The sequence below is a fragment of the Pyrgilauda ruficollis genome, unplaced genomic scaffold (assembly GCF_017590135.1).
Source record: "Pyrgilauda ruficollis isolate IOZ18807 unplaced genomic scaffold, ASM1759013v1 scaffold16, whole genome shotgun sequence".
Taxonomy (NCBI): Eukaryota; Metazoa; Chordata; class Aves; order Passeriformes; family Passeridae; genus Pyrgilauda; species Pyrgilauda ruficollis.
The window spans coordinates 734,283-802,820 of NW_024514764.1; the positions used below are offsets into that span (position 1 = coordinate 734,283).

General features: G+C 53.4%; 4 protein-coding genes across 6 annotated transcripts in view; 2 read left to right on the forward strand and 2 right to left on the reverse strand.

Moving 5' to 3' along the window:
- The first annotated feature begins 1,383 nt into the window (after positions 1–1,383).
- LOC121350856 (GRB2 related adaptor protein) lies at positions 1,384–6,353 on the forward strand. Its single transcript, XM_041462584.1, has 5 exons — positions 1,384–1,510; positions 2,549–2,646; positions 3,639–3,761; positions 4,980–5,148; positions 5,684–6,353. Exons 1-5 carry the CDS (start codon positions 1,433–1,435, stop codon positions 5,990–5,992), a joined length of 777 nt encoding a protein of 258 aa, XP_041318518.1. The 5' UTR covers positions 1,384–1,432; the 3' UTR covers positions 5,993–6,353.
- An 8,153-nt stretch (positions 6,354–14,506) lies between these two features.
- On the forward strand, positions 14,507–30,584 carry FAM83G (family with sequence similarity 83 member G). The gene is made up of 5 exons (XM_041462652.1): positions 14,507–15,001; positions 21,006–21,173; positions 24,564–24,688; positions 25,432–26,878; positions 30,183–30,584. The coding sequence occupies exons 1-5, from the start codon at positions 14,507–14,509 to the stop codon at positions 30,582–30,584; spliced, it is 2,637 nt and encodes an 878-aa protein (XP_041318586.1).
- A 14,617-nt stretch (positions 30,585–45,201) lies between these two features.
- PRPSAP2 (phosphoribosyl pyrophosphate synthetase associated protein 2) lies at positions 45,202–60,642 on the reverse strand. Of its 3 annotated transcripts, none has more exons than XM_041462648.1 (12): positions 60,517–60,642; positions 58,310–58,429; positions 57,731–57,881; positions 56,571–56,623; positions 56,384–56,450; positions 55,628–55,800; positions 54,603–54,718; positions 51,123–51,178; positions 48,695–48,843; positions 48,033–48,103; positions 46,938–47,084; positions 45,202–45,880 (listed from the first exon to the last, which is right to left on the reverse strand). In XM_041462648.1, exons 3-12 carry the CDS (start codon positions 57,847–57,849, stop codon positions 45,722–45,724), a joined length of 1,110 nt encoding a protein of 369 aa, XP_041318582.1. In that variant the 5' UTR covers positions 57,850–57,881; positions 58,310–58,429; positions 60,517–60,642; the 3' UTR covers positions 45,202–45,721. The 3 variants fall into 3 exon arrangements, with proteins under 3 accessions (XP_041318582.1, XP_041318585.1, XP_041318584.1); XM_041462651.1 differs by lacking the exon at positions 60,517–60,642 and adding an exon at positions 59,255–60,257; XM_041462650.1 differs by lacking the exon at positions 58,310–58,429 and having other exon boundaries at positions 60,517–60,633.
- Positions 60,643–66,960: 6,318 nt separating this feature from the next.
- LOC121350772 (chemokine-like receptor 1) overlaps positions 66,961–68,538 on the reverse strand; it is a 2,972-nt gene continuing 1,394 nt past the window's right edge. The window contains exon 1 of the mRNA XM_041462418.1: positions 66,961–68,538. This exon is cut by the window's right edge and continues 1,394 nt beyond it. Within this exon, the coding sequence (XP_041318352.1) occupies positions 67,428–68,513 (1,086 nt within the window). The 5' untranslated portion in view covers positions 68,514–68,538 and the 3' untranslated portion in view covers positions 66,961–67,427.

Here is a 68,538-nt window from a genome sequence, read left to right on the forward strand (position 1 = left end):
TGTTCTCCGTGTCTGGTGGCCTGGAGTGGCCTCTGCATCATCCATTCGGGCTGATGGAGCAGGGACAGGATCAGGCCCTTGGCCACAGCAAAGGGGGAGCAGCTCTGCTGGGCTGCTTTCCCCAGGGAACATCCAGCTCCATCCTCCCCAAGGCTGCTGAGGGGCAGAGGAAGCTCATCCCAAGATGATTTCCTGCTGCATTCCCATCCCCTGGGTCTCTCTGGGATGTGGGGATTTGCTGAGTCCCCTCCTCCCTGTGGCAGCCGAGCACATTGGGAGCCTCTTCCCACGGCCTCCCTGACCCTGCTGTCCTTCCCAGCACCTCCGTGTCCCCTGGAAGCAGCACATCCCAGGATAACCATTGGGGATTGTGCCTCGCTGGGTGTGGGGACACCCAATGACACCCTGCATCCCTCTCTGCTTCCACGGGCACTGGAAGTGGCCTCAATGGGGTGCTAGAGGGCGTTTGCTTTTCGGATGCAGTCGGGAGCTGGGAATAAGGTTTGGGAGAGGTGAATCTCTGAGCCCGTGTCCCCGCAGTGGCCCTACAAGCACCATGGCTCATCCCACCCCGGGCAGATGGCAGCAGCTCCTGCTCCTCGCTGGAAAATGCCCAAACCCTCGGGGAGGGACTGCGCTGCAGCTGTCCCTGGTTTGATTCCTCGCAGCAAAGCCAGGCAGTGTCTGGCGGATTTTCCATGCCCCAGCCCACACACAGGAAGGCTGAACAGCTCCGGAGACCTTCCCGCTGGGAATGATCCCCGGCGTGCGAGCCCTGCAGACTCTGTGCCTGACGCCCACGGGAGCAGCGGGAAGTTTTAGTGCTCAGTTTTAGTCTAAAAGGGATTTTTATTCCCTGAGCCCTGCAGAGGAAAACTGGGAAAAACCAACCCGCTCAAGGGGCCACAGTCCAAAGAGGCAATATCAGTTGTGCTGAAGCTCGCTGTTCAGAGCCGAGCCACGGAGGGTTTGCTGTGAATTCCAAGGAAACCAGGTGTGTGCATCCACCCACCTCCCTCCGCCTCCGCCATTCCCACCCGCCGCCATTCTCCTGCTTCTGGAACAACCATTCCCACCAAGCCCCTCAAGCAGAGACTCCCCCAGCAGCGCTCTCCCAAAACCCTCAGCCCGTGCCCAGCCCATCACCATCCCGTTCCCACCCAAACCCCGGCCGCTGCCCTCCACTCACCGCGGGGGAAACTCCAAATCCTTCTGCCATCCTTGGGCACATGGATCCCCTGGCACGCAGGTCGGCTGGCACGGCTCCCCCCGCCTCCGCCGCACATCTGGGCAGCTGTGGCCGCGGCAGGGCCCGCGCCGTGCCCCGGCAGCGCTGACATCAGCGCGGTTTCCTGCCCGCCGCCGCCGCACCGTGCGCGCAGCCCCGAGCCCGGAGCGGGCCCCGGGACCCCTCCCGCGGACCCCCACGGCCATGGAGTCGGTGGCCTTGTACAGCTTCCAGGCGACGGAGGAGGACGAGCTGCCCTTCCACAAAGGGGACACGCTGAAGGTACAGGGGACACTCGCCAGCCGCGGGGGTTGGATGGTTTGCGGGGACGGAGTGGGCCCATGGTGACACCGGTGCTTTCTTTGTCCCTGACTTGAATGCTTCTGGGGCTTTCTGTGGGATACAAGGAGCCGGCCTCGAGGATTTGGGAGGATTTGGGAGTGTGGAGTAGCATTCCCTGCTTGCCTGTGCCACCAGGCACAACTTCGGAGAAGGACACCCCAGCTAGGACGTGGCATGTGGCTTCCGTGGCTGTCAGTGCCCACCTCGGGGCTGGGACACTTTTCCCTGTCCAGGAGGCACTGGAGGTCACAGGGGGACACGTTTTCCCTTTCTGGGAGGCACTGGAGGTCACAGGGATCCAGCAGTGGGAACCATGTGCCCAAACACCCACCCAGGCACTGGCATTGGGGTGGGCTCTTAGATGCCACCTGGGAATCCCAAAAAAAGCTCCAGGGGGGCTCAGGACATCCCTGGGGGGCAGCAGCCCTGTGATGGGAGTGAAAGCCCCCCCTCCCTGCCCATGTGCTCATCCCTCTCGGGCTCCTCCCGGACCTCTGGCACCCTGCAGCCCCCCGGGGGGCACAGGGGCACATCCCGGCTGGATCCCAGAGCCCCAAACCTGCCGTGCCGTCCCTGCCTCCCGGCATGTTTTCCCCGTGCCCTGACCCGGGGTTTCGGATCCTGTTTTCACAGCTGTGCCGGCCCCGGGCCCCTGCGGGGGAGGCTGGAAAATGTTGTCACACGGAAGCGGTGTCAGCACCCACTGCCACCCTCCCGGGGGACGCGGGGGCCTGGCTCACGTCCTGGCTGCTCCAGGACAGATCCCACCCTCTTCCCCGGCTTTGGGACAACACCGGGCACCTTCCGGCTCTGTGACCCCAAACCCCCAGAGTGTGCCAGCGCTGCCAGAACCCCCTTTTCCCCCGGGGGTGGTTGGGGGGTGTTGAGGGGTCTGGAGCAGCAATGGGGTCACACTCAGCCCCTCTCCAAGGGGAATGGCAGCCAGGCTGATGCCTCCCTGCTCTTCTCCCACCTCAGATCCTCAACATGGAGGATGACCAGAACTGGTACAAGGCTGAGCTGTTCGGCCGCGAGGGCTTTGTCCCCAAAAACTACATCAAGGTCAAGCCACATCCGTAAGTACCATCCCACCAGGCAGGCAACAATCCCAATTCCCAAAGGTCTGCCGTGAGCCAGGGTAGTCCTACACGTGGGGAAACAGAGTCACAGAGATGGAGGGGGTCAGTCTGCCAGTGCCACCACAGCCTGAGGGGACAGGAGGCAGCAGCACACCCACGTACCCCCAAAAATCCAACCCTCACACCGAGCTGCCACTAAATAAATGATAATTGGGGAACAACAAAACGTTATGGGATTATGACTGCATTAAACACAATCCTATTACCACGTTATTAAAGCCCAGCCTAATCCATCGCTGATTGAACGTGTGTTTTATATATCCTTAGCCCCTGGTAAATCACATTTGAATGCCAGAGCGAACGCGTGGGCTCGGGGCAGCCCGGGGCACATCCCACTGCTTCTCCAGCTTGGGATAACAACCGGGATGGGCGAGACACAGCCTTCCATGCACACCTGGAGGGCTGGCTCTCTGCTGAGCTCCGTGGCTGATCATTTTTACAGCAGCAGAGAATCTTCCCAGCCCTGGGACCTGAAATACCCGGGCACAGGGGTGGGACACGGGGACTCTGCTCCTGCAGCTCCTTTGGGAGCAGGGGTTTATCCTGGCACCGAGGGGTTTCTGCTCTGCACCTGGAAGAGCTGTTCCCACCAGGGGCCAAGGGACGCGGAGGAGGGGACAGGCAGCAAAGCGGGGCCGAGGCACGGGGTGACAGCCCAGGTGACAGGATGCGGGGGCGGCTGTCGGTGACGCGGGGGGGGGCAGCGCGCCCACAGCACCCTGCGGTGCCCCCCGAAAATTCCGGGATGAACCAAGAGGGGGAGGGAAGGGAGAAACTGCCGGGGGAGGGTCGCAGCCCCGTGAGGAGCCCGATGCCGACCCCTCTCCCGGGAATCTCGGTGCCTCCATCCCGCGGGCTGGGGATGCGGCTCCGGGGTGTCCCCGTGTGCCCGGCGGTGCCCGCCTGGCTCAGCCCGGTGCCCCTCGCAGGTGGTACGCGGGCAGGATCTCCCGGCATCTGGCAGAGGAGCGGCTGCTCCAGCGCAATCACCTGGGAGCCTTCCTGATCCGCGACAGCGAGAGCGCCCCGGGCGAGTTCTCCCTCTCCGTCAGGTAAGTGCCCTGGGGACAAGCGGCAGGAGGGGAAGGGTCCCTGCAGCCCCCGCTTTGGGGCCGCCCTCGTGTGTGCTGGGGAAGGGCTGAGCATCCTGCCCTGTGCTGGCCACCTCGGAGGGGCTGCGGAGCCGGGTCCCAACACATCCAACACGGCCTCGCAAGGACCTTCCCCTCCTTCCTCTCCTCCACAGCTCCGCCTCCATCCCCGCTGCTTCCTGCTGCCTGCACCGCTCCCCTCGCAGGGACACCCCTAAACACAGCCCCGGCGGGGCTGGGGCCGAGATGCAGCTCCTCCTGGGGACACGGCCGGGGGAGCAAAGCCGGGAGCATCCCCAGGGATGCAGGGCTCATAATCCCCAGGGATGAAAGGCTCAGCATCCCCAGGGAGGAAAGGCTCATCGTCCCCAGGGATGCAGGGCTCAGCATCCCCAGGGAGGCAGGGCTCAGCATCCCAGGGATGAAAGGCTCACATCCCAGGGGTGCAGGGCTCAGCATCCCCAGGACTTCGGGCAGAGCCTGTCTCCGGGGATCTCACCCCTGCCCTGCCCCGGTCTGGGGAGCAGGGGGCGGCCCCAGGCCAGCCAGGCACTTTCTCACACTTTCAATCCATAATTGAACGTTTCGGGAGGTCCTTGCCCCTAATGAAAGGGAGCCGTGCTCTGCCGCGTCACCGGCAGCACAGCCGGATCCCGCCCCTGCCCGGGGCACCCCAGCCTGGCACCCCAGGCACGCCCTGCGAGGTGACAGCAAGGGACATCCTGCCTGCCCCGTCTTCCTGCAGCACACGGGTCCTCAGAAGCACAATCCCAGCCTCTGCAGCCTCCTGGCTTGTGCCCAGACCTGCAGCTCTCACCATGCCTTCCCCAGATGTGGCCCTGGGCAAAGCCACCTGCCCTCCACCTGGCTGGCATGCTGCCACCCCTGAGCTCCCGCTGTGCCAGGGCTGGGCACCAGCTTTGGCTGCCTGTGGGGTGAGTTGCAGCAGGGCTCAGCTGTGGGTCCTCATTGCAGGGCCAGGAATGACCCCAGTGCCACCATCACCCCCACTATGGCCAGAGGGGTGCAGTGAGACCCATGGGCTCACCCCGACCTTGCCAGCACCCCCAGGGTTTACCCACCTCAGGGGATGCTGCCAGGATGTCCCCAGGGTGACATCCATCCATCCATCCATCCATCCATCCATCCATCCATCATCCATCCATCCTCCTTCTGCAGCTACGGGAAGCACGTCCAGCACTTCAAGGTGCTCAGGGAGAGGAACGGCAAATATTTCCTCTGGGAGGAAAAGTTCAACTCCCTCAACGAGCTGGTGGATTTCTACAGGATGACCACGATCGCCAAAGAGCAGCAGATTTTCCTGTGGGACGAGGATCAAATGCAGGAGGTACCACCATGGATGGGGCTGTGGGTCCCAAACCCCTGCGTGAGCCCCCTCGAGGCTCAGGGTCCCTGCAGAGGGACAAGGACATCCCTGCCTGGCACTCACCCTTTGGCTCAGGGGGGTGAGGAGCAGGAGAGGGTGCAGCAGCCTGAGACAGGCGGTGCTGCAGGGAGGAAGGGCTCCTGGAGCAGCTCAGGGGGCAGGACAGGGCAGGGCACACATCCCTGTCCCTCAGGCCAGGGGTGATGCCCAGGGCAGGTGGCAGAGCCAGGACAGGGCACGGCCAAACTCCAGCAAAGCCAAGCCCTGGGGCAGTGGTTGTGGAGGTGGCAAAACTGGGCTTTGGGAGCTGGGATGGGGAAGGCTCCAGCACCTGGAAGGACCTGGGAAGGAAAGGGTGCCAGCTGCCTCCCTGGGCACCCATCACGGGTGTCCCAGCAGCAAGAACAGGGAGTCTTGTGCTCTGGGGTGTTCCCCTGCACCTGGGGATCTCCCCAGCAATCCACTCTTCCCTTTCCTTGTTTCTGTCTCTTCAAAGCAGACATCCCAGGGCTCGTCCTCATCCCGTGGTGGCACCGCATCCCCATCAGGACCCAGGCCAGGGGCTGGCAGATGGGGACCCCTCTCCTCCCACCAACCCCAGCCCTCGGCTTCCCTGCCGGTGAAGAGACCCCGATTTGTGCAAGCCCAGTTCGACTTCTCAGCCCAGGAGGGCTCCCAGCTGCCCTTCCTCCGTGGAGACATCATTGAGGTCCTGGGCTGCCCCGACCCCAACTGGTGGCAGGGGAAGATCTACGGCCGTGTCGGGCTCTTCCCACGGAGCTACGTCCACCCCATCCACAAGTGACCTTCAAGTGACCATCCACAAGTGATTTTTGAGTGACCATCCACAGGTTACCTTCAAGTGACCATCCACAAGTGACTTTTGAGTGACCGTCCACAGGTTACCTTCAAGTGACCATCCACAAGTGACTTTGACCTTTGAGTGACCATCCACAGGTGACCCTCACCACGCTGCCACTGTCCGGGCAGGACCCGGCCCCATTGTCCCCCCTCACCAGAGCTGCCCACTCAGCCTGAGTGTCCCTTTGTCCCCAGGATGGTGCCTGGTCCTTGTCCCCCTGGTCTGTGACCCCCAGCCCAGGGATGGGGCAGGCAGCACTGCCAGTGTGGAGTGTGCAAGCGCGGTCATAAAAACTTTTCCAGAGGCACAATCCAGTGGGATGACAGCAACAGAGGGAGTGATCCCAAACCCCCAAACCCTGAATCCTCTCCAAACCCTGAATCCTCTCCAAACCCTGAATCCTCTCCCCCAGCTCCAGGGAGGGCTGCAGGCAGCCAGGACACAACCAGAACCACAACTCCACAGAGGAATTCCAGGTCTCACGGTACCAGGGAAGGCTGATCCACAGGGATTCCATCCTGTGGGAGCTGTTCATAGCTGTGAATTGTGCTGTTTTTTTATATTATTTTTATTTAGGGCCAGTAAAATGTGTTTGGGTGTTGCCCCTGAGAGTGGCTGCTCCTTTTCCAGCACTGCCAGGGTGATCCCATCCCTCCATTCATGCAGGTGCTGCTTCACTGCAGTTTTACTTCCTTGCAGCCCCCATTTTCCCACCCCAATGCCTGTCCCAAACCCCCCCAAGGGATTTTCTGTCCCAACAAATGCCCCTCACACCTCCTGGGATGCACTCAGGGAATGCAGTGCTCAGAACACCCAACTCACTGCTCCAGTGGATTTAAACATCACGGGGTCCCAAACCCCTGCGTGAGCCCCCTCGAGGCTCAGGGTCCCTGCAGAGGGACAAGGACATCCCTGCCTGGCACTCACCCTTTGGCTCAGGGGGGTGAGGAGCAGGAGAGGGTGCAGCAGCCTGAGACAGGCGGTGCTGCAGGGAGGAAGGGCTCCTGGAGCAGCTCAGGGGGCAGGACAGGGCAGGGCACACATCCCTGTCCCTCAGGCCAGGGGTGATGCCCAGGGCAGGTGGCAGAGCCAGGACAGGGCACGGCCAAACTCCAGCAAAGCCAAGCCCTGGGGCAGTGGTTGTGGAGGTGGCAAAACTGGGCTTTGGGAGCTGGGATGGGGAAGGCTCCAGCACCTGGAAGGACCTGGGAAAGAAAGGGTGCCAGCTGCCTCCCTGGGCACCCATCACGGGTGTCCCAGCAGCAAGAACAGGGAGTCTTGTGCCCTGGGGTGTTCCCCTGCACCTGGGGATCTCCCCAGCAATCCACTCTTCCCTTTCCTTGTTTCTGTCTCTTCAAAGCAGACATCCCAGGGCTCGTCCTCATCCCGTGGTGGCACCGCATCCCCATCAGGACCCAGGCCAGGGGCTGGCAGATGGGGACCCCTCTCCTCCCACCAACCCCAGCCCTCGGCTTCCCTGCCGGTGAAGAGACCCCGATTTGTGCAAGCCCAGTTCGACTTCTCAGCCCAGGAGGGCTCCCAGCTGCCCTTCCTCCGTGGAGACATCATTGAGGTCCTGGGCTGCCCCGACCCCAACTGGTGGCAGGGGAAGATCTACGGCCGTGTCGGGCTCTTCCCACGGAGCTACGTCCACCCCATCCACAAGTGACCTTCAAGTGACCATCCACAAGTGATTTTTGAGTGACCATCCACAGGTTACCTTCAAGTGACCATCCACAAGTGACTTTTGAGTGACCGTCCACAGGTTACCTTCAAGTGACCATCCACAAGTGACTTTGACCTTTGAGTGACCATCCACAGGTTACCTTCAAGTGACCATCCACAAGTGACTTTTGAGTGACCGTCCACAGGTTACCTTCAAGTGACCATCCACAAGTGACTTTGACCTTTGAGTGACCATCCACAGGTGACCCTCACCACGCTGCCACTGTCCGGGCAGGACCCGGCCCCATTGTCCCCCCTCACCAGAGCTGCCCACTCAGCCTGAGTGTCCCTTTGTCCCCAGGATGGTGCCTGGTCCTTGTCCCCCTGGTCTGTGACCCCCAGCCCAGGGATGGGGCAGGCAGCACTGCCAGTGTGGAGTGTGCAAGCACGGCCATAAAAACTTTTCCAGAGGCACAATCCAGTGGGATGACAGCAACAGAGGGAGTGATCCCAAACCCCCAAACCCTGAATCCTCTCCAAACCCTGAATCCTCTCCAAACCCTGAATCCTCTCCAAACCCTGTAAGCAAAGCCCCAGCTCCAGGGAGGGCTGCAGGCAGCCAGGACACAACCAGAACCACAACTCCACAGAGGAATTCCAGGTCTCAGGATACCAGGGAAGGCTGATCCACAGGGATTCCATCCTGTGGGAGCTGTTCATAGCTGCGAATTGTGCTGCTTTTTTTATATTATTTTTATTTAGGGCCAGTAAAATGTGTTTGGGTGTTGCCCCTGAGAGTGGCTGCTCCTTTTCCAGCACTGCCAGGGTGATCCCATCCCTCCATTCATGCAGGTGCTGCTTCACTGCAGTTTTACTTCCTTGCAGCCCCCATTTCCCCACCCCAATGCCTGTCCCAAACCCCCCCAAGGGATTTTCTGTCCCAACAAATGCCCCTCACACCTCCTGGGATGCACTCAGGGAATGCAGTGCTCAGAACACCCAACTCACTGCTCCAGTGGATTTAAACATCACGTCCCAAACAAATAAAAAACACCACCCAAATCCTCATTTTTCCCCTCTCCAAGCACCTCTTCCCCATGCCAGGGGCTGTCAGGGTGCTGGGCAAAACAGGCATAACAGGAAATATTGGCACACATCAGGACAAAGGTGTTGATGCCACAGACACAGGCCCAGAATGGGGGTCCTGTGGTGTCCCCAAGGGCCACAGCTGGGGTCCCGTGGCCTTGGGTGGCTGTGGGTGTCCAGGCTGGCTGAGCAGGAACCTGGCACAGAAACATGCTGAGTGTAGGGCACAGATGACCCTGGGGACAGCCACCTCCTGGAGCTCCAACCCCCAGGTCTGGGAACTTGGAGCTCTTTGCCACACCACACTCAAAGCCCTTTTCTCAGGGCTGGAACGAGATGATCTTTAAGGAACCTTCCAGCCCAGACCGTGATCCCAGGATGTGGCATCCCCTCCCTGATGGGTGTGGGGGCAGTTGGAACCCCCTGACAACTACTCAGAACCCGACCCACGCTGAGGAAAACCTCAAACTTGCAGCTCACAGAGCTTTCCTCCCTCTGCCAAGCACATTTCCTTGGCTCTGTCCCTACGATCCGCAGCGTCCTGCTCGCACGGATCACCCGGCTCTGGGGAAGCTGCCCGGGATCCACCGCAGCAGCGACTCCCGCCCCGGGCGGGCAAAGCCCTTCGCAAACATTCATTATCCATCCCGGGGAGAGCTCTCCTGCCTTGTCACGCCCTTGTCACCGGCAGCCAAGCCAGTGCCAGGGAGGGGCTAAGCAGGCTCTGGGACAAGCGAGGGACAATAAGGGACCCCCATGCCGGCATCGCCGCCCATCCCCTTCGCCCCCTGCACATGGAAATGCCAAGAACCAGCCGCTCCTGCGGCCGCTGGTCCGGCCAAGCCTCCGCACAGCGCGGCCAAAGCCCTGACCCAGATTCTCTCCCTGTTATTGTGTCCCGGGCCGGTGGCACCGAGCCGGGCATTCCCCAGCGCTGAGTGCACCGCCCCGAGCGCGGCTCCGCGGGCACCGCCGGGGGCAACGGGGATGTGGGACAGCCCTGTGCCACCGCCCTGTGCCACCGCCCTCTGCCACTGCCCTCTGCCCTCTGCCACCCCCGTGTGTGACCGGACCCGGCTGGAGGTGACCGGGAGAGGCTGCACCGAGCGCCCCGTCTGCGCTTCCATCCATAAAAGAATCCAAGGGTTTGTGCTCCTTACATAAGCCAGGATGAGTGGAGGCGCTTTGCAGGCTCGACCGGCCCCACGGGTCTCCCCGAAAGGCCCGGTCAGTGCCTGCCCAGGAGGAGCAGCTCCCTCCAGGTGCCCAGGGAGGGGAGGTGCTGCTGCTGGTGGAGAGGGAGCTCAGGGATGACAGGAGTGCTGCCTTCATCAGACCCCTCAGCCCTGCGGGAGAGAGGGAGCGGCTGAACCGGGAGGGATGGGACAGGGTAACCCCGGGATGGTGCCTACCCCTCTGCAGCCACAAGCTGGGATCTCCCCCAGGGCGAGGATGGAGTTTGGGAACATTCAGCTGCACCCCGGGGCCTCACATCCCCTGAGCTCACTGCTGGTGCGACCCTCGGGGGGGGCTGCACGGGCTGTGCCATGCACAGACCCTCCCACACCATCCCTGGGGTCCCCTGAACAAAGACCTTCCCACACCATCTGTGGGTTACCCCAAACACAGACTCTCCCACACCATCCCTGGGGTCCCCCCCAACATCCAAGCCCTGGCAGCAGCCCCGGGGTGCAGCAATCCCGGTGGGAATGGGGTCACCCCCTGGCACCCACCTACCCCGGACACCAGCTCGACCACCAGCCTGGGGCAGGCGATGTTGGAGCAGCCCCACACTCACAGGTGCTCTCCTCAGGGTCCACACAGGCCACGGAGTCTGGGGGACAGAGCACAGTGACATGTTGAGACCCCTGAGAGGGTGGGGGCCAGCCCTGCACCCCTTCACCCCCTCTTGCCCCCTTTGCCTTTGCCATGGCCACCATGCCCAGACCTTGGCAGGACACCGGGTGGAGGAGCAAGGAGCACATCCCAGCTCAGAGGTGAAAATCCACCTGTGCCTCGCCCACCCCACTCCCACCCTCAGCTCCAACACTGCAGGAGCCATCCCACCCCTCAGCTCCTGCTGCCCACCTGCAGGTTGGATCTATTCCCAGTTAAACCCAGTGGCAGCTGCCCCGGGGGGATCTCCAGAGCCCCACCAGGACCCGGGGGCTACAGCCAGAGGCAGCAGAGCCCCAGGGCAGGCACTGCCCATCCCCACCCACGGGGCCAGCCAGGTTCCTGCACCGTTGTGGCAATTTCCTGGGCATGGGCAGCACCAGCAGCTCCTGGGATTTGCGTGGCAGTGCTCCAGGACCATCAACACCCAATTATTTCTATGTCTCAATGAGCGCTGAACCCTTTTTTTTTTTTTTTTAATTGTTATGCTCATAAAATATTGAAATGAATGGAAATTAATGTCAGGCATAAATATGGATGGGCTGCCTGGCTCTCAGGGCTGCACCCGCCCAGGCAGGAGCACGGGGACGAGCACGGGTGATCCCTGCACGGCACTGGCCTGGTTCTCCTGCCTGGTGACCTCCACCAGCACAGCCCTCAGCCTCCCAGCTGGTCCCAAACACCACTGGTGACACCTTGGGACTTTCCACAAAGCAGCGTGGGGTGCGCTGGGAGCACGACTCGGTTGTGGGCAGACCACAGGCCGTGCTCAGCACATCCCAAGGATGCCAAAAAGCCCAGCCTGGACTCAGCCCTGAGGTCAGAGTCAGCGCTGAGGCTCCAGTGACTCCTTCCTGCAGCAGCCCTGAGCAAAGCTGCCATCGGCGCTCCCTGCCTCAGTTTCCCCTCTCTAAAACACCACGTTGTGCACGGCTCCATGCAAATCGTTGGTGGCTGGAGGGTGGAAAAGGTTCCAAAGGGCAAGGCAGTGTCTGGATGTTGTATTCCAGCTGAAGTGCCTGCCCCAGGCCTCAGCTCTACCACTGAACACTTGGTGGCACCTCGGAGTGAGTGGGAAGCGGGAGCCCCTGAGCCAGGAGCAGAGCTCAGTGTCATACCACACTGCCTCACTTTTAGACCCTCTGCTAAAAATGGAAAATTAGTTAGGACCTTGTAATTAATGCTTCCATCTGCAGGAAGGGGCCGTGTCTGCAGCGGGTGCTGCCTGTCCAGCTGGATCCACCCGGGGACGCCTGGAATGATGAGCACCAACCTGCTCAGCCACAGCAGCCCAAGCCTGCAAACAGGGGCTGCACCCAATTCACAGCCTAAATTCACCTTGTGGGGTGAAGAAACCCCCGGGATGGGGAGATGGGGACCCAGGTGAGGATCAGGTGGTGATGCTGCAGGTGTGGGGCTCTGCCACCCCAATCCACCCCCAGCAGCAGAGCCAGCACAGAGCACACGGTGGCTGGGATGCAGCATTTACCCCACATGCAATAAATCATTAATGCACACACCCCGTGAAAGAGTCTGTAAATCTCCTGGCACAATAAAAACACCTGGAGCGAGCGGCTGAGGCGGCCAAAACCACAACACGCTCCTGCCACGCCACACACCCACTCCAGAACCCATCTGGGCCATCTCCCTTCACACCCAAAGAGGTCCTGGCTGCTGGCTCAGCGCTCACCTCTGTCCCATTTGCTGTCCCCAGCTCTGGGATTTCACCTAAAACACTCAGGTTTGGTTCCAGCTCCCTCGCTCGCTGAGAGGCCACGGCGTGGGGATGTCATCCCAGCCCTGGGAAATCCCTGCAGGGTCAGCCATGAAGTCACCAGCTCCACCTGGAACCCTCCTGAGCTGATCTTCTTTGGGAGCCAAACACCTGGACCTTCCCCAAGCTGATGTGACACTTGGGGACATGGTGCAGTGTTGGAGCTGGCAGTGCTCGGTGATCCTTTCCAACCTTAGCGATTCCATGATCCCAACAAACTGCCGTCACATTCCTGTGTCCCCCAACCCTGCTGCCACCTCCTGCAGGGGCCAGGCCAGCGCTGGGCACAAGCCCACACATGATTTGTCACTGTGGGGTGAGCAGGGCCACTGTGCCTGCAGAGAGGAGCGCTTTGATGGCCGAGCACCCGGCCAGACAGGCGGCTTTGCCCCGGGAGCCTGACTCAGGCAGGGCCCTCATTTATCCGGCTGTGAATCCAGATGAGCCACACCAACGCCAGGGACAGACACACAGCCCGTGGCACTTCCCTTTTTTGCATTGGCGCAAGAATCTGACCCCGATTCCTGAAATTCGTCTTCAGCTGAGCTTCCAAGAGAAAAGCTCAGGAGAGCTTCCACATTTCTGTGAGCACCAACTGGTGAATCCAGGGTGGGGTTTTTTGTCCGTCTCACAGTTATTAATGAAATCTGTCAGATCTGGTGACGTTACTGTGACCACGCTGCAAACCCTGCAGAAGAAGGGACAGGACAGGACAGGACATGACAGGACAGAATAGAATAAATAAATGGTTTTGTTTGGAAGAGCCCTACAACAATCATCAGGTCCCACTGCCTGACCAATTGAGGGCTGACCAAAAAAATTAAGGGCATTGTCCAAATGCCTCTTAAACACTGACAGGTTTGAGGCCTTGACCACCACCTCTCTAAGAAGCCTGTTCCAGGATTGGAACATCCTCTCCACAAAGAAATGCTTCCCAAAATCCAGTCTAGACCTGCCTCGGTGCAGCTTTGAAGCATTCTGGCAACTCCCACTCGGGTGCTGCCCACCCGGGCTCTGAGCTCCTGCTCCAGCACAGGAGGGGTTAACCACAGGACAGAGCTCTTTTCATGGAAAATATTGACTTACCAGCCGGCACATCGGGAGAGGGGGGGGGATCTCAGAGGAGAGATTAAAAAAAAAAAAATAGAAAGAAAAAGAAAAAGAAAAAGAAAAAGAAAAAGAAAAAGAAAAAGAAAAAGAAAAAGAAAAAGAAAAAGAAAAAGAAAAAGAAAAAGAAAACACCCAAAGGCCTCTGGAGCCCCCAGGACCCTCCCGCACCCGCAGCTCCGGGGGGCTCCGCGCTCGGCTCCGCAGGTGCGAGGGCTCATCAGCCGAAAGAGTTAATCGGGCTGGGCAGGGAATGTGTGAAGGCAGCATGTGACTGCAGGTGGGGCAGGGCGGAGGGATGAATCACTCTTTTCCTTTTCCTCTTTTCACTTCTTGCTGTTACCTGTCCGGGCCCGGCAGTGCGCGCTGGCACAGCCCGAGCCGAGCGCTGCCGGGGCGATGCGCAGGAGGCTGGGGCACAGCTCCGGGCTGCCCCGCTCCTCCGGGAACCAGGCACAGCACCCCGGCCGAGACACCCTGCTCCTCGCTGCCCTGCCTTAAGCCGCTTTTCCTCTTTGTTTCTTCCCCAGTTTTTTTATTTCGTCCGGTGTTAGCGCTGCCTTGGGAGAGCGGAGGATGAGGAGAGAGCGGACGCGGGGGTGAAGGACCTTCCCGGTGCTGTAGGTACACCTGGGGCTGTCTGCCCCGCCACGCAGCCCCTGCTGGGGGAAGCTCCGCGTTTTCCTTGCCCGGAGCCCGGAGCAAGGCAGAAAGCAAAGCCTCTCCCCGGCAGGAAGAGCTCCGGCGTGGCAGGAGCCGTTGGAAAAGGGAGCGGTGCCTTCCCCGAGCTGCGCCTTGAGCCGGGGAGGGTGAAGCGAACTGTGTATTTAAAGACTGGAGAATAATTAATTCCTATTTATTGCCGACATCCGGCGCTCGCTGGGGGCACAGAGCTCCCTCGGGAGAGGGGACCGGCGTGCGGGGTCACCATGGCTTTCTCCCAGGTGCAGTGCTTGGACGACAGCCACGTCAACTGGAGGTCCAGCGAGTCCAAGCCCGAGTTCTTCTACAGCGAGGAGCAACGCCTGGCCCTTGAGGCGCTGGCCTCCCGTGGCCCCGACGCCTTCTATGAAGTCCTGAAGAGGGAGAACATCAGGGACTTTCTGTCCGAGCTGGAGCTGAAGAAGATCCTGGACACGCTGGAGACGTACGACCCCGGCTCCGAGTACATCCCGCGGCACGGCAGCGGCGGCGGCGACAGCGAGGGCGACAGGAACAGCCAAGGGGACGAGCAGGACGTGGCCCCTTCCCTGGAGTACTGGCCCCAGAGGTCGGACCGCTCCATCCCGCAGCTGGACCTGGGCTGGCCCGAGACCATCGCCTACCGCGGGGTCACCAGGGCCACCGTGTACATGCAGCCGCCCATCGAGGGCCAGGCGCACATCAAGGAGGTGGTGAGGAAGATGATCTGCCAGGCTCAGAAGGTGAGGTGCGCCGCGGGGACGGGGCAGGATTGGCCCCAGGGCGTCGTGCTCCAAGTGCTGCCCAGCCGGGCAATCCCTGTCCTGCGGGGAGCTCTGCCCGAGCACAGGCAGCGGGGCCAAGACTGCGGGGTTTGCCTCCTTACAGATATTTGGGGTTTTGCTGAGGATGCTGCTGGCCGGGTTCAGCACTCCTGGGAGCAGCACAGCCCTTCCCAATGTCCACACAGCAGCACTGCTCATCCCAGGGTCCCTGCGGGGCTCTGGGGAAAACTGCTGGGGAGAAAAACGGGTTGAGCTGTTCTCCAGCTGGAAGCCCATGGTCCCAGCCATCCACAGTCGTTATTCCCGGTGTGACAGCATGTGACAGCATGCAGGAACATGGGATTGTGCTCCGGTTTCGGGCCCTGGGTCCAGCAGCTGTCCAGTACTGACCCTGGGGTCATGGCCCTTGTGTCCCCCACCCACCCAGTCCATGACCCTGGGGTAAAGGAGCCGAAGCTCCTGGTCTAGCTCTGACCCACATGAGGGCCAAGTTTGGCCCGAGATGGCTTTGGGGCTCCAAGCTGGCTCATCCTGGCGCTCAGAGGACAAGGATGAGCTGGTGAGGGCAGGGACAAGGCTGGGCAAATGCTGAAGGGATTTGGGTTCAGACTTGTCCTCCCTGTGGCACCAAGCCGAGGAGCAGGGAGTGGGGATGCGTGAGCCATCACCCAGGGAAGGAGGGAGACGCTGGCCTGTGCTGAAGGTCAGCAGAGGTGGGAAGGTGCTGCTGGTGTTTCCCAGTGACCCAGTCCCACGAGGGGTTGGTACCTTCTGGTTTCTTGGTGCTTTGAAGCTCTTTGAAGTTCTGTGCGTCCAGTACCGTGAGAGCTCCAAGGAAGGAGCTCCCCAGCCCAGAGGATGTTCCAGCAGGGAAACAGGGAGACCCTGCCGGGGTAGCTGTGGAGCAGAGGGGACAGCCTGGGATGTGTCAGGTCCACCTGGCTGCTCCAGAGATAGTGCTGGGGTTTGCAGATCCTGCTAGGAGAGAGGGAAACCTGTGACATGCAGCCAGCAGAGCCTCTTCAGACCAGCTTAGGCAGGAAAATTAATCTCTCAAAACATCCAAGGCAGCAGGATCACAGGAATGGCTGTTGGGGGTGTCAGGGCAGGAGCCATCTCTGGCCACCGTCACCTCACAGAAGTCGAGGTGACTTGTCCTCACCTGTGACATTTTCCCTGTCAAAGCACTTTGCAGCGAGGACAAAGGGAAGGGAGAGCTGACATCCCGTGGGATGGAGGATGGGAGAACAATCCCACAACAAACAATGTCTCATCCTCGGGTCTTTGGGGCCGCCTGTGACTCGGGCTCGCAGCTCCCGCCTGCCTTTGCCTACTCACCCTTCCCACCTGCCCCCACGCAAGCAGCTCCTCCTGAGTCACCCCACACCCTGCTCCTGCTCCCAGAGCTGAGTCAGGCACATCCCCACCTCCCCTGGAGCCTCTCCAGGACACGGGGACGTGGCCAGGGCTGGTGCTGCTGTGCTCATCACCCGTACTCGATGGCCCCTGAGCAGGGCTGGGCTCTGCCTCCCGCTCCAGACGGGCCTGATTGTGGGATGAGACATGGTGACACCACTGGTGACATGCAGGAGCCTGCTTGGAGCTTGTGGTGCCTCAGGAGACGTAGAGATGGGTGAGTGCTTCGTGCTGCAGGGTCTGGGGGTGCAGGACTTACAGGAGAGCGGGGTTCTTCCGTGGTCTCCCATCACAGATGTCCTTGCAGCTGAACCTGCTGTCACACAGGGGAGCCCAGGTGACAACTTGTGGGTGCTCCTAAGGATGGGGGACACTGGGCTAGACCACCCTGCAGATTTCAGCAGCTCAGAGGTGAAAGGGTTTGGCTGAGGAAGCTGAGAGTGGACAAAGGGACCGTCCTGCTGCCACTGTCAGGTGTCACACACACTGTCCAGGTGTTCCATCCTCCCTGCGGAGATCCCTGTTGAACTGTCCCCTCCCAGCAGGCAGTGGAAGTGCTCTCCACCACGTGCAAAGGAGCACAGGCTTGGGAGAGGCTCACAATCCCTGCCAGAGGACGACCCTTGCTCCAGACGCCGTCCCAGCCGCTGGCTCTGCCCGCGGTGCCAGCCCCAAACCCCGCCGTGTCACTCACTGTCCCCTGGCCAGGAGAACAAAGTCCCCTGGCGCTGGCCCAGCAGAGTTCAGAGCCCATGGGAGCAGTGCTGCTGCTGGGAGGTCACACAGCTCTCAGGGTGAGGAATCCCAGGCATGTGAGGCCACTCTGGGGGTCAGAGGAGCCCTGGTGCTCACAGGAGCGAGGCCAAACGCAGCCTCTAACCCAGACAGGGAGATGCAAACGATCCCCTCCTCTTGCTGGGAATGAATGGGAGAAAGGAGAGGCAGGATCCTGTGGCCAGGTCCCTGAAAATCCCATCTTTGCGGCCAACAAGCAGAGGTGGTGAGGGATTCACCCCGGAGACCTTCGCCAGGCCGAGCCATGGCACGGCTGTGGATCCTCCTTGCTGTGGATCCCTCAGGCTGCGAAGCTCACAGGTTGGACTTCAGGAGCAATTTCTTCATGGAAAGGATGGTCAGGCACGGGAAGGGGCTGCCCAGAGAGGTTTGGAGTCCCCATCCTGGAGGTGTCCAAGGAATTTGTGGATGTGGCACTCAGTGCTCAGGCCTGGTGACAAGTGGTGATGGATCCAAGGAGTTGACAATCCTGAATGTCTTTCCCAACATTAATGATTCTGTGTGGAAGGGAGGAAGATCTCCCTCCTCCTCTCCTCTTGGCTCTCTCTGACCAGAAACCAGAGCATGAAAACATTGACCTTGGCCCAGAGCCAGTGGAGAGAGCAGTGACTCTGACCTCCTGTCTTCACTTGAGGTTCCAGGTTGGGATTGTGGTGATGTAATTACCCCGAGCAACTTCCAGCGAAGGTTGGGAGGCCCTATTAATTACTGTTTACAAAACCTTCTGCTGTTCCTGGATGAAAGGGTCGACAGGGGAGAGCAATTATTAATGTTACTTGTCCCACCTCTCCTCCATCCCAACTCTCTTCCTCTAATTGTGCCTTGGTGCCTGCCTAATTTATTAAATGCCCACGTGGTGCACCCCAAAAGTCATTATCTGATGATTCATAGTGAGACAATAAAGAGCTGCAACTTCCTCTATAAAACATGATCCTGCAGTTTAGGTGCTCATCAAAGCTGTTCCAAAAAATCCCAACAGCATTTGCCCAGGGTCCAGAGGGTTCAGTGCTCCCTGCTCCTCAGGGATTTGGGACCCAGCACCTGCACATCTGCTGTACCCCACGGATTGTGGCAGCTCCTGGCACCTTGGCAAGAAAAGCTTCACCTGCATGGCACTGGGAGCCTCCAGCTGCAGATTTAGGGCTGATTTCCTCTGCACCCTCCAGAAGAATGGCAAAGGGATGGCAAAACTCCCTGGGATGACACAACAGCAAAAGACCTTCAGGAAAGGGAATGCCCAGCACCAAGCACTGCCCTGGCAGAGGTGACAGGGACAAGGGACAGGCTGGCTCCTCCCAGGCAGGTGGCACAGCTTGCTGCAGACAATGGCATTCCCCAAGCTGGGAAGCACAGAGCAGGCAGGATTTCACTGCTCCAGAGCAGACAGGCCTCCACTCTTTGCAGATTACCCCTGTGCCAGGGTTTGGCATCCCAGGGCTCAAGCCCAGGCAGCCCAGAGCAGATTTCAGCCAGGCAAGGACAGTCCCCCCGTGGGAACTCTGCCAGCGCCACCCTCGCTCTCCCGCCCGCCCTGTGCCAGGGCAGTGTTGGCACACTGGCATGAGATCCCGGTGACAAACCAGGGCCCAGCCTGTCCTGCAGGCAAGGCACAGCAGGGAGGGAAGCAGGAGCTGAGCAGTGACAGGATGCACCAGCTGGGCAGGAGGAATTGGGCTCAAACGTGGGCAGGTGCCTGAGCTGGGCTCCCTCCCCGTGCCCGAGCCACTGCCTGTGGTGTGTGAGCAGGGCTGGGGATGCCAGGGCGTGCCAGGGCTGCCCACAGCCCTGCACAACTCCCTCACGCCTTCGAGCAGCGAGCCAAGGCCTCAGCACTGCTGGGACCACAGTGGGAAAGTGTTCTTTTCCCTCAAAACCAAGGTCAGCGCTGTTCTCAACCCCATTTCACAAGTGCTCAACTTTTCCTGGGGAAAACACAGCACGCAGGAGAAGTGACATGGGCATGGAGCATCAGGGTCAGAAGCAAATCATTTCCCACCAGATCATTTCCCACCAAACCATCTGCCACCAAACCCTCATCCCCAAACCAAACCCACGCTGTCCCCCCAAGGTGTCCCTTACCCAGGACTCATGGAAGACAGCTGAGCTCCTTCCCAGTTTCTTGCTGAACACGGCAAATGCAAGCCCAGAGCTCCCAGAGCAGCTTTGAACCCGTCCCACCTTGCATCCATGCAAATCCAGCAGCTGGTTCCTGCCTCAGTTTCCCCACCAGGACAACAAGGATGAGCAAAACACACGAGTGGGTGCACAAGGGAGTGAGGATTTGGCTTTTCACAGCAAAGGCTCTGGGGTGAGAATAAATGGGAATTCAGTTAAAATCGAGTGGCAAAGCCATAAAGTGCCCCGGCACCCCCCAAAACACCCCTGTGTGGGCAGGGCTGGGGACACCAGGGTGGCATCAGGGACAGCAGGGCTGGGGCTCCCCACACAGCCTTGCTCTTCCCCCCATCGCCTGCAGAAGAGGAAGAGCCAGCAGTGTCATAACAATCCTCTGCTTAATTAAAGCTCTGCACGTCCTGTGGCACAGAACTAATTAAAAGGCAGCTCGGTGCTTTGAGAGCTCTGGACTGGACGTGTCTGAGTGTGCAAGCACCCAGCACCATCCCAGCCCCCTCCTGAGGGAGGCAGAGCCACCCTGGGGTCTCCCTGGTGTCCCCCCCAGCTCAGCCATGTGCCATGGCCAGCAGGGCCCCTCTGGAAGGGCAAATGGCCAAGGGAACCCCCTGCCCCAGCCCAGGGCACCTTCCAGGAACAGCCACAGGGATGGGAGGAATGCCAGCCATGGGACAATGACAAACCAGCACCCTGATGCCAAACCCTTCCCCTGGGATGAGGGGAGGCAGAAATCCCTGTGGAGCTGCCTTGGGATTGCCTCCAGCCCCTCTGCCTGCCATGAGCTGCTGCTCACCACCACCGGTGATGCCATCACCAGGAAATCAACAGCCACGGGCACAGGCAGACATCCCAGTGACATCCCCAGCGTGGCCCAGATCCATTTTCCTATCAAACCCAGCTGTGGCTGGGAGAGCAGCAAACACCCTGGGTCCAAAGGCAGCTCCAGTTGTGGATATCAGTGACACTGCCGTGTGACAAACACAGCTGGCACTGCTCAGGGTGCTGGCCCTGCTCCTCCCACACAGCCTGGGAGGAAGGAGGGATGCTGTGCAGGAGGAGCAGCACCCCAGGCTGGGCAGTGAGACCAGGACTGGCTGGGCTTGATGATCCTGCAGGTCTTTGTCAACCTCAACAGTCCTGTGACCATTGTGCATCAAAGGTCTCCCCTGCAATGCTGAGAGCAAAGGGACACCAAAGTTCTCAGCCACAAACTGGACTCTGAATTTTGTGAAGCCTTTTAAAGGCAGGAAAGTTAGATTCACCCCCAGTAACTGGTCAGTAGATTATGCTCTGGATCACCACTGAAGTGGTCAGGGCTGGAAAAAAACATCCAAAGACCACCAAATCCAACAATTAACTCAGCTCTGCCAGGGCCACCACTAAACCATGTCCCCAGGTGCCACATCTGGCTGTCCTGGAGATCAAACTTTCCACAGTGACAGCAGAAGAATGGGAGGACTTTCAGACTGTCTGGAGCTGGGGGCAATCCTGGGCTCCCCCAGCCCAAATTCCAGCCTCCTACAGGGAGCACTTTGCCTCTCACAAAACAAGCTCTGACTGTACCTTGGGTTGTCCCTGGCCACTCTACCCGGACTCATGTCTCCTGTCCCCTCTCCAGGTCATTGCTGTGGTCATGGACATGTTCACTGACGTGGACATCTTCAAGGACCTCCTGGATGCCGGCTTCAAGAGGAAAGTGGGAGTCTACATCATTTTGGATGAGACCAACGTGAAGCACTTCCTGCAGATGTGTGAGCGAGCCCACATGCACGCCGGACACTTGAAGGTAGGGATGACCTGAGGGTCTGGAGCTGGGGAACCTCCTCCAAAAACAGGGGATAATCAGGGTTATCATCCTGCTCCCTTCTGTCTTGGGGAGTCACAACCCCCAGCTGTGAAGAGTTTAATCCATTTTTCCTGTAGCCAAAGCTGGAGGTGATGGAGCAGCATGGAGGGGTGGGTGAGAAGATGGGATGTGGATTTACACCCAGCAAATTCAGGAGCAGCATGGAGGGGTGGCTGAGAGGATGGGATGTGGATTTACACCCAGCAAATTCAGGAGCAGCATGGAGGGGTGGCTGAGAGGATGGGATGTGGATTGCACCCAGCAAAGCTGGAGCAGCATGGAGGGGTGGCTGAGAGGATGGGATGTGGATTGTACCCAGCAAAGCTGGAGCAGAAAGCCCAGGGGGCTGCTGGTACCCAGCCAGGGCTGGGACAGAGGGGAGGCTGAGGGGAGCAGCCCTACAGGGTGGGCACAGCAAAGCCCAGGGCAAAGCTGCAAGCTCAGCTCCTCCCGAGGGAGAGGGAGCAGCAGGTGCTGTGCCAGGGCTGGGTCTGTGCTGTCACCAGCTCCCTGCCTGCTGCTGCCCCGGGGGCAGGACCGGCAGCAGCCACCGCAAGTCAGAGGCTGGAATTAAAAACTCGATTTTCCCCTTTTCCGGAGCCTCCGCCCCAGCACGGGGCCGGGAGCAGAGCAGGGAGGCTCCCACACTGCCCGAGGCCCTGGCAGCTGCCAAGGATGCCCTCGCTGTGCTGGGCAGTGCCCGCTGGAGGGACTGATCTGCCCGGCCACGGATGCACACGGAATCACTCCTGTGCAGGAATCCATGGCAAAGCAGGGAAGGCAGAGCACAAGGGAGGGAGGCCTGTCAGGGCAGGGGTCGGTTGGATGGGGCTTGGAGCAACCTGGTCTAGTTTAAAGTGTCCCTGCCCCTGGCAGGGGGTTGGAATGAGATTTAAGGTTCCGTTCAACCCAAGCAATTCTGGGATTCCCCTTCCACGTCCCTGTGTGAGCAGGGGGTGCAGAGAAAATCACCTGGCACAGAGCTCATGCAAAGGCAGAAGAAGGGGCAGAGGAGAGGACAGGGGTCGTTTCAGCCTCAGCAGCAGCAGCCACAGCAGAGACCCCCAGTCCAACCACAGCACAGCCCCCGGCTCTGCCCTGGGCACAGCCCCCCCATCCCAGCATGGGATGCAAACACACCAGAGCAGCCCCACTGGGGGCTTGCAGACCCCCACTCCTGGCCACCACGGCTGGGCCTCGCCTGTTGCTTGGCAGAAAAGCCAAGTTGCTGCTCCTGACGTCAGCCGGCTGCCAAATGCCCGCCGGGAGAGCCCGTGCCCGGGCAAGCTCCCCAAATTTGCTTAGGGTGAGAGCCAACCCCTGGCTGAGCAGGAACACGTAGGAGCCACGACACCCTCACAGCTGGCTGGCACGAGGTGGGGGAGCTGGGGCTCAGGGACCCCCAAAGCCTCACACCTTCCCCAGCTGCCCTGCCCGCCAGCCTGGCTTAATTGATGCTCCCAACAATTAAAGCAAACACAGCGCACCTTTTCCCTGAGCCCAAACTCCCTGGAGAGGCTGGGATCCCGCAGGCTGCTGCTGCTTCAAGACCAGAAAAGCCAGCGCTGACGCACTCCGGTGTTTTCCTGCATTAGCAGCCCGGTGGCAGGACTGGAAAAGCAGGAGAACATCTGCAGAGCTCTGCAAATGTCTAGAAGTTGGGATTTGCCACGTATTGCAGCCAATTCGCTGGCACGGGACGCGGGAGGAGGTGAGGAAAGTAGGGCAGAGTCTGGGAGCTGCTTCTTGAGGCAGGAGATGTTAACGAAACGTCCCCTCGTTATCTCGGTGGCAATTAGCAACCGGCTTGGGCAAGGCGGGCGCTGCTTGAGCAAGGGCTCAGTGATTCACCCTGGCCGGCTCCGCGGCCGTCCCGCTGCCTCGGAGGGATCAAAGCAGCAGATTTCACTCAACAGCAGTGATAGGAGGAGGAAAAGGGATCAGCACCGGGAGAGTTGTTGCCTGAAAAACACCCAGAGCTGCTGCTTGGGTTTGGGCGAAGGGGCAGCTCCGGGTGGTGACGGGCAGAGGGTGAAGCCTTGGGTGTCACAGCTCCCTCAGCAGCCCCATAACACGGGGCAGGGGTGGGCATTGCCATCCCAGCCCCTCAGTGCAGCAAATTAGGATGCTCAGCACCAGTTTTGTCCCAGGCTAAAAGCATTGTCTTAGCATTTTCGCTAAGTAAAACATGAAACTCACAAAAAACTTCCCCCCAAAGCTTGTCTGTTCAGTGAGTGGAACTTCCCTGGAAACACAGACAGGAAAGCTGTTGCTTGCACATCATCTGCACTGAATTTTCCTGCCAGGGATGGGGGACACAGGGACTAGGGGTGCACCTTAGTGTGTGCCTGGTCATGGTCTCCAGGGACACAGGAGAGCCCAGGGAAGCAGATGAGAAAGGCTGGAGGAGGGGAAGACAAATATTTTTGATGCTTTTCTTTAAAAAACAAAACAAAACACACAATAAAACAGGCATGGAGGGCATGACCCAGTGATGACACAGAGCCTTTTGCAACAGCCTTACCAACATCCCAGCAGGAACAGGAGGAATGCAGACGCTTTCTCAAGGAAATATTTTCTCCCCACCCAAAAGGAGCCCGTGGGAGATGCTATCTGCTCTGCTGTGGAATGTGCCAGTGCCCTCCATGGAGATAACAGAGACAGGAGCCAGGCTGGGGATAAAAAAAGAACAAAAACCATTTTCACAGAGCCAGGGCTGCCCCTGCATCACTGGGTTCCCTGGGGAGGACACCCAGCTCCACTCCAGGGACCTGCTCCCACATCACCAGGTTTCATTTCCCGAGGGTGAAAAGATGTTTCCCCACCAGCCCCTAAAAGAAGGATTAGATGCCCAAATTTAGGAGCACAGCAAAGCAGGAGTGTGGGCAAGGACAAACCCATTGCCAGCAGGTCCAAGTGGGCTGTCCTGGGGTCTCCACCTCCCCCTAAAACCCCTGCAGATCTCCTGCTGGGAGCAGGTGTGCAACCTCCTCTCCCATGGTGGCATTTGCATGGATTGCAGGAGCTGGGGAGCGCTGGGCAGCACCAGCACACAGCACTCACCCACGGACACCGAGTTCAGGAGATGGCAAACACAGCCTGGCAACGCAGGAAACTCTGAAGCCAAGCCCATGGTGGCCTTGGGCGAGTTATTTCATCTCTGTGGCGTCCTCTGAGCTGGCCATGAAGAACATTGCCATTGCTCAGAGGGGCTGTGGAGCACACAGAGGGGTTGTGGAGAATCCAGAGGGGCGTTCCTGGAGGGTGGGTGCTGGTGTCACCCAGCTCTTCCCTCCTGCCCTTGACGCCTGTGCCTTTGCTCCTCTGCAGAACCTGCGCGTCCGCAGCACCGGGGGCACCGAGTTCTTCACCCGCTCAGCCACCAAGTTCAAGGGGGCTTTGGCCCAGAAGTTCATGTTCGTGGACGGGGATCGAGCCATGTGTGGCTCCTACAGGTACAGCAGTGGCATCTTCTCTTGCCCACCCCACCGAGGTGTTGGTCAAAGGATCCATGTCAACCCTGGCATGGTCCCAGGAGCCCGTGCCAGACTTGCTCTGCTCATCCTAAACCAGGAGGAGATTTCCCAAGGAGATTTGGGGTGGGCTCTAAGGGGTTCCCACTACTTACACCACCAGGTCTAGGACACCCACCCTTCTTGGAGGTGGTGGGACACACCAAGTGCTTCTGTGCTGATGAGCACAGGAAGGACCAGAGCATCAAACCACAGCCAGTCCCAGCTCTCACACCAAGCTCAGCTTTCCAGTCAATTTCCTACACAAAGTATTTTTCAGTTTGTTCAAAGGAAAACTTACTTTGGTAGAAACCGACCAGCCCTGGTCAGGTTTCAGGTCTAAAAGACAAGTTTTATAAACATGGAGCTGGAACATTTCCTCTTTTCTGGCCATAGCAAATAACACATCCACTTACGAGTCACTTCTCTTAACCCAAACCGAGACAGGAAAAGCAGCCAACACTAAGGCAAAAAACTGACCCACTGCAAATTCCTTTTATTTTTACTTCAAGTGCTCAAGACTTCAACCCTTCACTCTAATTTGGGATGGGAACTCTTTTGTCAGTTCTATTATTATGTTTACAGTGAGATCATGTCCCTGCTGACACCACCAGTCCCCGGGGAAGGCCAGGCCAGGGGAGAGGTGTTATTTACCAGCTGAGACCTCCGATGTGTTTCTGTTCCAGCTTCACCTGGTCCGCGGCGAGGACGGACCGGAACGTCATCACGGTGCTCTCGGGCCAGGTGGTGGAGGCGTTTGACAAGCAGTTCCAGGAGCTCTACCTCATGTCCAAGGGGGTGAGCCTCAAGTCCATCTCCATGGGCGAAGAGCCCGAACCCGAGCCCGTAACGCTGCCCTCCGTGGTGCCGGTGACCCCCGCCAACGCCGTGGTGAAGAAGCTGATAAACCCCAAATACGCCCTGGTGAAGGCCAAGAGCGCCGACCAGATCAGCAAGACCTCATCTGAGAACCAGGACAAAAACCAGAAGAGCGACAACAAAGGCAAAATGCCTCCTGAGGGCCAGGGGGGCGAGCGGCACGGGGACGTGGCCGAGCTCTCCCCGCTCATCCACCCCGGCCTCCTGAACCTGGAGAAAGCCAACATGTTTGACTACCTGCCCACCTGGGTGGAGCCTGACCCCGAGCCTGGGAGCGAAGTTTTGGGCTACATCAACATCATCGACCCCAAGGTGAAGAACGTGAAGCTGTCGCAGATGAACCGCATCAAGGTCTGCGACGTGTCCCAGGCCAGCGCCCAGCACCGGCAGATGCTGAAGAACAGGGAGATGGAGGCCAGGAAGAACTCGGAGCAGGAGCTGCCTCTGCTGTCCCCCAGCCACAGACAGATCCCACAGCCCCCCATGGAAGCTCCTGCAGCCCCCATGAGCACCCCCATGGAGGGTGTCAGCTGGACAACGAGGCAAGTGGGGACGTTTGCCTCCTCGCCGTTGGGCCACCACGTGAAGCCACAGGAGGAGGTGCTGGAGGATGTCAAGCCTCCAGTTCCAAAGCCAAGGACCGTCCCTGTCGGTGTCCTCATGACCAAAGTCACTACAACGTGTGACAGCAGCACTGCCCCACAGGGTGACACACAGCCAGCGCTGCCTGACCACACGGGCGCGAAGCAGGAGCGGGAGGAGAAACCCGGCCGAGCTCCCAGGGAGACCGGCCGTGCCCAGCCTGAGCGGCCAGCTGCAGCTCCACAGGAGGGCAAAGGGCCTCCCTGCGCCCACAACGGGCTAGGAGAAGAGGAGGAGGAGGAGGAAGAGGAGTACATCACCCTCAGTGACCAGGAGAGCTACTCCAGCAGCTCTGCTGACCACAGCTACCGCCGCTCCAACGCCTCCTCCATCTCAGACGAGTACTTCGAGGTGAGGGATCGCTACGGGCCCCTCCGGAGAACCAACTCGGACGTCACCCACAACGGGGAGATCCTCCCCATGCAGAGGAAGCTCAGCGACCCTCATATCAGCCGGGGCACGTTCATCAGCCCCCTGGGCAGCCTCCCCTCCCTGAAGCACATGCGCTTGGAGGACGTGACGAAGAGGAGGAGCAACGCCGTGGAGATCAGGCCCATGCTGCCCCGCGCCATCCTGGATGGGAACAGCTCCTACCCCAGCAGCGCTGCCCAGGTAGGACTTTTCGCTGTAACCTTTTGTTTCTCCACCCTACAAAGGTTTGTGAACCTTTGGAGGTTCACAAAGGAGGTGACCCAGTCAGCCCAACCGAGGTGTGATGTCATCCTGAGTTTTTTGGTGTCACCCCGACCTCTGGTGTTGTCCTAGATGCTGAGATCAGACTCCCATAAAGGAGAACAACACCCTGCACGTGGCCATGGTCACCCGAGAGGTGACCAAAGGCGCGGCGGCCGTGCCACAGCTCCTGGTGTCCAGCAGTGGGCATGGCTGTTAAAGGGGAGGGTTTTGTTAATTAAAGATGATCCCACAGCACTGGGCTGGGGGTGGAGCTCCAGGCACAGCTGTACAGATGTGCTGGGGCTCCCTGAGCTCCACCCACAGCCCATCACGCCCAGCTGGGGACAGACTGTGCACGCAGGCGTGTCCTTCTCAGGCTTGTTTTCCAGCGCCTTGCCAGGGTGATTAGCATCAAAGGGAAAGCTCTGGACACATAATTAGGCAGAGCAAGACAGCGGAGAAACAGGGACAGCAACCTCCGTGGGCGAGTGCCACCGTCAGCAGCTTTGTGGCCGCCCCACGAGTGACGCCAGGCCCTGTCACCGCGCGGGGCCAGCGCCCTGCTGCAGCTCCGTGGGGAGCAGGCCAGGACCCCGCTGCTGGGGGCTCACAGCAGCATCCCCACCAGGGCCACAGCATCGTCCCACCCAGGCGTGATGACACTGCCATCCCCAGATTCCCACCCAAGCTCTGCAACCTCCTGCGCCTCTGCCAAGCATTCCGGCTTCTCAAGGCTCCCCGCCCGCTGTTTTTGGGGCATTCAAACCCCCAGGGCAAAACCAGCAGCTGAAATCACTGAAACTGCCTGAGGTTACCCCAGCTGAGCATCTAATCTGTATTTACAGGGAATTAAATGTACCATCCCAGAGTCCACTTGCTTCTCCCTTCCCAGCCAGCGACAGGGAGCTCAGAGCTTTAATCCTGGCACATCAAATACCCCTGAGCCCTGCAGGGCAAGGAGCACCGAGCTCTTTGATGCTCTGTGACCCAGGTCCCAGGTGCCACCTTGCTGGGGACGGCTGGGTACGCTGCTGTTCCTGCAGCAACTTGTTCTGGCCCTTTGATGAGAGGCAGATAATTAGCACAGCATCGGGGTTAGGAAAGCCAGCACTCAGTGGAGAGGTGCAGGGAAGAGTTTCTCCCATGTGTAAAAATAATAAATTGAAGTAACCCTTGATTAACTCTTGAAAACTAAAATTTGACAGAAATCACTACCAATTCTCCCATATATATATATATATATATATTTTTTTTTTTTTTCTCCCTGGGTCCACGTTCCTCAGGTGCTGGCCCATTGCCCAGCATAGCCCAAAACACAGGTGGAGGCTCACTCAGGGCAAACATCATGTTTTCCATGTCATGGAAACCAAATTCTCTCTGGAAATCACCTTCCCTGAATACACAACCCCATTCACAGCTGGATGCATATAAGGCTCGAGGAGGAGGAGGAGGAGGAGGGACACCTGGGTCCTGTCCTGCCCCATCCCACCTGCAGAGCCCCCAGGTCTGTGCAGAGCTGAGCTTTCCAGACAAGCCCCCTCCCACTCACCCCTCAGTGACAGGGAAAATCCCACCCCAGCAGTTCCACAGCCACATGGGGGGCCTTACCTGGGCGCAGGACCCTGCTGACCATCCCTGGCAGATGGTGAGGAACAGGGGCAGCACCTTCAGCTCTGGCCAGGATGGAGCCTTGGCGTGGCTCAGGTTTTTAGCAGAGAGTGACCTGTGGAGAGCCAGGCAGGAGGGCTGAGCAGCACCAGCATCTACTCCACATCAGCCTCTTCCTTGCCAAACTGCATCCCAAATGCTGGAGCCACGGGGCCCAAATGCAGTGTGGACCTGCACCCAACCCACAGTGGGGTTTCTCTCCAGACCAGTAACGGGTTGGGGTTACACCATAGCACCAGAAAAGCCCAGTGCAAGCACAGCAGCACATCCTCCAGCCAGGAGCCACCATTCCCCACCACCTTCCCACCCCTCTTGCCCCTTCTAGCCAATCCCCTCCCCAAAGAGTGCCCACAATGACAGGGAAACTGAGTCCAGCCTCCTCCTCCTCCTCCCAGAGCCCCACTCAAACCATCACACCTCAAAGCTCTGCCAAGCTGTGTCCATCCACAACACAGCCACCCCTCCTAAACAGCAACATCTGCAGGAATTGCTGATTTCACAGAGCTCAGAGTCTCTCCAAAGGCTCCCAGAGGAGTGCTCAGCACCCAGCAGGATTCAGGCTCTCCTGGGCAAGCACTGCCTCATTCTGCTGGTGGGCAGGAGGGACAGGGTGCTGGTTCCTGGGGTGGATACTTGGTTTAAGCCATGGTTTAACTTCTTCCCAAGAGCCAGAGCATGTCAGGAGCCACAGGAGCCACCACCCAGCTCAGGCACATGATGAGCTCACAGGGAGAAAAGCTAAGTCACCCTTAATCCTTCTCACCTGAAGCCATCTCAGACCTTAACACTGATTTTAAGCACCTAATTAAATCAATCTTGGACTACCTGAGCTAAACTGCTTTAACACAACCCTCCTGGTCAAAGCAGGAGGTGTCAGCTCCAGGGTCAGGGAGGCCTTTGGGACTCTGGGACTGCCTGCCAGCAGCAGCAGCAGCACGGGGAGGGTCACGGCAGAGGCAGGGCAGGTTGGCACAGCCAGATCTCAGCAGACCCCACCTCCCCTGGTGGCTCTGCACAGGTGCAATTGCACCTCCAGATCGTGGCACAGGCACACCCAAAGGGGAGATAAACACCTGGGGGCCACAGCCACTTGTGACAACCGTACCCAGTGAGAATTAGGACGACCCAAACGTGTGTCTCAACAAGAGCCACCCCCGCAGTGGTGTTGCAGCTCCCACTCCTCTGCCAGCCCTCCCCGCTTTCCTCTGATCCTGGCACTCACCTGGAGCCAGGCTGGCTCGGGATGGCTGAATGCTCCTCAGGGCTGGTGTGATTACCGTGGGTGTTCGGGCTGCTGCTGCAGAGAAGGTGTTGAGGTGCCTTGTCCTGGATCTCCAGGCAGGAGGGGCTCGGCTCGGGACAGCCCCCAGACTGCCAGGGCTGCTCGGGAAGTGCCAGTGTCTGCTACCAGAGCCAGGAATCGGACGAGCAGCCAGGGTTAATTCTTGAGGCGGTTTCACCACTGAATTTGGGCGAGGGACAGAGGGATTTGTCCACGAGGACACCTGGCACGGGTGAAGAGGTGGCCCTGCAGCAGCCAGAGCTCACTGTGTCTCTGCTCTTTCCCAAACAGGGCGCTCACATCTACCGCTACCGGCCCAGGGGCAGAGAGCCGGGCCAGGAGCTCTCCTGCTCCCCGACGCACGAGAAACCCCTCAGGGCCACCAAGTACAGAGGGGAGGGAGCAGAACCCAAAAAGACCATCGCAGGCAGCCAGCCCTACTGGCAGAGCAAAACCTTCAGCCCCAGCAAGGCCACGGCACCCGGGCAGCTTCCCCCAAACGCGCCGGGCAAACGCTTCAGCTCCCTGCAGGAGAGCCAGAAGGCAGCTGAGGAGATGAGGACACCCCTGGGCATCCCCCTCTCCAAGCTCTCCCAGTCCAAGCACCTCAAGAACAAGGTTGCAGGGGCGCAGGGTGCTTCTGTGGACTGCAAAAAGCCACCCCCCGAGCCCACGGGCCAGAAGGAGCAGTAGGGGCTGGTGGTGGTGGCCTTGCAGAGCTGGGGGAGCCCAGGCTCCTTCCCTGGGGCACGGGGTTCTTGTTTACATTTGCCAGCAGCACGTGGCCACGATGGACAGCCCAAAATCATCCCTGTTCAGGGCAGAGCTCCAGAGATCAGGTCTCGGAAGGGGTGCATGGCATCCGCCCTGGCAGGTGGCAGAGTGTTGGGAATAATCTCTGGCACAGCCTTTAAATTGGTCTCTTCCAGGCTGGGGTGATCTCTGACCTGGTTAAAAGCTGGGAAGCATCGCTGGGGCAGCTGGTACCCAGCAGTGTGTGGGATCAGCTGGTAAAAGCCAGCCAGCTCCTCATCCCAGAATGCTGCCTGGAAAAGGAGGGATCATCCATGATCGTGTTTTCTTCTGGTTATTTAAGAGACTCTTCTGTTACCATTTTGCACAGCAGGTCCCACTGCAGCCTGCCCTCCCTTTGGAGGGTGACCCGTGTCCTGGGACAAAGACTCCTCAAGGGACTCACCTCTTTTAAACTTGTACTGTAAAAAAGCAACCTGTTCATTAAAGCTCCCCTGTCCCACGGCAGGAGAACCTCGCCTAAAACTATTAAAATGCAAGATTAGGTGGCCTTGGACTCAATAAACTGCAGCTCAAGGTGCCTTGGCACAAATGTCCAGCCAAATATTTTCTACCCCCCTGAGCATTTCCCCAGCACCCCCATGTGCTCCCATCCCCAAACCTCCAGCAACCAGTAAAAAAAATAAGAAAAGAAGCCCCTTTTCACTGCATTTGTCCTAGGAAATGGGAGCCAAGGTCTGAGCCTGAGCCCTGACAAGGAATATGTGCCATGAACAAGCCCTCACAAGTGAGCCCTGAGCCCTTGGCAGCTCCTGTCAGTGCTGCCAGCCAACCCTGGGCTCTGCTGGCTCCCCACTGCCCCCCTGCTCCTGGGGGCACGGGCTGAACCCTCCTTGCAGCTCCCCCGGTACCTCCAGCAGGAGAATTTTGGAGCCACAGGCATCACTTTTTGGAGGGAGGGATGGGAGGGACCCACCCTGCTCCCCCCACACCCACCCACGCAGGGAGGGGCATTGGCACCCCCAAACCCAGGGGAGGGGAGGGGAGAGGGAAGAGACAAAGCAAGAGCCAGGAGCATCCCTTGGTGCATTCCCCACAGCGGGTCCTGCTGTCTCATCCTGGATCTCTTCCATCCCTGCAGAGCTCTGCTCCCCTCCAGAGCAGCAGGATGAGGTGGGAATGTGCTCCTGGGCAATCTCCCTCCCACGGGACCCTCCCCACGAGCGCTGCTGTCCTTAGACCAAGTGCACATCCCTCAGACACCAGGCACTGGGATCACCACCCAGTCCAGCTTCAGCAAATCCCAATTCCCAAGCCTTCCTCCTCTTCCACTGTCCCCTCCAGCCTGGAGCAGCTCTCCCCTCTCCGTGGTCTGTCCCCCCAGAGCATCCCCCTGGCCTGAGCCTTTGGGGAGCTGCCAGAGGGGCATCACCCACCGTGTTCCCAGTCCATGCCCCCGTGTTTCACAGGAGTCAGCAGTCGGGAGCTCCTCCTGCTCTTGCACAAGCAGCCCTGGCCCCCCTCCAGGCCTTGGTTTATCCAGGCGCCGGCTGCTCCCAGGCTCTGCATGGGCGTTGGGCACCAACAAAGGCTCTCCAGAGGCACAGAGCGGAGTGCTGAAAGCAGAGATTTGTGCCTGGGGCTGCAGACCTGCTCCCTTCCCAAAGGAGTTCCCCAGCAAGTCACAGCACCCACGCCTGCCAAGGAGGAAGAGCAGGGAAAAGCCCTGCGGGCAGCAGGAGCTCGCTGGCAGAGGCTGGGATGCAGCACAAGGGTTAAATCCCCGTGCTGGATGGCAGGAGGGGTGGGATGGCCCCAGTCTGCCTCACCTGTGATGCCAGAGCTGGGCAGAGCCACCACCAAGGTGTGTGTTCAGCAAAGGGGGTTTAAACTGGCAGAGGGCAGGGATGGATGGGATTTTGGGAAGGAATTCTTGCCTTTGAGGCCCTGGCACAGATTCCCAGAGAAGCTGTGGCTGCCCCTGGATCCCTGGCAGTGTCCAAGGCCAGGCTGGACAGGGCTTGGAGCACCCTGGGACAGTGGAAGGTGTCCCTGTCTGTGGCAGGGGGTGGAATGAGATGAGATTTAAGGTCCCAATTCATTCTGGGATTCTACTGAGTGTCCTTCATCAGCTGAGCCTGACAGGAGCTGGGGCAAACCAAGCACCCTTGGGGCACATCCACCTCCAGGTCCTGAGGCCTCCGGAGAGCTGGGGAGAAACCTGTGCAACCAGCAGCTTGTCTTCTGGCTGCGCTGCGTCCTCCCCTCTGCCGAGCGCCCGCAGCTCCTGCAAACAGCCTTCACGGGCAGCACAGCCAAAACAAACCGGGCTCTGCAGCTCCCCCCGGGGATTTTCCAGGCCTTGCCTACCTGCCCTCCTCCTCTGGCTGCTCTGCACCTGGCAGAGACAATCCCCAGAGAGCCCCACGGCCAAGGACAGCTCCCAACAATTCCGGCATCCAGGCACCGCGGCCACTGCTCGGATCTGCCCCGGCAGGCAAAGTCCTGCTGTGCCTGGAGCAGCTCCGTGCTGCTCTTGGGGTGGTTAAACGCCACTGTCCCTTCTCCAGAAAGTCCCTGTCCTTTCATCTGGCTTTTGCAAGCACGCCTTGCTGCGCCCAGGGCTCTGCTTTGGCACCGGGGCTGGGCTGGGGCAGCTCCCACCTCCGCAGCTCTGGGGCAGAGCCTTCCCCAGGAGATGCTGGAAATCATCTCAGGAGAGCTTCCAGAAGTCATCCTCTGTAGTTAAACACCTGCCTTTGAAGCTGGGACCTGACTTTTTGCTTCCTGCTCCTCAGAGCCAGGCTGATGGAAGCTCCCGGGCTCCCAAGGATGCTCTGAGGCAGAAAAAGGGGAGACACAACCGTGCTGGGGGTTCAGGAAGGGCTGGTGATGAACCACCCTCAGCCCAGCCCGGAGCAGGGCAGCAGGAGCCACATCCAGCCCTGCAGCACTGCCTTGTTCCTCCTGCCAGGCACCTCCCTGGGCTCTGCGATCCTCTCTGCATCCACCAAAACTCCTGGAGCAGAGCTGGGAATTCTGCTTTGTGTCCAAGCCCTGCTCAGTGGCAGAGTGAGACACAAACCTGTGCAGCAGAGGTGTCAGCAGGGCAGGGACAGCCCCACGTGGAGCACCAGGGGGATCCTTCCCAGCTCCTGCCCTGCTGGAATGGCACAGGGGACACGGAGGCACCACAGATTTTATTTAGGGTGTCTTTGCTGGGCATCTTGGCCACCAGATTGTTCAGACTGAATATTTCTTCCCTCCTGGGGAAGGGGGGTCCCTGTGAATGGATCTGTGCTGGCCCAGCCCTCACCTTTCACTGCAGCAGCACGAGCAGTGTCTGCAGGTGCCAGCTGCCAGCCCCCTGCACGGGACAAAGGCACAGTGATGGAACACAGCTGGATCTGGGCCTGGAGCAGTCAGAAAACCCCAGAAAAACTGCCAGGCTTGCAGGGACACGCCTGTCACCTGCCTTGTCCTGCTGGCACTGCTGAGGGAGCTGCAGTGGGCAGGGGAGCAGCTCCTCGTGGCTCTGGAGCCCAGGGGGGACAGCAGCCCCACGGGTGGGGTGGCAGGGAGCAGCTGAGAGCCACAGGGGCTGCAGCCCCAGCAGGGGCTTGGGAGGGGATCCAAGGGCAGGCTGGAGGGGAGGGATGCAGCCCCACAGCTCCACACAATCAGCCCCAGATGACATCCAGGACATTGATCTCACCTCTATCCCACCTCTCCCCAAATCTCCCCTTAGTGCAGCCTCAGCTCTCCTGCCAGCCCTACAGTTTTATTTTTCCTGCTTAGCAGGGTCCCCTGTGGCCATCCTTTGTCCCTTTCCACCCCAAGCTCTCCCTCTGGACCTGCTGCAAACCCCAGCCAGAATCCATCACTCAGCACACCAGCAAAAGCATCCAAAAGTAGCAGAATTTTTAAAAAATTAGTCGAAAATGGAAGCAGAAGTCAGTGACTCACACGCAGGGAAGCCAGGGCTGCAGCATCCCCAGCCTGCCTGGGGTTTGCAGGGATGCTCAGGGTGATGCAATGGTCACACCTGGCTGAGCTCACACCTGGCTGCCTCACATCACAACAGACCTTGTGGGCAGGGAAAACCCCAGATGGGGTTGGCCTGAGACCAAAGCCTTGCCAAATCCAGGGTGTTGTGGGTGCATTTGGAGTTGTTTGCCCTTTGGATGGCTGGGATGAGATAAGGAGGGAGGATTCAGTGCTGGTGTCTCCACTGGCACTGCCAGGGCAGGGAAGGTCCAGCCAAAAGAATAAAACCCAAAGGGCTGGCAGGGGTACACGGTGCCATGGGCTGGGAGTGGGGCTGGCAGCCAGGAACCCACAATTTCCAACTCCAGCTCCAGATCACAGAAACACCTGTGGGCTGACCCTGCACAAAAACCAGCCGGTCCCCCAGCAGGGAAACAGGGCCAGGAAATATTCCTGAAAGCTTTGGGAAGGGAGGGCAGCAGGCTGCACTGAGGGCAGGCCCAGAGGGAGGGAAAGGAGCTGTCAGGTTGTAGATTCCACAATAATAATCCTGTAACAGGAGAAGCCCAGATCATTGCTGGTACAAATAGGTACACACACAGGAAAGTGCTTAAGAGGGGTGGGGGAGGAGTTATTACAAATAAAAAGGTGCAGTGACAAAGGAAATCGTGGGCTGAGTCATCACCTGCTGCAGAAAGCTGATCAGGTACTGGCTGGATGGGATACGAACCCCACTGGTATAACCCCCTAAAAGCCACAAAGGACAACAATCAAACAAAAGCAGAAGGGTAAAGGGGTGTGTTTCAATGAAAGACAAAAACTGGAGGCCAGCAGATGCTGAGCAGCTCACCTGGGCTGGTGCAGAGCCCCTGAGCAGCAGCACCAGGACAGGGGACAGGTGAAGGTCCCTGAGCTGCACCCCGAGCACAGACCTGTGCCTGTGGAAAAGGGAGCACAGGGACAGGTGACAGGTGACATCCACCACCCAGGGGCTGCTGCAGGGCTGGCACAGCAGGGAAACAGCCACCCCTGTGGGGACAGTGAGGACATGGAAACCTGGAATGGTTTGGGTAGGAAGGGACCTTCAGGACTATCACATCCCACCCCTGCCATGGCAGGGACACCTTCCACCGTCCCAGGCTGCTCCAAGCCTGTCCAGGGACACTGCCAGGGATCCAGGGGCAGCCACAGCTGCTCTGGGCACCCTGTGCCAGGGCCTGCCCACCCTCATAGGGAGCGATTTTTTTCCTTGCATCCAATCTAAATCTCTCCTCTTTTATTTAAAGCCATTCCCCCCTGTCCTATCACCATCTGCCCGTATAAAAAGTGGGTCTCCCTCCTTTTTTATAAGCCATTTAAATACTGGAAAGCCACGTTCAGGTCCCCATGGAGCCTTTTCTGAGCCCCTGTGGCACACACCAGGACAATCCTGAACCCCAGGGGTGGCAGTGTCACAGGCTCAGGGAGCAGAGCAGGCAGCTCCAGCTGTCCTTGTGGAAATGAGAAATAAAGCAGAGACCCAGAGCTGGGACACCTCCTTCAGCAAAAGCCACGACACCACGGGAGGACAGGACCTGGCAGAGGGACAGGGGCAGTGCCACCAGCACATCTCCACCCAGAGCTGAGCTCAGCCAGCGCTCAGCTGGGGCATCTTCACAAAAAAACCTTGTTTGGGGAAGGGAATGAGGCCAGAAGGGGCAGGGAGAGGCAAGAAGAGCTGACTCCACACCCTGGCCCCGAGCTGAGACGGGTTCCCACAGCCAAGAGAGCGGCTCTGATTTGACATCTGCTCACACACCTCCCAGGCTGCCTCCCCCAGCAGCAGGGCTGCCCTGCCCCGTCATGTGGCACTCTCAGGGGATTAGGAAGGTGCTGGGCAGGCGTTGTTCCCATGTCACCCCTCCTTGTCCCAGCTCTGCCCTGCTCCAGCACATTCCCACACGGAGCAGCAGGACGTGGAGAGGGACCCTGCAGGAGCAGCAGGGGAAGGGCAGTGGTGTGAGCTGCCCAGGAGGGCTCCACCAGCCCCAAAATCCAGGAGGGGAGCACACATCCAGCTTCAGCACAACACAAAAGCCCTTCCCCAGCGCCTGAGCCCGCAGGGTCAGACACAAGCTCAGTCAAATCAAATCAAACCCACCAGAAGAGCACTTACACCATGATCCTGAGGATCTAATTCAGGGCCTCTTCCATGGCATCTGGACCAGGATTACAGCACAGCCATGCCAGGAATTCCCAAGGGAGGCACTGCCTGTCCTCAGCTGCACCTGGGATTGGCCGTGTGTCTGGGAGAGTCCTGTCAGCACCAGGAAGGAATTCAGCCCTGGAATGACCTCCTGAAGAGGAACCAACTCACGGGCAACCATGCCATGACCTCCACCCGTGGCTCCTCAAATGTTTTCCCACTGCAAATGCAATCCCACCACAGCCTGATACCCTGAGCAGAGAGGACAGCTGAAGCCCTCACCCAGCACCAGTTCCAGTGACAGTGACTGAAAACAGTCCCAGCTTTCCTAGCCAAGCATCCTTGGTGTCTTCCAGAGCTCCTCATGTCCCTCAGAGGGATCCATCACTTGTCACCTCAGCACAAGTCAGGAATATTTTTTCCCTCCCTGATTTTCTCCCCCTTCTCCAGCAATCCTTCCCCACAGCCCAGCTGGAAGATTCAGCCCTGGACAAGACATTTCATCATTGCTTCTCCTGGATTTCTCAATGCTTAATCATTTTTGCAGTCGTCTGCAAATGAGTCGAAGCCTTTGCTATGAGGAAGCAGAGGAATCTCCACCTCCCTTCCTGGTAATCCTGCAAGGGTGGGAAAAAATAAAAGCACATGTGACCGAGGCATTAATAAGACATCCCAAATACAAAAACAAGCTAATTAAAACCAGGCATGACCTATTCATAAAATAACTCCTTTCAACCTCAAGAGGAGAGGAGAAGCCTTTGAAGTCAGGCTTCATAATCCAGAGAGATCCCTGCCTCCACCAGTGACCTCACCTGGAAACTTGTTCTTGCCCAACTGTCGCTAAAGCCTTCCCAATAAAAGCTGGCTTTGGAGACAGCTTGGGATTAACAATTGGTGAAGCCAGAACCTCGGTAGAACGAGTTCCCCTGGTACAGAGCAGTCTCCAGGGGCTCTTTGCCAAGGCCAGGATGCCTGTGCAACTCCTCACAGGTTCCCAGCTGGGTGGGAAACCATCTCCCAGCAGGATTTTGGGCTGTCCTGCTGCACCCTGCCAGGAAGTGTGGAAGGTTGGGGTCCAGCAAAAGGAGATTTCCAGAAGAAGAGGGCCTGACATCCCCTCTGCCAGAAAGGAGAGCTGAGTGAGCAGCACTGATGCAGCGTCTCAGCTTGGGAGAACGTGGAGCAAAAACCCGTCTGTGAACACAACATCTGCAGGGAGAGGAGGCAGGAAAAGCCCAGATAAGCCTGGCCTTGAGGCAGCCCCCAGCAAGGAAACCCCTCAGCACACAGCCCTGCCTAACTGCCCCGAGTTTCACACTTCCACACTCCCACCGAGGCCACCACAGGGATGGGGACACGGGGCCAGCTTGGGAACGCCTGTGTGTCTGCAGACACCCACGCCACCCCTGCTGCCAAGAGCCATTGTCTGTTCACTGTGAGCAGCCAGATGCCCAGATAATCCCCTTATTAGCCTGGTTCCTCCTCTGCTGCATCCTGCCTGAGTCAGAGATCAGAGAAAGCTCAGCAGACCAAAGAAAGGACAGCGGTGCTGAGGGAAGGCTCAGGAGGAGCAGTTTGGGAGTGTCCTTGGAGCTCCAAACACAAAGCTGTGAGTGCAGAAGGGCCCGGAGAGGCTCCTGCTGGAGCAGGCACAGCACAGGGGTCACCTGCAGGTTCATCTGGTGTCAGGTGACACCACAGCCACCTCCCGAGCTAAGGAGGAGCTGGGAGGAAGGACATCCTTCCATGGATCAGGCTGCAAAACAAAGGGACCAAGCACGTCCCCATGGCTGAGCAGGACATCACTGGTGAGGGAAGAGGGGACTGGGGAATGCCTGGGGAGAGATAGAAACCTCAAGCTGCCAGTGATCTCTTTCTTCAAATTCAAACCAGCAAGAACAAACTATCCCAGCACAAATCCTATCCCAGCTTCCTTTCCTGTTAAATGCCAGCAGGGATCTGAGAGAGCCCCCAGATTACAGAACCAGGGACCACAGACACACACGTGCTCCAGCACGTCCCCTGAGCTCCTCCTGGCTGTTTGCTGGGAGATGTGACACACCAGGGGAGTGAGTTTCTACAGTTTACTGGATACCAGGACAACCTGAGGTTAATCCAAGTGCCACTGTCCAAACTTGCAAGCTGAGCTTGTGCTCCAAAAGATGATTTCAGGAATAGTGCTGCAGGATTTTTCAACACCATTATATGGCTGGGATATAAAGAATATTGGCTGTATGGAAGGATGTCCTCCAGCAGGACAGAGCATGGTTTTGTGGGGGAAACACAGGGCACAGTGGCAGCAACACAGTCACCAGTGCCACCTCTGGCACTCTGGGAGCCCTGAGCTTGTGGAAAGGGCTGCTGTGTCCCTGCAGCCTGCCTGTTAAACCCAAAGCCTCCTGGCCAGGCTCGGAGAGCAGCTCAGGAGGGGAGGCAGGGCTCTCCTGGAGCTGGGGATTCCCAGCAGCAGCGCTGGGCTCTGTCCCAGGCACATCCAGCCTGTCCCTTTGCACGAAGCACGGATGGATGTGCGCAGACAGCCCGGGCTGGGGCTGCTCCACCCCTCACACCCCTCGGAGGGACAGCCAGAGGATCCCCCTGAGCTCAGCCCAGGGCCTGGGGCTGCAGGAACGCCATGCAGGGAGCGATGGCACATCCAGGGACGCTGGATGAACGCAGGGACAGACACTGAGCACCTCCTGCCTCAGCCTCTGCTCTGCAAAAACACTTTTCTTGCAGCCAGCCACCTGCAAAAGCACATTTCTTTTAGCCCCAGCAGAGCCCAGGTCAGATCCACCTGTTCCATCAGAGCAGGACTGCTCCCTGCGGCAGGTTTTCTTTCTCTCCAGCTTTTCTGAGCTCTTTGCTCTTGATCTCTGTCTCGCTGTCTCAGCCCCCCAGGGCTGTCTGTGCCAGGCTCTCTCCTGCTTGCCCTAGACCTGGTATCACAGGCTCCTGAGCTGTTTTACCTCGGATAAACCCTTCCCCAGCGTGAGCAGAGGCTGCACACAGGGAGCTGTGGATGAGGTTAAAACGAGGGGAAAACATCCCTGTGGGAAAGTGCCTGATTTCCAGGCACTGCACAGCCTTGAGCATCCTGTAGCTGCAGCAAGGCTTCCTTTCCTCAGAAAACCCACGAGCCCCAAAGGAATTCATTCATTCCCAGTTCAGTCCCTGGCTGTCCCAGGTCCTTTGGGAATGCTGGAAAGCATCACTGCCAGAGACTGGAGACAAACCCAGGCAGTGCAGCCCAACCTCTGAGCACATTTCACCCACAACCTCTGCTACCAGGCAAGTTTGGGAATCCTGACACACAGCCCCACATCCATCAGGGCCCCTGGAAAGGACCAGCACTGCTGGATCTGTCTTTGAACTCATGGGATGGCACAGACAGCATCTGCCCACAAATTCCCACTTTCTGTCCCCCTTCTTCCTGGAGCACCCTGCAGTAGATGCTCTCCCCCTGTTTGGCTATACAAGGCCAGACCCCAAAAATAACCTTCTGATAGCTGGAAATAAGTCCTGGATTGGCCACAGAGTTGAAAGTGGGGCTACTCACTGAGATTTTGGTGAAGATGGAGAGCAGGAGCGCCAGGCTGGAGAGGTACACCCAGATCCTCTCCCCTCCAAACCTCCGCTGGAGATGCTCAGGAATTGTGACAACTGCCGGGGAGGGAGAGCCATCACTGCCCTGTGCAGGCCCCATCCTCCTGGGATGGTCCTGGCAGGGCAAGGGGACAGCAGGAAACCAGAGAAGAACTTGTGAATCCCACAGGATTCCCGGGAGTGGGGACCTGTCCGAGGCCACGCTCCCCACAGCAGGCTCAGGGCAGCTGTACATGCCCCAGGTGAGGTGCAGACAGGCACAAACACCCAGGCCACTGCCAGAAGAGCACAAAGTGCCTGTCAGGAAGGAGGAAAGAGACAGAAAAGTGCAGTTTGCTCCCATGGCTACTGATGCAGCTCAACGCTGACTACATCCTAGACCCTGTCTCTGCTCCTGATCCAGCCCTGGTCCACCCTCGAGGGCAGATTTAGACCCACAAATGGCTTCAGATACCCTTGATACCCTTTTGGGTATGGGGACATGGTGGAGACCCCCTGGCATCCCTGCCAGCAGGATCCTGCTTCCCTCAGCCCTTCAGCTCCTGACTGGGCATCTCCCACCAACTCCTTGAGCACCACAAAATGCTTTTTTTTTTTTTTTTCCTTCTTTTTTTTTTCCCCTGCAGGACTCAAGGACTTTGGGGGAAGCAGGGAATGGGTGACCTATTCAGCCATGTCCCTGTTAGGATCTGCAGGGGCTGGATTAGCAACTCGGCTCCAAAATGTCCTTTTCCCAGAGCTGAGCTGACTCCAGCCTCACCGTAGGACACTGGAGAAAGCTGAGTTAGCAGGGCTGTGTTAATTACCACCCTGCGCGGCTCCTCCCAAACCTTTCGAGACTGTGAAATGGCCCATCTGCTGCGACAGAGCTCATTGTCTTAATCACACGGCACATTTGTGACATTATTGCACCCGGAGCCGGCGACAGCGACTCCCGGCAGGGCAGCGCCGGTCCCGGAGCCTTCGCTGCCGGGGGAGCTGCAGGGGCTCCCAGGTGCTGTGCCAGCCCGACCAGCTTTGGTGCTGCTTCCCCAGGGGATAACTCAGGAAAAGGAGGTGGAAAAAATAAGGTTTGAATTGGGTCAACAGGGCACAGATGTCCCCCTTGTTACTAAAAGTGTGGGATGAGGGATGTGTGTGTGTTTAGCAAGAAAATCCTTTAGCACATAAATTCAGGTAGCTGAATGTGATGTTCCCACAGCCCAGCTCATCTGGACATCCCTGCTGGGTTTGGGATTGACTTTCTTGTCTCCAGGAGGACGAGGAGCCACACGTTGCTGTGTTTGCCAGAAGTCCTGCTGGAGGTGGCCCTGTGCAAGGAGAAGGACCAACAGCCAGTTTGTCAAGATCAGACAGAAATAAGAGGGGGAAAAAAAGGAAATTTGGGACTGCCTAGTTTGTTGGAGTCACCAGGGGCATGCAGGAACAGTGGAGATGGATGTTTGGCCCCACGGATCCCTCCCCAAGCTCAGAGCAGCCTGTGGGGAAAACTCAATAAACTCCAGCATCCTCTGTGCAAAGAGAAGGGAAACGCAGCTCCAAGGACATAAATTCTGGCAGGAGGAGGTGGGCAGGGTGGGGGAAAGCGTGGGCAAGCAGTGGAGAAAGCAGGGGGGGATTCAGTGGTGCCCAGGGTGTCACAAGAGGGACACAGGTCTGTCTGTACATCTTGGCCACCAGGCCATGGCACTCCCAGCCACTGATGGTGCTCCTGTTCACCCTGCAGGAAGACTGGGAGGAGGAAAGATCAGCACAGAGCATCCTTTCCCTAAAACCCAGACAAATCACTAGGACCCAAGTCTCCCAGACAAGAAGCCAAGAGACAGGAGACTCGATAATTAATGGGAGCTCTGCAACTCCAGCTTAATTACACCAAACGGTGGCTGCACCCCAGGTACCTGGAGCCATGAATAGCAAAAGGAAGCACCTGGAGAGGGGAAGCAGGGAGGATGTTCCTGTCCTAGTGCCACCCCCAGCAGACAGGCTGGCTAATAGGACACAGCTTTGGCCAGGATTTTTCTTCAAGGCAGAATAAATGCAATTGCAGAGTCTTTTTCTGAGGCTGCTGGAGCTGATCCTTGTTGCTGTTATCAGGGCTCTTATCAGGGCATTTGGCTCAACACCCTGTAATAGGCGAGGGGCAGAGCTGCTCACACCCAGCAGACAGAGGCTGGGGAGGAATGGTTAATTGGTTCATTCTGTGGTTAATTCCACCTTGCTCCCAGGCTATTTCCATAGGGGGTGAAAGGGGCAGAGGATTTATACAAAACAGAGCAAGTCACAGAACCCCAGAATGGTTTGGATTGGAAGGGACCTTAAACCTCATCTTGTTCCAAACCCCTTCTACCATCCCAGGTTGCTCCAAGCCCCATCCAGTCTGGTTTTGGACACTCTCCAGGATCCAGGGGCAGCCACAGCTTCTCTGGGCACCCTGTGCCAGGGACTCCCCACCCTCACAGGGAGGAATTTCTTCCCAATATCCCATCTAACCCTGCCCTCTCTAGCAGGAAGCCATTTTTCCTTGTCCTGTCACTCCAGGCTCTTGTCCAAAGCTCCTCTCCAGCTCTCCCAGAGCTCCTTTAGGCACTGGGAAGGGCTCTAGGGTATCCCCAGACCTCTCCCTTCTCCAAATGAACACCCCCAGCTCTCCCAGCCTGGCTCCACACAGCACAACACACAAAATACACAAGTGAAAATGACAAGAAAATAATAGAAGCTTTCAAATATTCAACGCAGAAAATATTCCAGCCCTGAAAAGAAAATGTATTCAAACAAGAAAGCAGAAAGGAACAAAAGGCTTTACCCATATTCCCACACCAACGTTTAAGGAAAAATAAACCACTACAACAAGGTCAGAATGCTGAACTGCTGTGAGGGGGTAACAGATCCAGCAGTGGAATTGAACTGAACCCCTTAATTTCTCTGCCTCCTTCTTCATCCTCAGCCTCACAGGGTGACTGAATCAGTAACTCATTAGCAGCACAAGGGCATTTATCACTAAACAGCCCAGCAGCAGGAATTGTGCTTCCAAGGCGGCTGGGTGGGCAGCCTGGCCCCCACTGCTTCCCACCCTCCCCACTCCCCAGGGAGCCAAAACCACCTGAGGTCAGTGTCTCACAGATGGGCAGGGTTGAAAAATGTCTGAGTGGTGCCTCACGTGCTTCCCTCCCCTCCACCACTATCAATACTATCACCACTCAATACTGGCCAAAGGAGCAGCAGCCCAGCCTTATGGGTGCAGTTTGCTCCCAAATTCCTGAGCCCTCATCAATATCACAATTGTATGACTGCATGAAACCAGGTAATGTTGAGGGTTTCTGTGTTTTAAAGCAAAGATCAAACAGGAGTTGGGTGAATGACTGAGGTGGAGCCTGGCATGGCAGCAAGGGCTGACCAGGAGAGACCCCCACAGAAGAGATCACAGAATCATGGAATCATTTGGCTTGGAAACGTCCTCTAAGATCACTGAGTCCAACCATTATTCCACATCTACACTGCTTTTAAATCCCTGGACATTCCAGCACTGCTCTGAGCAGTCTGTGCCAATGCTTGACAACACTTCCCATGAGATTTTTCCTAATACCCGACCTAACCTCTCCTGGTGCAACTTGAGATTGCTTCCTCTTGTTAACTGTGAGAAAAGACCAGCCCTCACCTGCATCCTCCTGTCAGAGAGCTGTGGAGAGAGGAGGACAGCAATTCCTCTAAAGGCCAACACAAGACAGGCACAGGAAACCACCTTAGAATTCCTTGTTTTGGGGTACTTAGCCATCAGTTTGCTGCACTGGACGCTTGTCTGGCTCATTCCCAAGTGGCAGCACACCTCCACAAGGTCTCACTAACAAAATAAACACGGTACAGTTAATGTGCCCATCACTGAGCCAGGTCAGCATTTCTCCTCTCTTTGAAGGAGCCGCAGCAGCACCGGGAGCAGCTCTGCACATCCCTGAAAGGAGCCGACCTTCCCCCCCCAGTGCCCAGCTGGAATTTGACCTGCATTAACACATCCAAAGTACCCACACGTGTCAATAAATCAGCCTGCTGTATCCATTAACATTAAGGAAAGCACCTGGTTTTATCCTTTCAAGTCAATGAACCCTCCAAAGTCCTTGGAAGTTTGTCTCCAACATAGAAACGGTGTCAACAAAGGTTAATTTTCACTTCTGAACACGCCAAAAGCTTTACACTCATTTTAGGACACGATGGAAAGATTAAACCAAACAGCCTCTAAATGCTCATCAATTCCACCACTGTTTTCTCTGCAACAGGTGAGGAACTCGGAGTCTCTGGGACTGGGAGCTGCTGCCTGGCAGCCAGCCGGCCATTCCACCCACACCTGCCCAAGGAGGGCTGGGAAAACAAACCTGGACAAGTTCAGCTCTGCTCTGTGGCACATTTTTTAGCTCATCCACGCATTCAGGGCAGGCAAGAAATCTCAAAAAAAAACCCCAGTTTACCTGTGATGAGCTGGTTGGATTTTACCAGCTGGAACCTACACCCCCCACAATATTCCCAAGTCAGAGTGACAGAATGGTTTGGGTTGGGAAGGATCATCTCATTCCAAACCTTGCCGTGGCAGGGACACCTTCCACTGTCCCAGGTGGCTCCAAGCCCCATCCAACCTGGCCTTGGACACTTCCAGGGATCCAGGGGCAGCCACAGCTTCTCTGGGAATCTGTGCCATGCTCTGAGCAGTTCCCTGTTGCTCCCTGACCCCCACCTGCCATATTTGAGGACACACAGTCTAGAAGACAAAGGAGCAGCACATGAACATTTTTAGAAAGCTCACACAAAACAAGTCTTTATTCTTTGTCGCAGAAAATAAATACAGGTGCATATTCCATATGCTTTTCTATAAAAGCACTCCTACAAAATCACTGAACTGCATACAACAGTACAACCTTTTTGGCTTTTAAAATGCAAATATTATACAGTCACTTCATTTTATTATCATTTAAAGCACTTGTAGCAAGCAGCTTTGGAAAAGGAATGCTTAATTTAGAAGCCAAATTCTTGCCTCAAGTGTTTTGTGGGATTTTTCCATCGTGTATAGTGCAACTAACCTAAAAGCAACTAGAACAGTTTTTTTGTAAAACGTTTATTCCCACCAACCCCCCCGACTCCAAAAAACCCATCAAAGGAAAAAAAAAAAGTCTTAAAAACTGTTCTACCTTGATACTTAAACCAAGAGAAAACAAGAAGTGGCTCAATGGAAATGTTAAGGTAAGCACAATGCTTCACAGCTCGTTCTCTGTTCGCTTCCAGTTTGGCCCGGGGTGTTTCTTGAGAGGAAGAAGCTTTAATCATCCACTCCTATATTCCTGAAAAGGTAGGACATGGACTCCCCATTGTGGATCCTGCGAATGGCTTCTGACAGGATCATGCTGATATCCACAGTCTTGATTTTAGGGCACTGAAGTTTTTGTATTTCATGTGGAATTGTGTTTGTAACAACCACCTACAGGAAGAAGAAATTGTTAGGAAGACGTAGTTCTGTTGTTTTTCACCTATTATACTGGAAGGGTGAAAGGTAGTTTCTCTAATCCCACAAAACCACTCTGGCTGACAAAACATTTTACATTACTGTCAGGGTCACAGTGTCAGGAAGAGCCATGTGTTGCCATAGGTTCCATGTATCCATGGATACTAATGGCACTATCCCTCCTTCCTTTCATTCATTCATTCACTCTGCCACACAGATCCAGAGGAGGTACAAAAATATTCCACCCACTGAAGAGAAAGGTGTGCTGATACTGACAGTCCAGCATCTCACCACTTCCCACATTTCCCACTGCTATAGTTTAAAGACATGTGGATGCTAATATTCCAGCACACAATCCCATAGTAAGAAAGCCTGAACCAGGAACCTCCCATCTAAATCCTTAATGCCAGCATGCCACACACATATTTTATGAAAAATCCTTTTGCCAGGATCTTTTCTCCTGAGAAGCTGGGAAGCTTCAGTTTCCCCATGTTTTGCTGCTTTGGAATGTGATTTGGAGAATTGTTTACCCAGCATGTGAAATTGTTTTTACTTGGTGACCAACAACAGCCACCTGTGTGGAGGCTGTGAGCAGTCACAATATTAGATTTCCTTTCCTTTCCTTTCCTTTCCTTTCCTTTCCTTTCCTTTCCTTTCCTTTCCTTTCCTTTCCTTTCCTTTCCTTTCCTTTCCTTTCCTTTCCTTTCCTTTCCTTTCCTTTCCTTTCCTTTCCTTTCCTTTCCTTTCCTTTCCTTTCCTTTCCTTTCCTTTCCTTTCCTTTCCTTTCCTTTCCTTTCCTTTCCTTTCCATGGATCCTTTCTCTCTATTCATTTTAGTATAGCATTTTAATATAATATAATACCATAATGTAATAAATCAACCTTCTGAAACATGGAGTCAAGATTCTCATCTTCCCTCGTCCTGGGACCCTCAAACCCAACCATACCAGCACATGTCAAGAATCAATTCAGGAGAAAATGGCTTGCTTTGAAAAGCCCCAAATCCTTGATCAGAGCTCAGACCCCACACTTACTTCATCGATGGCAGACTCCTCGATCAGCCGGGGAGCATCTGAGGACAGCAGGCCATGGGTGGCCATGACAAAGATCTTGTAGGCCCCTCTCTCCTTGAGGGTCTCAGCTGCAGCCAGAAAGGTGTCGACGTCATCTATGATGTCATCCTGCCAAAATCCCAGAGTCACTGAGGGCTCACCACATCAGACAGACCAACACAGCACACCTGACTGACAGCACAGCTTTACCAAGTGTAACAAACCCCAAACTATCAGAAAATTGTTCTTTTCCTTGCCAAAGCCAGAGATTACACTCTGCTTTAGAGAAAAGTGCATCAAGGAATGACAGAATGGCCTGGGTTGGAAGGGACCTTAAAGATCCTCTCATTCCAAGCCCTGCCATGGGCAGGGACACCTCCCATGAGACCTGGTTGCTCAGAGTTCCACAGAGCCTGGCCCTGAATGCTTCCAGGGATGGGGCAGCCACAGCTGCCCTCATACGGAAAAATTTCTTCCTCAAATCCAATCTAACCCTACTTTCCTGTAAGTCTGAAGCCATTCCCCCTTGTCCTGTCACTGCAGGCCCTTATAAATAGTCTCTCTCCATCTTTCTTGCAGGCTCTCCTCAGGTACTGGACAGCCACAAATAGGTCACCCCAGATCCTTCTCTTTTCCAGCCTGAACAATCCCAGTTCTCTCAGCCTTTCCTCACAGCAGAGCTGCTCCATCCCTCTGATCATCTTGGTGGCCTCCTCCAGACTTGTTCCAACAAGTCCATGTCCATCACCTCGGCCTCACTGGCATTTCCAAACTCAGCAGCAGGAACAGGGCGATTCTCCCCTCCTCCTGTGGTGTGCATGCAGCACCTGAACCCCTTCAGGTAAGCACTGAATAGAATTCCACCTGCTCTGCTCATGGAAACAAGGTCCCAAGGCTGCTTCCAGAGTGGATTCCTTCAGAGTCCCAGCCAGCTTTGTGAGTGTGCTCAAAGCTGCCCCATCCTGTCAGAAGTCCATCAGCAACCAAAGTTTAGTGGCTGGTACAGAACAGCTACTTGATTTCTGCAACTTTGACATGTTTAATATCATTTATGAGAACTGATGGCATCTCACTTACCACAATGATAGCTATTCTTCCTCCTACATCTCCAACAACTGTGATGGGTGGTTTTTCCTTGGGAATCAGCACTGATTAATGGCAGATGTTTTTAGAGGGGTAGAAAGGAAAAAGAAAAGGGGAAGTTTATATAATTTATTTGAACTGTGGAAATGTCTGATGGGTCACCACTATTAGAGGCATGAAGCAGCAAGTATTTCAACATCACTACTAAATGAAAACCAGCAAGATTCTAATACATAATTTTTTAAGCTTAATTAAAACATTAACTATATTCATTTCTATCTGAATTCTTTACCAATTCAATTAATTCTTAATTTCAGCACAGAGTGGCTTGCAGACACAACCAGTCCAATCACCCACTGACACCCACGCTGTGTTTGTGCCCTGCAGTTTTGGTGGTGCAGCTGTAGGTCACATCCACACTCAAGCAAGAAAGAATCATCTTCTCCCCACTAAGAAAGATGTTTTTTTTTCCCTCTGTGAAGAACCACTCCTTTTAGCCAATCCACCCCTACCAAACCCTAAACCCACAAAACCACGAGATGGTTTTTTTTTTCCTCTGTGAAGAACCACTCCTTTTAGCCAATCCACCCCTACCAAACCCAATCCCTAAACCCACAAAACCACCAGGTAACACTTTCCCCCACACACTTACTTACTGGGGATCTCCAGGCTGGGGTGGATAGCAGCCACGTATTTGGCAGTAGGAGGGGAGTGCCGGCCATCCACCATGTCAGACTCAGCATCCTGAGCTTCCCCGTGGATCACGGCGATGCCCAACCGCAAGCGCTCGGCAAACGACTGTGCCCTGCAGGGGAAGGGTTAAAAGAAAAGGTTACACTTCAAATAACTCACCTGTGTACAATCCTATTTCCATTTTACTTCTAATGCTTCACAGGGAAGTCAAATGATCTTAAAATTTTAGGAGAATTCATAGAAGAAATCAGTTGCTCCTCAGTATCTTTTTTTATCAGGTTTGGTAAAGTCAGAGTAACCTTCAAAGTGCCCATATGGGCCTTAAAGCAGCAGGATGAATGCTGCAAGTCACAAAATGCTGACTGCTCCCTTCTGCTTTGCCCAAGAGCCAAAATAACACTTCCCAGCCTTCAGGGATCCCATGCTTTAGCAGGACACATCCAACAGTAACCAAGAACAGCCTTGATGTCTGCATTGTCAACAATTAATAGGAAAAAAATACTCATATAAAAAGAGAAAACAAGTGTTCACCTATTTATTTACTGGTAAATAAAGACAGTATCCCTGACCTGCTGACACATAACCTGAGATACCCTATGGAAAAGGGAATCCAGATGATCATTCTGCCTAACAAACCACACTTGGGAGTTGAACAGCTTGGATTTTTTAATTAGCTGACATGAAGTTCCTTCACACTGCAGTATTTCTTCAACTAAAATTAGAAATTTCTGTAAAGAAGTGTAAGGTTAGCTGGGGGGAGTGGGAAAAGCAGAGAGTCAGGAAAATAGGAATTTGCATCCCAGATACTGGAAGCAGCCAATACCAATTAGCACATCCATCCCACCTCACCTTGCACACCCAAGGGTTTGGGATCCTGCCTAAGCCACCCATCCAAGTCTCCTCTGGTCCAAGCAAGCCCAGCACATCCAGAGTGATTCACTCTGCTCTAACATCAGCACCTCAGACCAGTGCCTGAATCACCTCCTCTGTCCTTAACCCTTATTTCAAAAGGCTTTGAAACAATATCCAAACAATACGAAGTCCAGAGAATAATTTGCCCATCGTGATACTCAGTTAATTAAAACAGAAAAATATTCCACCCTGTGGTTATCATACAGTTGCAATATATTTGCAAGTAGTTAATTATAGGTAATTATAATTACAAACAATAAGAGCTATGACTTAGCAGGAATAATCCTATCAATAAAACCGTATTAATTACCTTAAAATGCAGTATTAAACTGAATAAAGTTCAAAATAACAGCCAAACGATTTGTTAATTTCCCAGTGAGCTCAGAAACCACAGAGACATTCTGAACTTCACCACACAAGAGCTCTTTTTCACAAGGAGGCATTCATCAAAAGTATTTTCCTAGATTGTTTTCAGCCTGGATTAGGCTGAAACATCCAATTATCCCTCTCCCAATACATTGTAACTCTTCATATATTGTCCTTAAATACTCATAGGAACATGTGAAGAAACTAAACAATACACTTCTGGGATCCTCTCCTCCACAAATCACTGCATGATGTGCAACTCATCTGTCTATTTGCTGGCATTGACAATTACTGGATAAGCATTAAAATGCTGCAACAAACAGTTGCCTCCACCCAAGAGGCAAGAGTGACATTGTGGAAGAGAAACGGAAAAGAAACAAATGTAAAATTACCTGGCCAAAACAAAAGTACTCACAAGAAGTACTGCTGGAGAAAAAGATGACAAAAGGTGGTTTGTTACAGAAAATAAGGAAAACACAGAGTATCACAATTCTTTGGCTTGGAAGTCCAAATATCTTTTCAACAAACTCTTGGTTTGTCACCACAGCAAATACAGCCTTTCTTAAACCATCATCCAGCTCTTAGAGCACCTGCTGACAGCAGGTAATTCCAGAGTTTAGGAACAGTCAACTAAAAAGCTTCATGGATTAAGAACAGTCATTCACCCACCAAAGACCTGACAATCACAATCATCTCAAACAGCAAACCAAGTTTCACCATCTGTGTTTAGGATCTGATCAGCCATGTTCTTAGTTATGCTCATGTTAAGAAACTCATCTGGATTAATGGCATTACACTTCCAGCCACTTTTCCTCATTTGCAGCAGGAGATTTATAATGTAAATGCACACAAATATAACATGACTAAAAACCTTCTTAATCATAAGCACTGCTTTGATTTACCACCTCCTTTTGTATGGCTTTTTTTTTTACTGTCCTTAGATTTATATGATTACAGCAATGATGGAAAAACTACACAGCTGACAGAGGAGAATTGGGAGGAGTATGAAGGCTGCATCTTCTAATCATTGGGTATTTGTCCTTCACTTGATCCTAAGAACAAAATCCCGACAGAGATTTCCTGCTCTAAGGCAAGAGAGCAGATCTTACCCACCTCTTTGCAGACGCAGGAGATTTGGCCACAATTACAGCATTCCTGTAGTCTGGTATCTGTAGTAAATAACAGATAGCAATGTCCACTTCATATCTTTAGACAAATTTAAACTCAGTAAGAATCAGAGAACTTTATTTTGCCAGAAGAATTTTAAGCATTGAACATTTTACCTAAGAAAGCAACCTCAGGAATCCAGGATACATGATCAAGGTTGACAGCTCAGTAAAAACACATATTTAGAAAATTCAGATATCAACTTCAAACTGTATCTTTTATAAACCCCATTTTATAGTACAGATAACAGAAAAGCAACTGCTTTAGGACATCAGAGTTACACCTACAAGTGTTGAAAGAAACAGGAAACCATCAAAATTAAAGTTTCCTGCTCAACCTAAATTGTCTTTCATCACTAAAACCCAGCATTTTACAACTTCCTATTGTCTTACAGAGTACCAAGAAAAGTCACACCTCTCCATCATATCACACTGACTCTTTCTCTGGACCACCAGAAGGGATAAAACTTCCACAGACACTGCAGTGATCCTGGAGGCAGTCTCACAGTGCTGCAAACTCTGGTCAGCACCAGGCCATGCTGCTGCAAATGCTGACAGCAGCAGAGGGATGAGGCCAGCAAGTCTGGGTTTCCCTCTGATGTTTGACATGTGCTTCAGTCAGGCTTCACAAGCACAGTCTGCTCCTGAGTTTGCTGCCCCTGCCCCATTCTCATACTGGTTTTTCACTCCAGACTCCTGATCCCCATTTAATTAGCATTTTAGTCCCCATCTCTTAAAGTTTCTTATCCTCATCTCTATCTTCCCTGCAAACAGTGACTCCACATCAGATTCACCTAGCTTGTAACTTCCCAAGCATTCCACCATCCATACTTCCAGATCTCCTTTCCAACAGCAACTACAACTGCACTCCCTCTGGTATCTCATTTTACCCCACTCCTTGCAAACTCAGCCTTTTCCTTCACTGTGCTGGGATGATCCACCTCTATGGAGAGCAGCTTAGAGAATCTGTCCTTCTAGCCAAAAACCACAGTCCTGAGCCAAGCAAAGTCCTACAGAGCAGGTCCAGTCATCAGAATCCCAGTGTTAAGGGATGGAAGACTCTTCACTGAATACCTGCAAACTGATCTGTTAGGGGTGGAATTCACAACTTGTGGGGACGACAGCCTGTCATGCAGCTCACCACCTTGTCAGCTATCAAATACCCATTCCAGAGCACAGAAATACCTGGGGTTTCTGCAAACACAGGCAAAGTAAGTTCTTCCACAATCTGATCCACAATATACAAACTGCACTGCCTGATTATTTCCAAAAGCTCTACCAGAAATGGGCATGGGAAAGAAAACATAAGTTCTGAATTTGGGCAAGGGCTCAACCAATGGAAAATAAGAAATTTTCTGAGCACGTCAGGCAACATTAATAATCCACAATGTTAGTAACTCCACCTATAAACTGGGAATTCAGCACGTTCTGTCCTTTACAAACACTGAGTTATACAAGAGGCTACAAAGATTAACATGACGGAAGGTATGGACAAGGCAGGGCCTGTCATTCGACATAACAAAAGCTTTGATCTAGTTCAGACACCACTGCCTCATTTTCCCTCTGCCAAATTAACAAATTTGTTCTCAGCTCTTCAAAAATGAAGTCAGAAATGTCATCCCAAAGACTCTGAGGTGTCAACATGTCCATGTAACAAAGGGCTGTGTCACTCTGGGATTAACACCTGCTAAAAGGAAAGAGAAGCCACAAAGTTTCCAACATTTGCCAAGCACACCAAACTAAACACCCAACTATTTTCATACCACAGGAATTTCACTGATTGGACTGTCTTCATCCCAGAACAGCGAGCGATTCTCTTCACATCTAGGCATAAATTTCCAACAGGGAACAACTACAAGTCCTGATTCTCCTAACTTTCAGTGAGATGTTTTTAAAGTGACTTTTATTCTTATCAAGCTGGATTCCATTTCATGCTCCTCAGTACATCCCACCATGATTCCCACAGCTTTGAAAGCTCTGGCATTCCCAGAGCAGGATATCCAGCAAGTTGTGGCCACCAGGAACTTGAGATGAATACTAAATTCCCCCTGAGCAGCAATTGTTCAAAGTTTTAAGCACAGATACTATAAATGATCTGGCTGGTACAGGTACTTGCCAGTACAGATCCCGTGTGATCAGATCCATTCAGTTAACTTCGGTTTTAGAAAATCCCCTCATGGATGAAGAACTGAAAGTATCTTAAAACTTCTCTACACATACTTCAGATCTCTACAAATGGTCATTTGTTAGATTGCACAGCAGTGTCAGACTCAAAGCTGCAACAATTCTGTGTAAATCACTGAAAGCTCAGGAATCAAAATGTGCTTCAAGACCAAATCAGGACCACGATCTTGTTATTGACCATACACCACACTTTCAAGAAACACATAAAGGCAAACATGTCTTGTGTCTGTGTATTTGCTTTTCCACTTTTGTTTTGTTTTGTTTTTTAAGTTAGAAAGTGCTTACAATGAGCAATACTTCTTTCCTGGAACACAAGGTGAATGACTGTGGCAAAGCCAGAGCCTGGAGTTTTGTTCTGCCATCCTCTTTGACTCTATTACCAAATGAAATTATAATGAGAGATCCAAACAGATTTTAATACTGTCATAACAAAATCATGTTGGTTTGGGTTTCTTTAAGGGGGTGGGGTGGGGTGTGTTTTGTTTTTTAAATGGAGGAGGCATTCCTACCTTTATAAAAAGAAATAGCTTGGATTCAAAAGCAAGAGTGAGTTAAACCTTTTCTCTCACCAGGAAGAAAGCACTTGCTTTATTCCAAATTACCATTAGTCAGAGGCTTAACGTGCATCTTATACCTACAATTATCATTTGCACATTTTGTACAGGCCAATCTACCAGGAGCACTTCTCAAAACCCTTATAAAAATAAGATGGAGAAAGGGAGGCACAGAACATCCCAAGTTAAGCTCCTCAAGTCAAGACATGCAGTCTGAACTAACAGTGAGTGAGATTTCCACCCACCAGCCTGACTTCCAGGGCACAATCAATAGGCTCTCTCGTAGTTTACAACTTCCAAAGTGTTTCTCATGATGTGATTTAAATTTATGCCCACACAAGCAGCCCATCCTATAAATGTCAAGGAAACTGGAAATAGGAAAGGAAGAGGACATCGAGAGCAAGAAAATGCTAATTAATTTTCAGTGTTAGGGGAATATATCCAAGAAAAAACCCAGCACTGCTGCATGGGCTAGGAAACACCAGCTCTTCAAGAAAGTAAAAGTTAAATGTGGGGAAGAGAAGAACCAACAGCTCCCAACACCACTTCCTGCCCCAATATGACCTGTCTCCCCTTAAAATTCAGTTTGAAGAGTTAATATTTTCAGAGGGATTTGTTTCAGATGCCCTGAGACATGACAAAAAAAAATAATTAAAAAAAATCCAACTGTAATAACTGGCCTTCCTCACCTCTTCTTGGATGTATTGGAGTAAAAATGGAGATGCTCTCAAGTTATCAACTGGAATATTGAAGAAACCCTGAATTTCCTTCTGATGTAGATCCATGGTAATAAGATGAGTTAGTCCTTTAAAATGAAATAGTAAGACATACAAAGAAGCATATCAGGAAAAGTAAGAGAGAACAGACACTTTATTCTTCTAAGCTTCACTGCAGTTTGTCCAGAAAATTTCTAAGTTGCATGAGAACACTGAGTGAAAATACATAATAAATTAATTTTAGTCCCTCTTAAGCACACTGGCATTAACATGTTTTGAGGCTTCTACAGTGACTTTTTTAAAAGAACCTCAGAACACTGCACATAACTGACTCTGCAGTGCCACACTGAGGCAGGCAAGATCCTTCTCACTGGACACGGAACAAAATGGAAGCACTGATTTGTCCTATGTCACACAGCAAGACCCTGGCACACTCATTAGTTCTGAACTCCTGAAAAATGGGCCAAGCTCCTAATCAAAAACCACTTCTCTCAAAATAACAGCCTAGATCCCACAGTTTGTTATAACTGCCTGTTTTTTCCCTGGGATGGGAGTGAAAGGAAAGAAGTAGAAAATGTGTTGAAGGCTGTGAAAATGAATAATCTCATTCTCCCACATGGTCTCAGATGTAAAGGACAAAGTGCATTCATCCAACAAGTAAAAAACAAGACAGAAATGACAAGGCACAACTGTTCCAGACTGTAAGAAAGGCAAAAGATGGTATTATGAGAGGTGGATACCACAGCCCAAAGCAGCTCAGCCCAGCAGACTCATTTTGCCAGCTCAGTACAACTCGATGAAAAATGGCTGTTTTTTTATGAACTCATAATTTGGAAACATTTTTAATTACACTCTCCTTTTTATATACGTTTTAAACACATGAAAAGCCTGGCAGTTATTTTTAAACAGAGTCCAAACTTGTGTACAGATCTCTCTAAAGCTGGAAGCTGACAGCAGGAACCCCCCTTGCTCTGATTTAAGGACAGCCACATTCTTACCAGCTTTGCACATCATCGAGGCCAGCAATTTGGAGACAATGGAGCCCCTTTTCCTCATCTTGCACTGTTTGCTGTAGGGGAAGTAAGGAATCACTCCAATAATGCTTTTGGCACAGGAGGTTTTACATGCATACACCATGATCAGGAGCTCCATGATCGTGGTATTCACATCCCTGCAACGAGAAACATCTGCTTCTGTAGCTGGTGCATAAAAATCCTCTATTCACCACAGTATTCACCCAGCAGAGATGGAGAGGGCACAATTTTAGAGAATTGGACATCAACTAAGATCTATATTTCTGCTGCCATTAAAAAAGTCTTAGCATTTGTAAAGTTCTTTTCACATAAAATTAAAGAATTTCTGAATCACAGGACACATTGCCCAGGAAACATTCCTCCTACATCTTAACTTTGTGATGGTGCTAGAGACAGGGAGCTGAGAAGAATTTAAAGAGATTGACATAAGCAAAAGAATACACTTAGGGAAGGAATGCAGAGACCAAGGGGAAGGCTTTTTTGATATAGTCACTAAAAATTAAAATTGTAGAAGCTGCCTTATGCCAAAGGTGTCTTTGTGTACATATAAAAAACCCAAGAAAACCAATACCAAAAACCCTCCACAAGCCTCTATCTAGTTAATATAAGCTCATTACACTGCATCACAAAGACAAAAGGTGATTAAAAATGAAGACCAGAAGTATTGCTATGGACAGCCCACACCAAATGCTAGCACAGGGTCTTTAAGCAGTTACTCACTTTGAAACTGTTTGGATGATAAATACATCCTTTCCTCTCACAGACTCCTGAATCTGCACTCGTGTTTCTGCCAAGAAGAGAAAGATGTAAAATTTGCAAGAGCAAAACTCTTTTTAGAGTCTAAGAAAAGGGGAACCAATATATTCAGTGTCAGGTGCATTTCCAGTTTTGCTAATTAAATGCTCACCTCTGTTTGGCTCTTGATAAACCTGAACCTTCCCCATCTCAACTCCCAGGCGCCTGCAGGAACAGAAATAAGGAAGAAGTCAATAAGGGGAGAGGAAGGGCAAATCAAATGTAAATCCCATACAATGCAACAGTTACTGAAAAGGCTGCATTCCGTGGGAAAAAACCAAGGAAAGAAAATCCCAAACCATAAAACCAGTAACTACAGTGAGCATCTTTTTATAAAACATCTACAATTTTCAAAAGCTGCACTGCAGCCTAAGCTAAACTTATTTATTTTCCAGTCAAGCCCAGAACAAGCAGGAGGAAAAAAAAGAGCTGCTGTAAAAACGTAACATTTTGTAATTTTTAATACATTTCTTGCCCTATACATATACACACACATGTGGCAACATACATGTGCACAATATTGAAAAATACTGCTTTTAAATAATTCTTCTCTACAGGAAAAAAAAAATTCAATGCAGAGTGAAGAGGAAAGAGTAGCAAGCATTATTTTATGGATAATTAAATAATAATATCTCCTGTATTTATTCCTTGTCAGAATTAGATAGACCCCATCACTACAAAGAGACCAGAGTATGCTCTGCACTCAGGCCCAAATTCTTTCTTACATATAACCTGAGTTCCTTTGCACTCCCCTTTCTTCTCCTATCACACCTAAATTTGGGTAAATAAGCCTCTGGAAGAAATCCATCTTGTCTAATATTCCCAGTAATGTTATGCATCCTAATTAGCACATTAAAAATGTACTTAAATCCTAAAAGTTCTGCCACAGCTATTCATGGATTTAAGCTAAAGAAATGTTCCCATCCAAAATATACAGAGAGCAGGAGGGATGTAGCTTCCCTGCCTAAAAATACCCCACTACAAGGAGTGAAAACTTCTGCCATGATGATTTAACACTATGCAAACATTCATTATCCCACGTGTTTCCTATAAAATGCTGCAGCCAGTCACAGCCTGCCACGGAACAATTCAAACACAAGTTACTCTCTCTGCGATTGAGCTGTTGAAATACCCTCTCCAATAGAGCAAACTCCATATTCTTGGAAATCATGGCAGTTTTCTCATGTAGCTTTCCTTAAATAGGGAAAACAAATGTCCAGTAAAACAAATCCCATCAGAATAAGCCCAAGATTCCCTGCAGACTTTACTTACTCAGCAATCCTCTTGGACAGTTCCATGCACGAGGAATTGGAATTGGCTGAGAACAGCACCAGCCCACCCTTGGTGATATTCATGATGGCCCCAAATTCAGTTGATGGCACACAAAACATCAACCCTAAGTTGTTTTGCCACTTCTAAAAGACTGCAAGAGATCAAAGCATTTAAATCCATGTTTAAAAACAAAACAAAACAAGACACACATTTGCTCTGTTTAGAAAGTGTAGTCTCCCAGAACCCTGGATATTCTAGCATCCTTAAAATCTGTTATCCCCACTTTAATTGCTTCCCTACAGCTCTCCAAAGATCTCCCAAGACAACCTTCTAGCACAAAGATTTTTTTCCTTTTTTAACTGTTTTCCTCAGGCTATCATCCAGTATTACTGATACTTTTTTTCCATCAGCTTGTCCAGTTCATTTTCCAGAACTGAGCAACGTTTATTGACTTTCCCAAAATCACAAAGACAGTCTGAGGTAGAATTGAGCTAAAAAGAGCTCCTGGGCCCTGGCTAGAAGAGTCTATTTCCAAAGCTGAGTCTCTTCCCATTACTCTGCAGTAAATTACAAACTTACAAATAAGGATGAAATGTAAGGAAGATTTCAATAAAGCTGGCAGTTGTAAATAATGACCTCTTGCACAGCAAATCCACTTGCTGAAACAGCTGTTGTCATTCTTTGAAAGCAATATTTCTCCTGTGAAAACAGGAGAAAAATATCAGGAAGAAATCAGTATAATTTGGTTTTTGTTTCAAATAAAGGCACAAACCACTAATCTCACCAAGGACTTGATGGGATTCCAGGTTTTTATTATTCTTTGTAAATCACATTTTCATGGTTACTTCTGTAAAATTTTAGTTAAATAAAAGATTAAAAAAAAAATCCCATTGACCAGCAGCCCTGGATAGATGGAAGGAACATTCAACTCAAAATCCTGCTGCATAAATAATCCAATCCCTCATCATCCATTTCAGCATTAGGTAGGAGACTGGAAATATGAAACACAAGTGGCATAATTTAAACCAAAGTAAACAGAAGTTACAGCAAAATCAGTAACTTTTTTCCTGGTAAACATCTCCCTGCTGAGAAACAGAATTATCTAATAGTCACACATCATTGGTTAGAAAAAGCTGATGATGTATCAGCTATTAAGTACTCCAAAAAAACTACTCAAAGAAGAGTTTTGTATTTACAGCAACAGCTGGCTAGGTCTGTAATGAATGGCTAGGTCTTCTTCACCCCTCCTCTACACCCAGACAGTCTGGCTCAGTTTAACTTTGTCACAGGAACCCCATTCACTCTCGTGAAGAGCCAAAGTCAAGTCAGGAACTTCCTAACAACAAATCTGCTGGTGCCAAGGCTGAGCTGCGCTCAACTGCCATGAATGAAAACCTGCCTATCATCAGAACTGTGCACAGACCGAGCACAGACAGCTTCACCCCCAGAATGTCTGAATGCTTCACTGCACTAAAACCAGAGGGGTCCCCAAAGCAAGAACTGCATCCCTCTCAAATTAAATACCTTAAAAAACCCATTTCTTATCCAGTGTTTCTCTGCTCTGCTGCTCACTCACTCTCTGCAACTCCCAGCTGTCAACTAATGGCCATCATCCATCAAATATTCACGATGGTGATCAAGATCCATCTCAGCTCCACCAGAGCGAAGAACCTGAAATGCTTTTAGGTCTGAGAACAGCACCTGAGAGCACCCTGCTTGTGTGCCTGGATGGGAACAGCGTGAAGGCAACTTTCTGTGTTCCTAAAAGCATTCACAGAGTGTTCAGAAGGTGTATTTTTATCCAGTTGTGTGTCTTCTTTGGTCCATAGATTAGGCAAATGAGGAGCTGATTAAGAGATCTGAAAAGATGAGTTGCTGGCTCCCAACTATTGCTGAGGGTGCACTTTACACCACAATATACTGATGTATTTACAAGCAACAGTGAACACTGCTCTTCATGTTATTATAGGTCGAGGACTTTCTTGTGGATGTACTTCAGCAGCCACAGGTGGGCTATGGTGTGTGTGGGCAGGGAAGTTGCATTTCAAGAGTGATATGGATATATCAAGCTTCAAACAGGTGTTGGGATGAAAGCAAGCTCACAAAACTTTATTAGATGTGCAAAGGCATAACTCCACAGGGCTACATGGGACAATAACCCTCTGGTTTGAGGTGGGCTGAACACAAGCACAGAACAGGCTGCAGCACAAACACCTGCCTTTCCTTTTGGGCTGCACACAATTACACAGACACATCATGATGAGCACAACAGTTACTGGGCACACATGGCTTTATGCCTCCATCAACTGAGCATGTCCACACAGAAAGCAACAGAGGCAGGAATAAATGGATGGGGATTAGGAATGGACCCCATTGGATGGAGGGAATCTGCACCTTCTCACCCATCTCCCCACAGGGAATTTTCCCGTCCCTCCACACTCACCGATCCCGGTGGGCTAAGAGACCCTTCCAGCCCACACCTCCCTCCGGTGCTTCGGATGCTCCAGGCGGGCCCCGTGCTCCGTGGATCCCATCCCTCCGCCCCCAGAGCGGCCCGGGCACGCCGCAGCCCCACGCCGCTGCCCCTCACCTGTGGGCCCTGCGGGCAGCGCGAACAACCCCGAAAAGGGGCAGCCCAAGAGACGGTCTCCATCCCCTGAGGGAAGGGCGACCTAACCCATTCCTCAGGCGTCGGAACCCCGTGTGGGGAAGGGGGATGTCCTGCCCTCACACAGCCGGCTGAACTGGGCTGAGCGGGCGGGAGCGCCCCTCGCTGAAGGCCTTACCTGCCGGCTCCGGCCCCCCGGCCCCGGGAGAAGGCGGCCAGGCCGGAGGGGAAGGAGGGGGAGAGGCAGAGGCGGCGGCGGAGCTCAGCCCCTCCGGTGCTCCGCGGGCAAGATGGCGGCGGGGCGTGAGGGAGGGAGCGCGGGCGGGCGGGGCGGGCCCGAGGCGACGCCCCCCCCCCCCCCCCCCCGCCGCGCTGAGGGGAGCGGGCGCCGCCATTTTCCCCCTCAGCCCGCCGTGCTCGTGGGCACCGGGACGGGGTCTGGGACTCACAGAGTTTCAGGATTTTAGAGTTGTCGGTGTTGGAAGAGACCTTCAGGATCATGCAGTCCAGCTGTCAATGCAGCAGTACCACGAAACCACATCAGCCACCGCCAGATGAGGGTGCCTCTTCCAACACTTCCTCCCCGGGTGCCTATGCCAATGCTTGGCCACGCGGACAATGAAAAGAATTTTTCTAATATATAATATGAATCTCCCATGTGTCAGCTTAAGGCCATTTCCAAGACTAACCCCCTCCTCACTACAACATCCTTTCAGGCAGTTGAAGACAATGATAAGGGCCCTGAGCATCCTCCAGAGGAAACAAACCCAGCTCAGCCATCCCTTATAAAATACATTTTCTAGACCTGTCATGAGCCTTGTTGTCCTTTGCTGAAAAAGAGAAGTACAGATCTGCGTCACCCTGTTTAAAAGGAAAAAAAAAAGCTTTATCCCAAGACACCCATGAGAAAACTGCATTGAGGAACTTACAGTCATCCCACACAGACACACATCCCTCCTTTAAATACAAAACCCAAACACCATGTTTTTCCCCAGACTGCGCGGTTAGAACCTGTTTTAAATTACACTTCTCAGTACGCCCAAGTTGAGCAATATTTTATGGATCAGAGTTTTAGCTTTTAGCATAAAGCTACAATTCAGGTACTTTCCACTGCAGCTTTTCTCACAAAAAGCAATTAAATTTATTATTCCTGGACTGCAGGGTGCATTGCAGCAAGGCTGATCATTCCAGCAGATATTTCTGCCCACGGTGGCCTTAACATAAAAGAGGAGGAAAAGCCACAGGCCAGCTCACCAAACATGCCTGCAAAGGGACACCATTAAATTCATAATTTGAAACCGTACTTCTGCCACTACAAGCTGCATTTTCCACTTTAAATATCACAGGCCAGTGTTTTCCCCAGATTTCACATTTGTTTCTTGCTTCATGCATTCCAAGACTTGGTCATCTCCTTTTTTTGATTGTTTTTTTCAGCAGAGTCGGAGCTGGGGAAGGAGAAGCCATTTAACGCGGAGCCGTGGAGCAGATGCCTTGCAGGCTCACAAAGCCAGGACATCTGTTAGAAATATGTGAGCAGGGAGGCCATCAAGCCTCTTAGATGCTGCAGTGATCCTCTGCCTTTCCTACATCTTCTTCCAAATTACAGAGGTGTAAGGGAATAGTCCCATCCCTCACCACCCCCACTATTCCCAGTCCATGTTTTTCTGCTTCCAGGCTGGTGCTGCCACAGAGTTGATTCAGGATCACTGACCCAAGCAGGTTCTTTTTTTTGTTTCAGGGTTTTCAGGACAAAAAGGAAGGGGGGTGAGCTTTTTGTTGGCCTCTTCACAGAGCAGCAGAGATTTCTCTTAGCATCAGTCTCCCTTGCAGGATCCTGCTACGGGCTGGTGTGGCAGAGCAGTTTAATGCAGAACAACCAGAAGCAACACATGGTGAAGCACTGACCCTTAATGCAATTAGCAGCCTTCCCCAGAAGCATTTTTCAATACCCCAGGGCACTCAGAATTTGCTGACTGTTTGATTTATGCTGCCCCAAATTCCTGACATTGCTTAAGCAAACCACAGGACCAGGAACTAAGTGATCCTGTCTTCCAATTCTTTTTTTTTATAAGGATACTGCCTTTGTTTTCTTGGAGAAAAAAAAAACAAAACAACAATTTCTTTCCTACCTCTGTCTTCCCAATCAGAGGAGCACCAGTTTAAATCTCAGCTCCCAAGGGAGAGGGATTTGTTAATTTGACAATACTCTATTTAAACACTGAGAGTTCAACAAACACTTGCTCCAAGATGAGCACATGGGTTTTGTTTCATTTACAATTATTCAATTAGCAGCCATCTAAGGAATTATGAATATTTGCTGGGTGTGAACACACTGGCTCACAGAGGTTTGTTGTTCTCATTCCAGATGTGACCCTGGCAAAGCAGAGATGTGCAAAAAAATCTCCCCCCACAGCACACCTAGTCCAGCCAAGGTGAAGGGCACTGCTCATCCAGCACTGGGCTGGACGACAGCCTGCATCCATCACCTGGGAGAAGATAAATGCTGCTGTCACCCCAGCTCCTGAGCTCCATCCATCATTGCTCAACCAGGTTGGCTTTTGTTTGTTTGGAGTTGTTTCTGTTAAAAAAAAAAAAAAAAAGGGGATATTAAAGCTCACCTACCGAACCAGCTGACAGTGAGAACTACCAGACATGGTGCACCAGAGAAACACTCTGATTTCATCCTCACAGAGCCCTGTGGGTAAGTTTGGTCTGTCCAGACAAATAAAGGCATCCCAAAAACATCCTCTACCCTACGCAGCCCCTGTGAGCCTGCAGGCAGGTTCTGCAGCACACACACCTCCACACTGAGCACAGACCAAAAGCCATCACCTCCCTGCTCCCCTGCCTTCAGCTTTATTATTGCCTGTGGGAAAACTGCGTCCAGTTTCCAGCAGATTCTGCCTTGGATACTACCCAGCTAGGGAGACAGTACTCAAAACAACTATAAATGCATTTTGGAATTGATGGAAGGTGTAATTTTATCATAAATTGGGAGTGATCTGGAAATAGCATTCCCCATGCCTGGGAATAAAGTGCTTTAATAAAAGTCCTGGAGTAGGGAACACATCTTCTCTGTGAAGGGCTGTGGCAGTAGACAGCACTTATTGCTTTATCAAATATTACTGCTTGGCTGTCTGTGGGAAACAGACACAGACTCATTTGTCACAGTCCTGTTCCCCCTGAGTCACAAAGGACTCCCTGAGTTCAGGGGTTTTTTTCCTGTTTCCGACTGCGCTCCCAGTTCCGGATCAGTCTGTAATGTTTAACAGATCTGCCACATCAGCTCCAGCACAGACACGGGGTTATCTCCAACCAGCCTCCCAACAAGGGGATGAGAGGTTTGTGGGAATACCTGGAGTGTGACAGGTCCTGCACAGACAGCTCGAGCTGGATATCAGGGCGAGGGTTTGGACAAACATTGCACCACCACGGCGGTGGTGCCTCTTGTTTGGTTCTCAGATTCCCTCTGCTTTGCTGTGCGTGGGCAGCTCTGTCCTGCAAAGTCTGTGTAAGATCCTGTTCACGCCCATCAGCTGGTGTTTACAGGTGTGGTTTGCCCTTTAAGCAAAATTGGTTGGACTGCACAGTGAAATCATGTCATTTTAGGGAATTTGAACAGCTACACAGTCCATGACAAACACTAATTAGTGCTCTGTTCCTTTGTCCTGCCGACTGGGTCCCAGCATGATTTGCCATTTGCCTCACTAAGCTGCAGCTCCTGTCCAAATAGCACACAGGCACCATGCCCTGTGCAGGCATTTAGTGAGCACGCAAGGGCTTGACTTGGTCACTGCAGGGCAGCTTTGCATATTAAAGCAGAATTCAGCGTATGAGAGCAGGTCCTATGCTTTGCATGAACAACCGTGAGGTGCAAAGAAAGATTTGGTACCCGCCTTGGCCCATGCACTAAAAAAGAGCTGGAAGAGGTGTAGGGAAGCAGCAAAGTGTATTGTGTCCTCCCCAGTTTGGTTCTGACCAGGACCAGTGAGAGCAGATTAATGCCCATACTGGGAGTGGGACCCTCACCCAGCTGCTACACCAAAAAAAGGCTGAGCCTTCCTCAGGCCTCTTCAGCCTACCCCACTTGCTGACACTATTACCAACATCTCCTTCACAGAGAAGCTTTCTACCAGAACCTCTCTTCTTATTCACTGTATTATTTCCTTCCTGCCTGATTTCAGCAAGCTCTGGAAGAGGTTCTGCTCTCAGACTTCTGTGTACTGCCTTTGACCTTATCAAACAAGTTCAAGAGTGGGACACTTAAAAATTTTACTCACCAGGAAAGTCTCACCAGAGGAAAGGCGTGGGGACTGTGAGGCTTCCCAGAGGCTTTTATTGTCTCATTAAGCTCTTCTTAATGAGAATTTCCTCACCTGCTGCAGTGTCCCTCCCATTCATTTGCATTCACTATCCTGCTGCTGGTACTTTCAAGGCTCCCACTCCTTCCTCTTTCCTCATAAATATTCTGAGCCCATTTTTTATCTCCCTGATCTCATCCAGGTCCCAGGGAGAAAATACTTTCTCCTCTTCTGTTACCACTTGCCACATCCTCCTTGGCTGTTTTCCTCCCAGACATCTCTGCAGCTTCTCCTGCCTCCAGAGTCACCTGCAATAGTCTCTCCTCCAAGGAAAGTCAGCAACACCTGCTCGTGGTGAGATCCCTGACTTAAATGCTCGCTAAAATCTTGCTTGTTCTCTCAGCTAAGGCTCCCCATGCACTGCCTGGACCACACACACCTCAGTGCCTGGACCCCGAGCCCCGCAGCGGCTCTGCCCATCCCAGCCCGCTGTTTGTAGGGGTGGAGCTGTCGGATCGGCCCCTCTGCAGGACCAATGAGGCCTCACCCCAGCAGGGCAGGGGGTTCAGCACCTTTCTCAATGACTGCAAATACTGGGGGGTTCAGGCTGTTCCACTCCTCCCATGGCATGTGAAAGAGCCTTGACAGCAAAGCTGCGTCAGAGGGGGCAACAGCTGCCAAAGCAGCCGTTCAGCCTCCTCTGATTGCCTGTTGGAAAGTATTTCCCCCTTTTTATCATTCAAGCTTTTCTAGATAAGGATATGGCAAATGGAAATATCAGAGAGAATGAACTGCCTCCTAGTTGGGAATGAGGGACTGACAATTATGCCCGTGATAATGAGATAGTCTGAGCATGAGGGAACTCGATACAATGGGAGATTTATCTTGGAAGCAGTCCCTTGGCAGCCTGGCCTGTCTTACTGTCAGCACAGTTTCCCATTGCACAAAGGGCAGGGATCAGAATCAGGATGACAAATCCATCTCTATCCCAAGCTCATCCTGCTCCGTTACCTAAGGCTTTTCCAGTGGTAATTCCTTAGATCATCCAGATGCTCTGCTTCACTTAAACCACGTTGTCCCATGGGAATCTGTACCCACCTTGGATCTCCAAATGACCCAGAAAATTGCTTTCTTTCCTACCATAAACCCAGTCAACACTTCAAATCCTGACCTTCAAGGCTGCCAGGGTTGAGGAGAGAGGCAGGCCAGGAGTCCAAGGCCTTGGTCCAACACCCATGGAGACTCTTGTCACAAGGAATTATGTGGACTCTGCAAACAGATAAGGAAAACCAGAAAGAGCAAACCTGGTCAAGCAAAACCTTGACATGGCAATCGATGGTGTAGTTTACCACCAGGTGCAAGTAAATAGCCCCAGAGTTACGTGCTGCATAGCAAACATTGCAGTTTTATCTGCATGACAGGCAGCAATTTGTGGCAAAGGTTAAATCTGTTCACTCAAGCTTGATGTATGGTGGTCACATTACATTCCCTGTTCTCAGCGGGTTTGTGTATGAATAAGTGCACGTGTGCCTTCAGGATCACTACCTTCATTCAACAGTGCATAGCCCAGCAGACCCATAATTAATCCCCAACATGTTCAAGTGACAGCTCTCATTCGTAACATCATCCATACAGAACAGTGAGGTACGTGTAAATTCCTACAATCCAGCTGGGAGTCAGAGATTTTCCAGCCACCGGAGCAGGGAGGCTCCAAGGCAGGTTCCTGACAGGATGAAGAGGACAATTGGTAGGTTGGACTAATCTGCAGGTTAAATGGGTAGGGCAGGAGAAGGAGGTGTGATACAGTCCCTGCGCGCTCAGCTGCCGAGGATGGGCTGGGAATGACAACACCTCCGTGCTGTCATTCCCTGTTACGTGACCGACATTTTCTACTCACAAAAATCTAAGAGTTCCAGAGGCTTATTATGAAACCTGTAAGAAAGTCCCCACATTCTTCATCCTGGACAGCTTGCAAACATGAAGTTTGGCCAGACTCAGCTCAGCCACTTCTTCCTTCTCCCAATCACTGGTTTTCAAATGTACCCAAAGGTCTGAAACCCCAATAAACCATTACCATGGTCTGGCAATCAGATCCATGTGCCCCAGGCAAATCCTCACACCCAGGTCATGTCCTGTCTGCCTCACTCATAGAGCTGCTGCTAATACCAATGGTTTTTTTCCAAATTCTAGATATTTAATCTTTTTATCTGTTTGTTCTGTTACCAAAGATGAACCTGCTCTGTCAGGTTGGATCAAGTGTTTTATCCCACAGGCACACAACAGGATGGGTATGTTTTACACAAGTTTATTGGGGGTCAATATTCATTCACCAACAGCACAATGTATCAGATATGTGCTATTTAAGAGCTGGAAACATGTCAAACACAGAGACAAGCATTGCTCAGAAATACATCAAATCTGAGTAACAGCAGCATCACCACTGATTTGTCCTGTCTGAGGAGAGAAAAGAGTGTCTTACTCACTATTCCATTCCCTACAAAAATACATACAGCCATTGCATTTAACCCTCTTTCTATAAAGGCTCCATACACAAGAATCAAAAGGCACAAGGAGTAAAATGCTGCTACTTTGACCCACCTTGCTGCAGCTCCAGAGAGTTCTTCCATCCCCACTGTGTTAAATCATAGCATATTTGAGACATCTCCAAAACACAAAATCACACCTCGTTAGCATGTGCAGCCCTTCACAGTCCCCAGTCCCTTGATTTGAGCTCTGAAATGAGGGAAATTGCAGAGAAAATAACAGCCCCTTCCACACCAGCACCTGCTCAGACCCTTGGGACCTCCACTTCCGAAGCAGACCTGGACTTGCGCCGGCTGGTCAGGCTGCCCAGGACTGACTCCTCGCTGAAGGCCCCTTCAAAGGTCGACAGGATGGACTGGCGAAACTTCTCCTTGAAATCCGGCCCCACAAAGACATACAGGATGGGATTGATGCAGCTGTTGAAGAAAGCAAGGCTGGAAACCAAGGGGATCCCTATGTAAAGGGCCAGTTTCATCTCGTGGCTGGAAGAGTTGTTGGATATTTCCAGCAAGGAGAAGACGTGATATGGGAAATAACAGAGGAAAAACGAGGCTGTGACAGCAATGATGATTCTGTAGGGCTTTGCAGAATTGGCCAACTGCCTTCTTTTCAGCTTGACAGCCACGACGCTGTAGCAGATGAGAATCACCATGAAGGGGATGAGGAACCCACATAAGAATCGCGTGACGATCATCGCTTTGTGCCGCATCCTCCACAGCCTGCGCGTTGCCTCCGACGTGTAATCGTCAGACAGCGCAAAATTATTGTAACAGCTGGTGACGTTCCTGGAACTGACCACGGTGTCCCGAAAGACGAGGTACGGGGAGCTGAGCAGGACAGCCAGGAGCCACGTCCCCAGGGCGATCCTGGCCGCCAGCTCCGGGCTCCTGCGGTTGTGAGACCAGACGGGGAAGGCCACAGAAACGCAGCGGTCAATGCTGATCACCGTCAGGAGGAAGACGCTGGCAAACATGTTGAGGAAGGCCATGGTGCTGTTCAGCTTGCACAGGAGCTTCCCAAACGGCCAGTGGAAGCCCAGGGCGGTGTAGGCGATGCTGAGGGGCAGGAAAAAGGTAAAGATGAAGTCAGCTATGGCCAGGTTGAGGAACCAGATGGAATTCACCGTCTTCTTCATCTTGAAGCCTGCAATCCAAATGACGAGGCCGTTCCCTGACACCCCCAGCAAACAGGCGATGCTGTACACCACCATGGAGAGGATGTGCATGGTCTTCTGCAGGCCAGAGTAGTAGCCATGGTCAGTGGCGTTGTCAGGCTGCTCCGTGGGACAGCTGGCAGAGAAGAGGGAAGGGGAAGAAGAGGTGCTGTCCATCACTAGCAAGCCAAGACCTGAAATC

Coding starts and splice junctions, on each gene's coding strand:
- LOC121350856 (XM_041462584.1), top strand. CDS start 1,433: ATGGAGTCGGTGGCCTTGTACAGCTTCCAGGCGACGGAGGAGGACGAG. Junction 1,511..2,548: donor ACAAAGGGGACACGCTGAAG/GTACAGGGGACA, acceptor CTCCCACCTCAG/ATCCTCAACATGGAGGATGA. Junction 2,647..3,638: donor ATCAAGGTCAAGCCACATCC/GTAAGTACCATC, acceptor TGCCCCTCGCAG/GTGGTACGCGGGCAGGATCT.
- FAM83G (XM_041462652.1), top strand. CDS start 14,507: ATGGCTTTCTCCCAGGTGCAGTGCTTGGACGACAGCCACGTCAACTGG. Junction 15,002..21,005: donor TGATCTGCCAGGCTCAGAAG/GTGAGGTGCGCC, acceptor TCCCCTCTCCAG/GTCATTGCTGTGGTCATGGA. Junction 24,689..25,431: donor GCCATGTGTGGCTCCTACAG/GTACAGCAGTGG, acceptor TTTCTGTTCCAG/CTTCACCTGGTCCGCGGCGA.
- PRPSAP2 (XM_041462648.1), bottom strand. CDS start 57,849: ATGTTTTGTGTGCCATCAACTGAATTTGGGGCCATCATGAATATCACC. Junction 56,451..56,570: donor TTATCAAGAGCCAAACAGAG/GTGAGCATTTAA, acceptor TCTTCTTGGCAG/AAACACGAGTGCAGATTCAG. Junction 48,844..51,122: donor TCTCCTGCGTCTGCAAAGAG/GTGGGTAAGATC, acceptor CTTCCCCTGCAG/GGCACAGTCGTTTGCCGAGC.